This window comes from Nomascus leucogenys, chromosome 11 (genome assembly GCF_006542625.1).
Source record: "Nomascus leucogenys isolate Asia chromosome 11, Asia_NLE_v1, whole genome shotgun sequence".
NCBI classification, from domain to species: Eukaryota; Metazoa; Chordata; class Mammalia; order Primates; family Hylobatidae; genus Nomascus; species Nomascus leucogenys.
In genome coordinates, this window is record NC_044391.1 from 105,688,045 (window position 1) to 105,757,645 (window position 69,601).

At 54.4% G+C, this 69,601-nt stretch overlaps 1 protein-coding gene across 2 annotated transcripts; it reads left to right on the forward strand.

Annotated features, from left to right (window-relative positions):
- The first annotated feature begins 20,400 nt into the window (after positions 1-20,400).
- EPHB3 (EPH receptor B3) lies at positions 20,401-40,946 on the forward strand. 2 transcript variants are annotated; one of them, XM_030822938.1, is made up of 16 exons: positions 20,401-20,969; positions 29,971-30,035; positions 31,151-31,823; positions 34,422-34,577; positions 35,385-35,726; positions 35,892-36,016; positions 36,207-36,366; positions 36,447-36,555; positions 36,963-37,015; positions 38,021-38,143; positions 38,237-38,484; positions 38,952-39,167; positions 39,279-39,428; positions 39,522-39,715; positions 39,803-39,958; positions 40,064-40,946. In XM_030822938.1, the coding sequence occupies exons 1-16, from the start codon at positions 20,852-20,854 to the stop codon at positions 40,170-40,172; spliced, it is 2,997 nt and encodes a 998-aa protein (XP_030678798.1). In that variant the 5' UTR covers positions 20,401-20,851; the 3' UTR covers positions 40,173-40,946. The 2 variants fall into 2 exon arrangements, with proteins under 2 accessions (XP_030678798.1, XP_030678797.1); XM_030822937.1 differs by having other exon boundaries at positions 20,408-20,969; positions 38,952-39,428.
- Positions 40,947-69,601: the final 28,655 nt, after the last annotated feature.

The following is a 69,601-nucleotide window of genomic DNA, read 5'->3' on the forward strand; positions in this document are numbered from 1 at the left end:
AGCCTGGCCAACATGGTGAAACCCTGTCTCACTAAAACTACAAAATTAGCCGGGCATGGTAGCAGGCGCCTGTAATCTCAGCTACTTGGGAGGCTGAGGCGGGAGAATCGCTTGAACCCAGGAGGTGGAGGTTGCAGTGAGCTGAGATTGCATCATTGCACTCCAGCCTAGGCAAAAACAGCAAAAGTCCGTCTAAAAAAGAAGAAAGAAAAAGAAAGAAAGAAAGGAAGAAAGAGAAAAAAGAAAGAAAAAAGAAAGAAAGAAAGAAAGAAAGAAAGAAAGAAAGAAAGAAAACCTTAAAACTCTAATACAATACCGTGTGTTTTTAAACAAAAAAGAAAATAGAAATCACCTTTTCCTCTAGCCCCTCAGTTCAGCATTAGTCAAGCTCTTTAACCTACTCTTGAACGTACCAAGAGCCTTCTTCACTTGGCCCACCCGGGGTAGAACTGGGATTCTCCCCAGTTCCTGAAGTTTCCATGGCTCTACTCTCTGTAACGAGGAAAAGGGAAACATGCCGTCCTCCCTCCGCTGGAGTTTCTCCACAGGTGAGTCCTTTGCTGCCAAAGGCTGTACCTGTTCCGCCACCGCCCCCTGCTGGTGACTCTTACGAGGCGCTCTGTCTTCACTGGCATCCGAGCAGGTTGGAATTTAAGGGAAGTATCTAGATGCACCTAGATGGGGCTTGGTGAGGAGGAATCAAGCTGCTGGGTCTCAAGTAGCCTCCATCTCTGCACCACGGCCACTGTGCCCATCATGCCGGCAATGGGCTGTCCAGTGACAAAGGAAGGCTGATGGAGGTTGACCAGGTCATTTTGTCTAGTTGGCTGTTCAGTGCCTGGCCGCAGTGGATGCTCTCTGGCAGCAGTTAACATGCGCTACAAAGACCTTCACGCTTGGGCCCACTGCCAAATGTCTAGACACGTCCTCCGGCCCAGACCTGCTGCTCCTCATCTTCCAGCCTTTTTCCTTCAGGTCCCAGCCGAGCCATCAGCCACTGCCCATGAGTTGTACATATCTTAACTTTGGGATCCTTCTCTTTCCACACAAAGAGGATGATTAGATGCACCATCTGAAACTCTGCCTATTTATTGGAGGATTTTCTCCAATAATTTTGGAGAAATAGTTCCCAAAATTATTGGAAAATTATTCCAAAATAATTCCAAAATTATTGGAAATTCCAAAATGATGTCCAATAATTTTTGTCAAGGCCACCCCTGAGTGAGGCTGCCATCATTTTTAGTTTGCACATACATGTGGAGCTGACCCATCTGTACCCCAAGTTCAGGCTTTTCCTCCCCACTTTGGCTGGTTGGACAGGAACCCATAGAATCATGGGCACGAGCTGGGGTGGGGGCCCTGTGGCTTCTGGTCCACTCACTTCAATCCTGGAGGACCCACCTCCCTCTTACAATGGGCTGCTGCTGAGCCTGCTTGGCCTTACAGCTTGGGAGGACTGACAAGATCCAGCTCACAATGGGCAGTTCTGGCTGCACGGTCACTTGGTGCCCCGTGGCAGTTTCTTATTTTATTTCATTTATTTTTTGGCATGTAGTCCTCGCTGCGGATGGCAGAGCACTCGCTGTGAATCTCCCACTGGAGCCTGCACAAACGCCATAGGCGTCTTTCCCCATCATTGATCTTCCAGCACCATAATGTCTGCTGGGCCAGAGGCTTCAGGCGACAGGCTGCATCTGTAGGTGACACGAGGCTGTTTGGGAGTCATTAGGGTAGGGCAGCCTGAGCAGGGTCTGCCATTTCCTTCTCAGGGGAAGCTTTTATGAATGCAAACGGAGCATGTTAAGTCCTGGAAGGAGAGAGAGAGAGGGAGAGAGACAGAGGTAGGGGTGCGGAGACAGAGACAGAGACAGACAGACAGGGTGGGGGGAGAGAGAGGTAGAGAGAGAGAGAGAGAGACACGGGGGAGGGAGAGAGAGAGAGACAGAGAGACAGGGGAGAGAGAGAAGGGAAGGGAAGGGAAGGAAGGAAGAAAGGAAAGGAGGGAGGGAGGGAAGGAAAAAAGGAAGGAAGGGAGGGAGGAAGGGAGGGAGGAAGGGAGGGAAAGAAAGGGAGAAGAGAAAGAAAGGGGAGGAAGAAAGAAAATGAAGTTGCTCTTTGTTAGATGCTCTTGTGTCGTTTAGGGTCTTTTTCTGTATACATTGCCCCAACTAACTGTGAGCTCCTTCGGGGCAGAGTTAGAATCCCAGCTCTTCCACCTACTAGCTATGTGATCCTGGGCAAGCCACTTCACTTCTCTGAGCCTTGGTGTCCTCCTCTGTAAAATGGGGATAATTTTTTTTTTTTTTTTTGAGATGGAGTCTCGCTCTGTCACCCAGGCTGGAGTGTAGTGGTGTGATCTCAGCTCACTGTAACCTCCACCTCCCACGTTCAAGCTATTCTCCTGCCTCAGCCTCCCAAGAGTCTGCAATTACAGGCACGCACCACCACACCTGGCTAATTTTTGTATTTTTAGTAGAAACGGGGTTTCACCATGTTGGTCAGGCTGGTCTTGAACTCCTGACCTCGTGATCTGTCCACCTTGGCCTCCCAAAGTGCTGGAATTACAGGCATGAGCCACCGCGTCCAGCCCCAAATGGGGATAATATTTTAGCCCACAGCACAGTGGTCTGTGAGCATTAAGAGAAGGAAAGCCTACCTCACCCCCAGCACAGCGTCTGCACCCAATCAGCACTCCTTAAACTCTGGCTAGCATTCTCCTCCCCTGTGACCCTCTGACAAAAGATTCCCCACCCCAACCTCAGCGCTCTGGAAATCTGTCCTAATGTGACAGTGGGTATCGATGAGTTCATATAACCCTTGGGTAGCATGTGGTTAACATGTGTGTGTTTTAATAGGGCTATTTTACAGCAACTCTAATGATGTGTGGATTGTCTGGGGGCCGTGGGGGTTGTTCTCTCAAGCTATGAATTCACTGATGCTCTGCTCCACATTCTCCTCAGAGTCTCTACCCTGCCTCCTCTGTGGCCCAGGGTCTGCCCACAGCTGGCCCCTCGCAGGTGCCCAGGGCTGCAGGGTGTGTGTATGTGGCTTGTGGGGTGTGTGTATGTGTGTGTGTGTTGTTTGTGTGGTGTGAGTTTGGGTGTTGCTCATATGATGTGTGTTGTCTACTTGGTGTATGTATGTGTTGTGTGGTTGTACATATGTGTGTGTCCTATAATTAAAGTCCCCAGAAGCAGGGCACTCTGCCTGGGTGCCACCTTCTCACCCCTCTCCACGAGCTCCGAGCCCCCCCCCGCGACGTGGCAGTGGGCAGCACCTGTGCCCTGATCTTTGCATCTCAGCATCTCGCCCAGGGCTTTGTGCTAAACGAGTGCTCAACACGGTAGTACTCTGCTAATTGGGAAAAAGCAGTCGCGGGATGTTCTTTCCAGGGCAGTGCTGCAGTGCCCTCTGGTGGATTTTCTCTGAACTTCTCTAGGTTTGCGGTTCTGCTCGTCCTTGACAGGTAAGTCGGCCCGGGGAATCCAACCGCCTGGCCTTCTTCGCCCTTGGTCAGCCCTCCGCCTTGCAGAGAGTGGGGCTCAGTGGGAGCTGAGACTGTGTGAGAGTGAGGCTGGGGTCAGGCTGGGGAGGAGGCTGATGTTGGGAGTCCGGAGGTACAGTTATTCCTGTACCTCTAGCAATAAGAACTGTGAGGTGGAAATGCCCATTTCAGTGATGGTGGAGAGAAACCGATGGAACCTGAACATAGGCAGCGACCCTTTAGGAAGCATCTCCTCCTCCTCCTCCTCCTCCTACTCCTCTTCCTCCTCCTGCTCCTCCTCCTCCTCCTCCTCTGCTTTCTCTTCTTTTCAGGCAGAAATGCCTCCACAGATTGCCTTATTATCCATGTAGAAAAGGAAGGAAGACATGAATGCTTGTATGTCAGATATATTATAAGTAATTTGTTTAAAAGAGGAAAAGAAAATAGGGGAAGAGAAAAGAAACAAGACAATACATCTAGAAAATGAGGAATGAGAATAAAGATAACAACCAGAAAAGCAACAACAACGCAAAGACAGAAATCCAAACAAAAGCGATCTCAGTAATCACGAATAGATTAAATTATCCATCCTCTGAATATGAAAACGTGAATATTTTAAATTTAGCTATTTCTTGTTAATAAAGATGATGCATAAAGGCCAAGATTCTCTTATATTAGGCAAATACTCGCACATGCACATCCAATCCGTCAGCGAGTCTTGCTGGCTCTGCACCCAAAACACATCCCAAATCCATCTTCTCTGCTAGCACCACTGCCCAAGCCACCATCATCTCTTGTTTGAATGATTCCAGGAGCTTCCCAACCCATCTGCTGGGTTCTCCTGTTACTCCCCTGTAATCCAGATTCCACACAGTAACAGTGTTGGTTTTTTTTCTTTTCTTTTCTTTTTTCTTTTTTGAGACAGTCTTGCCCTTGTTGCCCAGGCTGGAGTGCAATGGTGCAATCTCAGCTCACTGCAACCTCCGCCTCCTGGGTTCAAGCGATTCTCCTGCCTCAGCCTCCCAAGTAGCTGGGATTACAGGTGCCCGCCACCATGTCCAGCTAATTTTTGTATTTTTAGTCGAGACAGCATTTCACCATGTTGGCCAGGCTGGTCTCAAACACCTGACCTCAGGTGAGGCACCCACCTCAGCCTCCCAAAGTGCTGGGATTACAGGCATGAGCCACCGCACCTGGCCCACAGTGTTCTTTTGAAATCAGAACTCGAATCACATTGCCACCCCTGCCCCCGGTTTAACGATACTTCATTTGGCCCCCATTTCACTTGACATAAAATCAAAAGTCCTTGCGGCAGCCTGTGCAACCCTATGAGTGGGTTGAAGAAATGATGCCACTCCAGAGGGCAGAACCAGGGCCAAAAGACAGGAGTTGCAGAGTACGAACCTTGACCCAAGGAAGGATGAATTTTCTAGTCATCAGAGCTGTCCAGGCTGACTTTGCGGTGTGGAATAAGGTCCCCACTACAGAGAGGATGGAGCCGCAGCTGAGGGGATTTCTGCACAGGGTTGGCTGGAGGCTGAAGTAGATTTCCCTGTTGCCTTCTTGCAGAAGACTCTGTGCCTCTAGGAATAAGAACTGTGAGGTGGAAATGCTCACTTTGGTGATGGTGGAGAGAAACAATAGAATCTGAACGTAGGCAGTAGTCCCTTAGGAAGCATCAGCTTCCACTTCCTCTTGATTACTTCTTCCAATGGGGAGTTCAATACGTGGCGGGCAGCCCTTCCTTTCAGTCAACACTTCATGTATTGGGCAGGCCAAGTCTGTCTGCCTCCCTGAAACTTCCTCATCTCAGTCTCAGCTCCTCTCTCTTGCAGAGTTCTAAGCACTCTTCCAAAAGTGTGCCAGAGATTGTGCTGCATGTTGGGGACATAAAGATGAAAAATGTGAACTCTGCTGTCAAGAAGTTCACAGACTAGGGGGAGCTGGTTCATTCATAGCAGGAGCGCCACAAGGACGACGGAGCATTGCAAAGGGCAGAGCATGCAGAAACTGGAGTGCAGGAGAGCTCAGCCCTGGCTGGGCATCACCATTACCCAGGGAGATCTGAAAACTCCCACACCCACGGGGTCAGAGTATCCAGAGATTGTGAGGGCAGGGCCCAGGCTTTGGGGTTTCTTTTTTTCTTTGTTTGTTTTTTGTTTTGAGAGAGAGTCTCACTCTGACCCCCAGGCTGGAGTGCAGTGGCACGATCTCGGCTCACTGCAAGCTCCGCCTCCCGGGTTCACGCCATTCTCCTGCCTCAGCCTCCTGAGTAGCTGAGACTACAGGTGCCCGCCACCATGCCTGGCTAATTTTTTGTATTTTTAGTAGAGACGGGTTTCACCATGTTAGACGGTCCATCTCCTGACCTCGTGATCCGCCCGCCTCGGCCTCCCAAAGTGCTGGGATTACAGGCGTGAGCCACCATGCCCAGCGGCTTTGGTGTTTCTTAAAGATTCCCAGGTAGTTGTAAGGTGACTAAAGTCGTGGGACCCTGGCTTAGTTGGGAAGTGCTTCATCTCTGAGACACCTGGATTCGAATCCCAGTTTTGCCACTTAACAGCTTGGTGGCCATGGATCTGCCTCTCTAGTCCTGTGAATGAGCAGGAGAAAAAAAAACAGAAGGAGGGAGGGAGAGAAAGGGAAACAAGGAGAAATAGCTTGAGCAGTGCACCTGGCCATAGAACACCAGGGCGGGGCTGGGGCTGTCTTTGCAAATGGTCACATCACCAGGCCTAGCTGCACCCCAGTACACCAGGCCACCAGTACAGCTGTGGCACCCGCTCAGTCATCTTCCTTTGCGGAGCACCTGCTGTCAGGGTTTATTGCAGAAGGAGCCAAGATCACACCTTTATGTAGGCAACAAAATAAATCCTTACAAAACATGAAAGGATTTTTACAGCCACCCTATGAAATGGGAACTGAGTACCCCCATTACAGAGAAGGAAATGGTTACATAATCTGTCTAAGGCCATGTGAAATGAAGGACTGGACTGGAACTAGAATGCAGACCTATCTCATACAGAAGCCTGGAATGAGTCTTGCATATCCACTGCCCAAGTGAAAAAGGAAACTATTGGCCGGGCACGGTGGCTCACGCCTGTAATCCCAGCACTCTGGGAGGCCGAGGTGGGCGGATCACCTGAGGTTAGGAGTTCAAGACCAGCCTGGCCATGGTGAAACCCTGTCTCTACTAAAAATACAAAAAATTAGCTAGGCGTGGTGGCGCATGCCTGTAATCCCAGCTACTTGGGAGGCTGAGGCAGGAGAATCGCTTGAACCCGGGAGGTGGAGGTTGCAGTGAGCCAAGATTGCGCCATTGCACTCCAGCCTGGGCAACAAGAATGAAACTCCATCTCGAAAAAAAAAAAAAGAAAAAGAAAAAAGGAAAAGGAAACTATTAGAGTGTAGCTGTCTGTATTCCCTCCTGATCCTCTTCACCTCTCTCCCCTCCAACCACTGTCCTGAATTTGTGTTGATCATTTTCATCTATGTCTATATGCCTTTGCCATACATGCAAGATTCCATACCCAATACATTGCATCTGATGGCATGTTTTTCAGCCTTGTAGAGACAGCATCATAGAAAAGAAATCCTCCTCCTGCATCTTGTTTTTGTCTCTTAAAATTGTCTGTGACATTTATCCATGTGAATACATATATCTCTAATTTGTGTATTGTTACTGCTTTTCAAAATCCATGACTCTGCCGATGAAGTTTCAGGTTGCTTCCCATTTTTTACTGTTATAGATAATGCTGCTACAACCCTTTTTGTTCTGATATCCTGCACATGCGTGAGACTTTCCCAAGGGTGTACAGCTGGGGTGGTTACTGGGCTAAGGGTATGGTGTTTTTCCTGTCTGTTGTGCAGGTTACCCTCATGCCAGCCTGTGCCAGTTTCTGTTGCTCTGTGCCCTCACTCACACTTAGTATTGCCACATTTCACATGTACAAGCCTACATTCTTTTTTTTTTTTTTTTTTTTTTGAGACAGAGTCTTGCTCCGTCTCCCAGGCTGGAGTGCAGTGGTATGGTCTTGGCTCACTGCAACCTCTGTCTCCCGGGTTCAAACGATTCTCCTGCCTCAGCCTCCCGAGTAGCTGGGATTACAGGTGCCCGCCACCATGCCCTGCTAATTTTTGTATTTTTTTTTTTTTTTTTTAGTAGAGATGGGATTTCACCATGTTGGCCAGGCCAGTCTCAAACTCCTGATCTCAGGTGATCTGTCTGCCTCGGCTTCCCAAAATGCTGGGATTACAGGCATGAGCCACTGCACCTGGCCACAAGCCTATATTCTTTATACCGTCCCTAACAAATTTTTGGGAGAATAGTTGCACAGAGAACCACAGCTAGACCATGTTCTTGGCTGTGACATCCTCGGCAAAGCCTGGATGAGGTCACTGAGGCAAGCTGAGCCAATATTGATTCAGAACATCCTGTTGCAAAACATGGAGTGAAAGACATGAAGCAAAAGAGGCCATTGGAAAGGTTTCTTGGCCATCTCCACCAACAGTCTGCCTCAAGGCATCATCCTTTCATCTTGACCTTTTGTTTGAAGGACTAAGTAGGGAGCCCAAACTCCTAGATTTGCCCAGGGTGGTCCCAATTCAGGCCAGTTGTCCCAGTGTAATTATTAATAGCACCACCTTTGACCCTTCAAGGTGTTCAGGCTTGAAAGATAGTTTATATGGCCACCTACTGTAGGAGGGTGGAAATTCACATCAATTTCTTATCCACAGACACTCTGCTGTGGCCAACGTGGGGATGACTGAATGATGGACAGCCTGTTATACAAACCGCAGGGGAACACTTGCCATTGTTTCTGCTATTGTCCCGCAATTGTTTAAGATGGAAGCAGGAGCCCTTGGACGCTTTCAGAGAAGAAGCTAGCCAGAAACTCACAAGCCCTCTCCTTGAGAAGCTCTGGCCCCGTCACTGCGGAAAGCTGGCCATGCTCCCTGGTCACTGCCCATGGGACGGCCAGCTCCCGGGGCAGGTGGTGCTGAGCAGGTTGGCGGGAGTTACCCCTCCCAGTCTCCTCAAGATTAGAATCAGTTCCAGGCCACCAGACAGAGCTCCCTGCCAGCGCTCTCACTAGAACAGTTCCTGGATGTGCTTCGAGAGCTGTGGCCAAGCTCTTGTGACAACACCTCCTGGAATAACAAAGGGATCCTTTGTGGGCAATCGGCTCCAGCTAACAGCTTGTGGATGGCTGGACTCCCTCTGCATTTTCTTTTCAAGACAGCCGCCCCCCCATTCCCATCCATTCAGCTCAAGACAATCTGGGATCATACATAGATAATTGGGCCATTTGTTCAACCTGAAGAGGTAGGTCAGGGCGGCCTTCTAACATTGAAACTTCCGGAGGAAATGATGGGACACAATGGGAGTCTGTGGGGGTGACAGCTCAGGGCATCAGCATTCGACGGTTCCCTTCCCCAGTATTGTGCCACCTCTGAGAGAAGGCCTTCAGCTCGGCAGTGTGCTCATGTGACAAGGGCTTATTCTTAGCAATAGGTCCCCAAAGGATTTCCAACTAAGCAGCTTTGGAAACCTAGGCTCTTGCTTGGAAGGGCAGGCCCATTGAGGACTGCTCTTGCCAATGGAGCTTCAAGACTCCTCTGGGGCCACCAACTCCATGAAGTCTTTGTGGAGCCACCGCCTCCCAGATGTTCGCCCAGATGAGAGTTGCACACTTTTGCTTTTGTGCCCCCTGTGTTACCCCCGTGAGTGTGTGCATATGTGTATCTGCATCCATGCACATGTACATAAGTCTGTCACAGCACAATCACTCCCCCAAGGACAGTAACACTACCTTACTCTTCTGCGTTCTCCTTCCTGCACTGGGAGCTCAGTAAAAGCTTGTGAAATGAAGAACGGAGTCAGTCTTTCACCTGGAGGTGGTTGGGCCCAGAAGCAGATTGGATGGAGGAATTCAGATGATATTGTCTCGTCTCTTTTTGCCCCTGAATTCTTCACTGTCTCTTTTCTTTTCTGTTACTGTAGATGAATGTTCTTCATGTTGGGGAAGATGGTCACCAGCAACCCAACTGGCAACATTGCAGCTCTGGAAATGAAGGCAGCTCCACGGTCTCTCCCCCGTCTCTTGATCACCCGTGTGGCCACGGGGTGGGGTACAGTGACTAGAGAGTCCACTAGAATGCCATGATTGGAGAGAGGGTACAGCAGTTCCCCAAAGTGGGGCGATTGAGGTGGCCCTGAAGAGACAAAGACAACAGACATCCAGGAGAAAATCACCAGAGCTTGAGGGACCTCCAGGAGGACAGATTCTGACCTGGAGACCTGGAGGGCTCCCGCGAGAGGAACGACTGAAACCTCCAACAACCACAGGCTGGGGAGCTTGGGCCGGGCAGGTTTACAAAGGCCACTGCCTCGGAAAGGACCGCGAATGCTGATCTGCAGGCTCTGAGCATGAGGCGGCAGCAAATGGACCCTCAGTGGGGACACCCAGAGGCCAGGTCCTGTGCGGGACCGGGAGTCAGCGGCCAACCTCTGCTCATCTGCTGGGGGTCCGTGGTCCGCTAAGCGGCCCCACGGAGGGCCCCCTCCCATCAGGCTGGCTCCGGGATGAGCGGGTGGTGGCCCTCACAGCAGTAGCTAACATTCTGGGAACCAGACTCCCTGGGCACTGCCCCATTGCCTCCTGCCAACAGTGCTGTTATGTGGATTTTAGGATTTAGAATCAGAAACAGGCCCTAAATTAAGCACAGAAAGAGAGAAAGGGTGGGAGGGAAAGAGAAGAGGAGAGACTGAGGAGATAAAGGGAGGCAGAGAGAGAAAGTGTTGGAAGGACACGGGACAGTTGAAGGAAAAGACAAACAGCCACTTTTGGGATAGACGGGGGCAGGACAAACGCCTGCTGCTCTGCCGACCCAGGACCAACCCCCTTCAGTCCCCGTGACTGCCCCGGAAGTCCAGTTTCCAGGACTAACGCGGGCCGGTGCCTGCCCCTAGGATCAGGGATCAGGTTCTGTGATTGACCACCCCACCATGCGGAGCTGAGGAGGGACCACTCACTCAAAGGAAGGGTGAGAAGGAGGGAAGTATATTATGGACAGACAAAACCAGCAGCTCTCAGGCCCTACTAGCTCCATTTTCCAGGTGAGGAGACAGGCTTAGGGAGGGGGCAGGACTTGTCAACATCACAGTGACAGTGAGTGACAGGACTTCAGCCCAACTAGCTGGACTGCAGCACCGCATTCTTAATCACTGTGTTTGCTCCCCACCCAACCATGATGGGTGCCTGGTGGGGACACCTCATTTGATCACAAATCGTAATTTAACAGAATAACATAGTGGTTAAGAGTTTGGGGACCTGTTAGAAGGTCACTGCAGTCAAACAGGCAAGAGAGGAAAGCACTAGCCTGTCCCAAGGCATAGATACGATGACAGGAGGACATGAATCAGTAGATGCCAGAGAGTGTGAGAAGAAATCTGTCACGATTGAGAACTCATAGGACTGGGAAGGGAGGAAGGAGTGGGGTCTACATTGGCCTCAGGCTTCTGGGTTGGGCAGTGGGTGGATGGAACTGTCCTTCACTGAGGTGCAAAGCCCAGGAGGAGGAAGCCGTGGCAGTGGACGTGGGAGAGAGAGGAGTTTCATTTTGGAAATGTTGGGTTTGAGGTGCCTGCAGGACACCCAAGTGGAAATGCCCAGTGTTTAGTGGGTCCATGGGGTGTGGAGCATGGGAAAGAGCCATGGGTGGAGCTGGTATCCCCCAGCGGCGTGGTATAGTGTGAGGCTGGCAAAGGCCTGAGGATGGAGCCTGGGCCTCATGGCATTTAGAGGCAGGGAAGCCTTCTCAGGTGAGAAAGCATCAGTAGCTCATTCTTTCCTCGCATGAGTCAGATTCTGTCTGCCTCTTCCTTCCCTGTCCACTCCACTCCCCCCACTTTGCCTTACCCAGGTAAGTCATTCTTTTTTTCTTTTTTTAGACTAGTTTCGCTATTGTCACTCAGGCTGGACTACAATGGCTCAATCTCGGCTCACTGCAACCTTCGCCTGCCTAGTTCAAGCGATTCTCTGCCTCAGCCTCCCAAGTAGCTGGGATTACAGGCGCCCGCCAGCAAGCCCAGCTAATTTGTGTATTTTTAGTAGAGACGGGGTTTCACCATATTGGCCAGGCTGGTCTCAACCTCAGGTGATCTGTCCGCCTCGGCCTCCCAAAGTGTTGGGATTATAGGCATGAGCCACCACGCCCAGCCAGGGTAAGTCCTTTTTAACATTTCAGGGCCGCAGCCGTTCCTCGGCACAGCCTTGCCTGGCCTCCCAAGAATGCTTTCATAGGCCCCCACGCTTTTCCAGCACAGGACTTCTTACCTTGCAATAACAAAATCACGTCCATGACGGTCGCCCCTGCTGGACTGTAAGCTCCCTGAAAACAGGGACCATGCCCACCACGCTCACTGTTGTATCCCTGTAGGAGGTGGAGAAACTCCCCCTCTCACTCTCTTCCTGTGCCTCACCTTTTCCAGGGATGCGGATTGACTGCGAGTTTCCAAGGCGTAGACAGGGACAGAATCACAATCAGTGTATAAAACTGACCCACATTTCTGTGGTCCTTCAGCTTCCTTCATCAGGCCCACTGGGTTAGGAAGACAGCCTGGGCTCTCTTGCAAGCTGGCATCTCCTCTCTCTTGTCTTCCCACAGAGTGCCTAGGCACTTGGCAGGGATCCTTATTTGGGCTGCAGCCCTTGGTAAGACCCAATCTGGGCTGTGAGGCTGAAGCACATGGCCCACCCCGTGCCAAAAGCAGCCTGCCTTGGGGAATCACACAGTCACCCAAACTTGTAACAAACGGGCACTTTGCTTTCTCGTTTATTTTTACCCTCACAGCCTTGGGAACTTTATGGAAAGAGGGATCACTGGAGGCCAAGACTGGGCCATTCCCAGGTCTTTTGGTGAAATCCCATTGAATAAACCCTTTCCCTTGTTTAACCCCTGCTCAGTGAATGAAGGAAAGGAGGAAAGAGATGCATAGAACAGAGCTTCGACTCTAGAGTCACGATCACTTATGAGCGTCTGTCCCTGGGGAGATCTGGTCCTAGGCCATTCAAATACCATACGGATCCAGGGCTTTGCTCCCATGGCACCACGTGGCAGACGATGGGCCCTGTTACAACAGTTCCCAGGCTTCACCCTCATGCATTTAGAAGGCTCTTCTGTCAATCTGCCAGCCAGGCAGTGGTGTAAACCTCTGCAACCAAAGCACAGGTTGGGCTGGGTGCAGCAGCTCAGACCTGTAATCGCAGCACTTTGAGGGGCTGAGGTGGAGGATCACTTGAGGTCAAGAGTTCAAGACCAGCCTGGCCAACATGGTGAAACCCCGTCCCTACTGAAAATACAAAAATGATCTGGGCGTGGTGCCGGGTGCCTGTAATCCCAGCTACTTGGGAGGCTGAGGCACAAGAATCGCTTGAAACCAGGAGGCTGAGGTTGCAGAGATCTGCGATTACACCACTGCACTCCAGCCTGGGTGACAGAGCGAGACTCAGTCTCAAAAAATAAAAATAAAAACTAGGCGCAGGTCGGAACGTCAGCCGGGTCTGTTGGATATTCAGCATTTTCTTGGCCCATGAGTAGCCTCCAGATCTAATAAAATGTCTTTAAAAGTCTCTGAAACTGCCTGCGTGCTGGAATTCACATCAGCCCTACAAGCTGGGTGGCACATCTTATTTTACAAAAGGGGACGCAAGCTCGAAGAAATCCTATCATTGGCAAAGCACCCGGCACGAGTAACAATAATTAACAGTAATGAATGATAGTAAATGGTGCTACCATTGCCTGAAGACCTACTATGTGCTGGGTACTCCATTCAGGCTTCTACATGTTTCTCTCACTCATTCTTCGCAGTTGTCCAGTGAGGTTGGTGCCATTATTTTACAAATGAGGAAACTGAGAATGAGAGAGATAGGTGACTTGCTGGAGTTCTCAAAGCTAATGGGAAATGGGGTCAAGGACTCGAACCCAAGTCTGTCTCTAAGGCCTTCTTCCTTTTACTATGCTGTTCTCCTTCCAGCTGGTGGCAGGAGGTGCAGCGAAGATTCTGTGTGTAGCAGGAGGGACCCAGACAGGCCTGACAAAAGGCATTCTGAAGGAAAAGGCTGTTAGGCCTGGCCCAGGAGGAGCAGCTTCAGAAACCAGTGTAAAGGAATTGCCTCATTTGTACTGCGTGCTGGGCCAGGTCATGTGCCAGCCACTTCTGGCTGTTCTGGGAAAGAAACCCAGGGGGCGGCCAGATGTGTTTGTTCAAGCCTGTAATCCCAGCACTTTGGGGGGCCAAGGGGGGGGGATCACTTGAGGTCAGGAGTTTGAGACCAGCCTGGCCAACATAGTGAAGACCCATCTCTACTAAAAATACAAAAATTAGCCAGGCGTGGTGGCGCATGCCCCTGTAGTCCCAGCTACTCGGGAGGCAGAAGCTGGAGAATCGCTTGATTCCGGGAGGCAGAGGTTGCAGTGAGCTGAGATTGTGCCACTGCACACCAGCCTGGGCGACAAGAGCAAAACTCCATCTCAAAAAAAAAAAAAAGAAAGAAAGAAAACCAGGGGGAACCTGGCCAGATCTAGGACCTGGGCAGAGGGGGGACAAAAGGGGAGAAGGGGCCCGACATTCAGGTGGCCATTCCCCACTGGAAGCAGGTGCAAAGGACCCATGCTGCCCAGAGACACAGGGCAGGGCCTGGCAAAGGCCTTAGCTCTGCAGACGAAAGGAGAAGCCCCAAGGAGGCCTCCTTTGGGAAGGAGATGAGCCAGGAGACCTTGAAGGTCCAGTTGGCCCTGGTGGCCCCGAGTGAACCTCTCTCTAGGGATCTTCTGCATCAGTAGTGGGAGAGGGAGGGAGAAGAAAGAGGTAACTGAGATTTTCCTAAAAGGTTTCGTTTTATAAAGCATCGTGACTGACTGAGGCCTCTGCTTGAAACCTTAAAACCCATCGAGGAGTTCGTGTCTCTCTTGGGCTGAACTGGAAACTCCTAACACAGTTAATAAAGCCCTGTGCGCTGTGGCCGCTGCTGACCCCACCTGACTGTCCCTGTCTCCAACACGTACCTCATGATGCAGTGGTTCTCGAGACTTCCCTTCCCCTTCCCCGCAGCGTCAGAACCACCTTGGGGGCTTTGGAAACGCGCCCGTGCCCAGGGCCTACTGCAGACCAGCATCTCTGGGGGTGGTGTCCTTCTTCCTAAAAATCTCCCCAGGTGATTCCCTGCGTGTTTAGGGCTGAGACCCCTGCCGCTCGGCCTTCTCTGTCATCCCCTCCTGCCCAAGTCCTCCTATTCTCCAGGCCTCAGCCAGGTCTCTGTGTGGGGTCTATTCCAGAGGAAACCCTCCCTGACCCCTCTCCCAGAGTTGTATTTGGCACAATGGTTTGGGTGGCCCATCTGTGCCTGTGTTCCCATGGCACCCTGTGATTGTCCGGAAATGCTTGACAATCACCTTTCTCCCTGTGACTGTGATCTCCCTGAGGACAGGGGCCTTATCTAGTGGTTCACAGTTGCATTCCTGCATCTGACATGTGATGACCGTTCAATAAATGGGCTGAAATATTAAATATCAAGTTAAAATCTGTCTTCCTAAAAATTTCCCTTAGTCCCTGATGTTCCCACCTTCCTAATTAAACATGAAAGCCCACGTCTTTTCCATTTTTTAACTTTCCCCAAATGTCTACGGATATTGGCCCTTAATTACCGCTTTTGAATCCCTCTGGATCCTCCCTGTCCTCCTGAGCAGGGAGCTGGCTTTCTGTTCCTGCAAACATTAGTGTTTCCCCAAATAGCTCCTAGAAAAGGAAGCACGGCTTCTCCACAAGAAAAGACAGTTTGCAAACAAGGGCTCTGCGCAGGCAGGCTCAAAGGCAACTGAAGCGGTTCCCTCTCTGGGAGATGTTTAAAGCACCTTCATTTAAGATCAGAGAGAAGTTTAGTCAATACTCACCCATTTCCTCCTCCACCCTTCCTTAAGGGAAGTCAGAACTGAGCTCTTGTCAGAGAGGGTACCGACCGCACAACAGCTTCAAGAGAGTAGAGGGGATGATACGTATTGGAGCGGAAGAAGATGAAGGCGAGAAGCTGCCAACAGGGCATTAATTGGCTTTGGAACAGCTAAGAGCCTCACCCTGGCCCAAAAACCCCGAGGCAATTTCCGAAAGCAACTGTGGAGGAAGAGGCCTGCCCCTTTTCTCACCTCCTTTGAATGGGCCGCTCGGAAGTGGGAAAGAGGGCCAGGAATCCATAGGGCATCCTTCTCCCGCCAGCTGCCTGGGGCCTGGAGGGGGGCCAGGCGGCTCACCTCCTGGGGTTTGGGAATGTGCCCGGGTAGAAGGAGCTGCAGCCCCCATCTCCCCATTACTGAGAGGAGGTGTTGAGAGGTGTCCCGGCAGAGCTGGGAGACAGGGATGGCTGCTGCTGAAGTGTTGGGTGTGGACGCTGAGTTTCTGGCTCCACTGATGTTTCTTCTTAGCTCAGGTTCCTTATCTGAAAATGAGAGTTTTTCTGGACCAGATATCAAAGGTCTCTCAGCATTGCCTTCTGGGGCTGGTGAGAAAACAGGGAAGCAGGAGAGGAAAGCCCAGGAGTGGTTGTAACTCAAAGACGCGCACTGAGCCCCTGTCTGGGGGTTGGGGCATGTCCGCACAGTGGTATCCAGGCTCTAGACTGGGAGCCCAGATATAAAAGGGGTGGCAGGTCTACCCCTACATCTTGTGTGAGTCATCACATGAGGGAATCGAGGCCCAACAAGCTTTAAAAGACTCACACAAGGTCACACAGGTAGTGAGCATGGAAGCTTTCTCTACTACAGCGATGGCAGGCAGATTTAACTTCATGCCCAACTCTGATAGATTGGCAAGGGCTGTGAGGAGCATCATGTGGAGGAAAGAGTCTGTGATCTATTAGCAATGTCTGCCACACACTTGGGAAGAGGAAATGGCAGCAAGACAACCACATATTTACTGTAATTACTAATTATTTACTAAATTGTTATTGAGAGGCTCCTTCATGTAGAGCACTGGTCCTTATACTGGAGATTCAGTGATAAACAAGAGAAGCTCCTGCCCTCAGGAAGTTTCCATTCTAGAAGGGGAGACAAACAATATACATGTGAACAAATGACTAAATAATATCATCCCAGCTAGTCCTAAGAAGTATAAGGAAAATAAAATAGTGCAATGGGATAAGCAGTGATGGTGTGGGAGAGGAGGGAGGAGATCAAGGCAGCCAGCAGGCAACATTTAGGCTGAGACTTAGATACTGAGAAGGAGGCCTCCTTGTGAGGAGCTGGAGGAAGAGTGTCCCAACAGAGGGAACAACCAATGCAAAGACTCTCCAAGAGACAGAGAGACCAGAGGTGAGGCTGTTTAGAGGGCAAGCAAGGGGGCCAGTGGAGCGGGTGGGAGCAGCAAGAAAGCCAGCTGCCTGCTCAGTGTGACCATTTGGATGTCTGACAGGCCTCCCCAACTTAGCCAGTCCAGCACGACACTCTCAGTCCCCCTCCGCATCACCTCTGCTTCACACAAAACAAAACCTTCTCCTCCCCAAGTCTTTCCCTTCCCTTCCCAGCAAATGACATCTTTGCCCACCCTATTGCTTGGTCCACTGTGCTACAACCCTGGCCATGTCACCATCAACTCTCTCCTGCAGCCTCCCCCTAATCCTCTACAGAAGCCCCCAAAGCACTCATCAAACCAATCCCCTCATTGCTTACTGCCCAAGGCTCTCTTCCTCCCAGTTTTGTCTTTTTTGCAGCTATCCCTAACCCATGAACCCACGAACCCAGGGACAGATACTTTGTCATCTTTTTTAAAAGGGAATCTGAAGTTGGTTATAGCCATGAGAGCACTAAGCACCAATTCAATCCACACACGTTCCTCTAGTTGCCCCCAAACAGACAGTGTTTCCAGAGTGGATACGAGGACTGGGTATTAATGATCATAGGATCATTTATCAGGTCCCTGCAGTGCTCCTGGCTCCCTGGCCAGAGCATCACAATAGCCCTTCAGGGACGGCATGATTATCATCCCACTTTCATTCATGCGGAGATTTAGACTCAGAAAGGTTCAGCTTCTTATCAGAAGTCCCAGAGCTGGTAAATGGCTGAGCCAGGATTTGGACTTAGGTCTCTCTGATGCCAAAGCCCAAGCTCTTACTTCTGCATCAAGTTTCCTCCTAGACTCAGATGGGGAAAGAATGATGGGCTCAGAAAGAGACACCTCAACCTCGGTCCAGATGTTCCCCTTTTATGCCAAAATCAAAGGTCAGAGCCTGCTCCCTGGGTTCCTTGGGACCTCAGCCTCAGCCAGGAAACAGGAGGGGTAGGACCTTCTGCCCACCCATCCCCAAAGAAATGAGGCATCCCAGCTCTCCTTATCTTGCCTAGCTTTCAGTCTTCATCCTTCCTTCTGCCCCTTCCCAAGTCCTTCTTTTGCCAGCTGGTCACCTTCTTGCCCTGGGCTGTTATAGCCAGTACCCCAGTCTTCTCCAGGAAGCATTCCCGTGGGAACCACAGTGCCAACATCCGGTGAGGACAGGCCCTCCGTTACCTGCTGGCCCTGCTGCCTCTGCTATCAGACCCAAGAACAAAGGAGCTTGGTGCCTGCCGCCTGGCTGGCTGTGTTTGTCCAGGGTGAGGCCTCGCCTGGCACAGATGCTGAGCAAACAGAAGTGCGGCTTCACAGATCCGCCTTACAACGAGCGGGGCTTTAGGGGATGTGTTGCTGCCAGGCCACCTGCTGAAATGTCTCCGTGTCCAACCCCAGCCAGCACTCCAGGGCTTGGGGGACTGCAGGGCAAGGGGACGCATCTCTGAGCCTTAGGCTTTTCGGCTCTACAGTGGGAGAGTTGTACAAGATGATCTCCAAGAGCCCTTCTGTGGTCTGGAGCCCTGAGTGATGTTTCTGAAAGCCCCTAGGGCTTGAGAACAGATCTTGGTGGCAGAAATGCTGAGGGTGGTGTGGGGTTGGAAGCCAGGCCTCTGACTCATGGCAGTCCTGGACCCCAGCTCCATGTACCCACACATGCCTCTGTCTCTAACCAGCAGGACTGACCTCTTTCAGAGAAATGTCCTTGAGTACTGGATTTATGACCTCATTCACTTTCAGGGAACTTCCAGGATTAGAGCTAGGGCACTTCATGGTGAGAGGACTAAGTGTGCCTGTCTTGCTCCTGAGGTCATTCAGAATCTAACTTCTCACTCTCTGCCTGCAGAAATCAAGATAGCTGGGAAAGGCTCTGAGGGACTATGGAGGGAGGTTTCTCCAGTTAGGATGGGAGAGCTGCACGATGATGGTGATTCTCAGAATGTAGGTGCATTAGAACCACCTGCTTGTTAAAAATGCAGAAGCCTGGGCCCCACCCCCAGAGATTCTGAGTTCCAAGATTTGAGGTAGGAAAGGGTGGCTTAGAATTTGAGTTTTAAACAAGTACCTAGGTCCTCTGTAGGTTTCTGATGAAATGTATTTAAAAGCTATGAAGTCCTGGGTTCAAATCCCATCTCTGCCACTTTTTAGCTATGTGACTTGAGAAAGTCACTAAGCCTTTCTGGATGTCAGTTTTGTCTGTAAAATGAGGCTGTATAAAATAACTTTCAATAAGTTCGAGTTATTGTTTCAGAGTGTTGATTGCACTTTGTAAATGTTTGTGGAATAAATGGGGCAGAAGTCCATTTGCCCAAACCAGAAACCTACTGTTCTCCTTGACGTCCTCACCTACCACATCTCCCCACCAACCAATCACAAATTCCTGTGAACTCTACCTCCTACATACACTTCACACCTGCCAGCTTCTCTCCATCCTCAGGGCCACCACGCTAGCCCAAGCCACCATCTTCCCCTGCCTGCGCACTGCACAGCCCCCTCACTGGTCTCCCTGCTGCCACCATGGCCTCTGCCCATGCATGCTCCCCAGAGCAGCCATGATCATCCAAGGTCATGCCCCTACTTCAAACCCTAGCTCTCAGGAAGGCCTTATCATGAGTCCAAAAAAATTCCTCCTTCCCCCAACACCTACTCCTAAGAACTCGTTTCAGTCCCTTTTACACTCAAGCTATTCTGAACTTCTTTCGGATTCCTCCAGTGAATCACAGTTTCTCTTGCCCCTAGGTCTTCACACAAAAAGTAATTGCTCCCCTCCCCATTCCCCGGAACACACAATCCGTCACTCACTACTCATCCTTCCTATTTCAGCTTGAATGCCAGTTCTTCAGGGCCGGACACTGGCCGTCGCCCTCACGTACGCTCGGGGAACTCTTCCTCCTCTGCAATAAAGCTCCTTACACTCTACAGCGATGACTTAATCTCACGTCCTCCACTGCTAAGCTAGTAACACAGCCTCTGTCTTGTCCATTGCGGTAGCACCCGCAGGTACTAGAGTCTGACACATTGTGGGCGCTCACAAAGATGTGCTGAATGAATGACTAAATACGCAGCCCAATGAAAGAACGAAGAAACGATGAAGTCCCTGGTCACAGGATATATCGCAGTGAGGGTCCCCCCGGGTAGCGCTAAGCTACAGCCACATGAGGGCGTCGCAGGGCAGACGCGGGCCACATGGGGGCGCCCCCGGTCCGTCTTAGCTGGTTGGCACCTCCTCGGACTCAGGTTAGGTTACTAATCGCCAATGGGCGCCAGGGGGCGGGGTTCTCCCTCCGATGGACAGCATCGCTCCGCCCAATCTAATTCATCTTTTCCTTAGCCCCGCCCACTCCGGGCCCCTGAGACCCCGAGGGTGGGCCTGGCAGAGACACCGCCAACTGAACTCCAGCTGAGTGCTCTCGAGGCCGAACCAGCGGGCCTGGCGGTCTGTGAGTGGGTGGCCAGCCGCTAGGGGCGGGGCCTCAGCGTTGACGGGCAGGCAGGCCGTCCCGCCCCTCTCACCCAGAGCGGCCGCGCCAGCGCTGGGGACAGCAGAAGTGAGTACGTGAGCGGCGCAGCAAGATTCCAGCTCGGACCCCGGACGGCGCGCGCCCTCGAAGCCCCGGATCCCAGTCGGGCCCGCAGCTGACCGCCAAATTACTGTGCATCCCGAATCACGACCACCTGCACCCTCCTGCCCCAGCCCGACCCCCAGGTCCTCAGGCAGCTAGCTCCCCGGCGCCCCGGATCCTCCTGGACCTGTCCGTCCAGATTCCCGCGGGACCGACCTGTCTGCATCCCCAGGATCGCCGGGCTCGGTGCACCGCCTCGGTCCCGGAGCCGCCCGCCTGGATTGCATTCCCTCCTCGCCTGGATCTGCTGGGACCGGACGCGAGCCTGCCCCGGAGCCCGCCGAGCGCACCCTCTCTCGGGCGCCTGCAGCCCCGCCGGCGCGGCCCGGCCCGGCCCGGCCCGGCTCGGCTCCTAGAGCTGCCCCGGCCATGGCCAGAGCCCGCCCGCCGCCGCCGCCGTCGCCGCCGCCGGGGCTTCTGCCGCTGCTCCCTCCGCTGCTGCTGCTGCTGCCGCTGCTGCTGCCCGCCGGCTGCCGGGCGCTGGAAGGTGAGCGGCGTCGGGGGGCGCGCCCGGGAACAAGGTGCCTGGGGGCGCGGGGCTGCCGGCTGGCAGCGTGGGTCCGACCCGGGTTGAGCGCACGTCGGAGGCCCCGCCACCGGCGCCCGCTCCGGGGCCCAGGGATGGGGTGGGGAGGCCGCCCCCGGGGCCGCCTCGGAGGCTGGAGCTGGCTCGGAGGCAGGCAGCCCTCGGGTTAGGGGATCGTAGGGAGCTAGACTCGCGGCGAGCGTCCCCGAAAGTCCTGGCCCTGCCGTGAGCTTTCGCGGGAGTCCCCCACACTCACGGCAGAGAAGCGGGGCTCCCGGCAACCCCCGAAGTCGAGGACGTGTGGGCGACCCCCCAGGCAAGGCGAGGGCCGCGGGGCTGTGGCGGGTGGGGGCGAAGCCGGACTCTCCGTGTTGGGGGGCGCCAATTAGGAGCCCGTTGGAGTTAACTGTGAGAGTGTGAGTGCGAGCACCCCGCTTTGTCAGGGGACCGCTGCGGGGGCGGACAGGCGGGGGCCTGTTATTGTTTATGGTTTACCGGGCTTCAATTACACCCGAGGTGCTGTATGCGCGGGCCCCCGCACCCTTTTCGGAGGCTCCCTCTCCGCCTTCTAGCAGGGCTTGGGTCTCCATCTGAACTCCTGAAGTTGCGGGATTTGCCCCAGGTAGCACCAGAGCCCGGCGCCTTCCTCAGTAGCCGGTGGGAAAAGGCCCGGCTTCTCAATGGCTTCTGTGAAACCTGCCAAGACTGCTGTGGGGGGCAGCTCCAACTTCCAAATGATTGTTCTTGGATGAACAGCCCCGCGTTGTTGGCGCTGGCAGGAGAGCTCACACGCATGCCACTTGACACAAGCTTGCCGCGGACAGAGGCCCCAACACCAGCCACAAACAATAGGGAGGCCCACACACACTCACGCCCGGTTTCCAAGAATTTCGGAGCCATTAAGTGAGAGGGGGTCAAAACCTTCCCTAAAGTGGAGGGAGGGACGCCACAGAAATTCGAGGGCGATTGGAATAAAGGCAGTACTTATTTGGGGTATCTTTAACAGATCTAGTCACTTTCTTAGTTTAGGAACGAAAACACGAATTCTGTGGAACTTGGCTTGTTCTTATGTTCACAATCGGTAAACTTAAATGTTGGAAGGAAAAAAGAACACAGTTCAGAGAGAAGGGCATCTTCTGGTGCGCTCTAATGTTCTCCAGGGGAAAGACCCCTGCCCCCCCCCCCTGGCGTGCGCTCTAATGTTCTCCAGGGGAAAGACCTCCTATGATCCCCCACCCCCTTCATCTCTGAGCCGGCTGTGCTGACAGATCGAATCCCACGGGTGGACACATGCAAATTCAGACTGACACACCGAGGTCTCGCCCACACTCTCACACACTCACCCACATGTGTGTGATAGGATCGCAGGCGTGAGAACCCAGTGTGGGGCTTTGTTGTTGATTGCCTTGAGGGTGTGAGCCAGGGAGCCTGTTCAAGTTGCCAGATCTGTGTCTGGGTCTCTGTGTCGTAGCCCAGGAGAGGCAACATTGGTACACGCACACTCATACACTTACAGGGCTGTGTGTCACCTGTGTGTGTTGGGCCACAAGGCCCTTGTTGTGGGTGTGGTGGGTGCTGGTGCTGAGTGTGGAGTGGGGGTGTGGTTTGGGTCAGGTGCACAGGGACTACCTGAGGAGGCTCACTTCTCCCTCCCCCCTTCCCTTCCTTTCTGTCTTTCAACCGTCGTCACCTACTGGGCCCTCAGGAGTCCAGGCCCTAGCAGGAGCCGAAGCTTCCAAGCCTCCAGGCCAAGCAGCTGGGAGGCTGTCCAGAAGGCTGAGTCCTGATGTGCTGGGGCAGCCCGGGAAGAGGGGGCAGCAGGGCCTTTCGTTCCCCATTCCCGGCCTGCCCACCTCCCCTCCACTGTGAAGTGGGAGCTAGGGCTACTCCTTGGCTGTGAGGCCAGGTCAGCATGGGATGCCTCTGGGAAGCAGCGGTGCCTACAAGGGTGGTTTCACCAATTCCTTCACTTTTGCAATACCTCAGACCCTCTGGTCTCCAGTTCGTGTGTGGGAGAATGTGAGGGAACAAATGCAAGGTGCTGACCCCAGCGCAGACCTTGCACCTACCCACCCTCTGGCTCTCCCTCACTGGGGGACAGGACAGGAATGGCACCGACCTCACAGAGTTCTTCTGAAAACTGAATTGTTAATGTGTGCAAAGTGCTTAGCACATAGGCATTGTTAGTCAAGGATTAGCTGTTATTATTATTGTTACCCTAGGGTCTGCTCCTTGGGGAGCTTCAGGAGTGAAACGAGTGTGTGCCCCTATCCTGCTGGAGGGAGGTTAGAGGGAGGAAAGATGAAAGGGAAGGTTGGTGCAGGGGGCCGGGGGGGTGGGGTTGTCTCCCCCACATCTCCCTGCAGCTCCAGGGAGGGAAGGAATGGGGAGAGAGCTGGCTCAGTGGGTAGCTGTTTTCTGCCTGTCCTCCCTCCTGTATTCTGGGGCTTGGCGTGTGGAATGGGTGGACTTCAAGGTCCTGGGCTGTGACCAGGATATGTGGGTTCCACAGCACTGAAGACCTCTTCAGCCTCTCCAGCTTGACAGGTAGGGGGTCTAGCTTTCTCCACCCAACCTACCATTTGGTTTCGTCAGCATTTGGTCTGCCCTTGGCCTTGTGGCTCTCTGTGTCTGGGGCATGACATTTATTTAGGCCCAGGGTCCCTGAGCCCTGGCTGCTACCTCTCGTGCACCCACTAGTTAGATGCTGTCTGGCACCTGGTTCCTCTTCCCTTCCTGCACACTTGGGGGTCACCAAGACTCTGCATCCAAGGCTGCCATCAGTTTTCCATGTGGATGGAGCCTGGGTCCTTGCTTGTCCTCATGGTTGAAAACATGCCCTCCCCTTGCCCTCCGATTGTCCCCTTCCCCCGTGCAAATTGTGCTGGGCTCTACCCACAGCCACAGGGAAACAGGGCCACATTTTCACCCACTTGCCTTTTGAGTAATCTTCCCCAGTTCCCCAAAGCCAAGATTATTCTCCCCTCAGGGCCATCAATGGGTTGGGGGGTGGGGCCCAATGGGGAACAGACAAGGAATGGGGCCTGAGATGAGGAATGGTGTCTGAAACCCAGCACCCTATACCTGGGATAGCTTGGAGAGATCCCCGCTGGGAAGAGATCCTTTTGAGAAAAGAGAAACAGTTACCGGATCGAGGCACGTGGGGCCAGCATGTCCCCCTCCAGCCAAGCCTTGGTAGCTGAGTTGTCACTGCAGTGGAACCTGTCCCTGAGGGAACAAGACAGCATAGAGGCCACCTCCTCGACAGGAGCAGCAGGAGTGACCCCTGAGAACATGGGAACTGAGAGGGGACAGCAGGCTGGGATTTGGAGGGCTTGCTCACTTGTTTGAGTTGCCTCTGGCACCCCCAAACCCCATCCCTGTCTGTCAGGAGCTGGCCTTCTGAGCGGCTGCTGAGGGCCAGCAGGTATTTGGAAGAACCAGTTTGCTCAGCACTGCCCTGTCCTTAGCCACAGCTGCTGCTGCCGCCACTGCAGCCTCAGCGGCTGCTGCGAGCTGAAGCCGAAGCTGCCGAAGCTGCCGTGGGCAAGGCCTCTGCCGCACCACGGCCTTTCACTAATTAAACAGCATGAAGAGGCTGAATCACCAGGCCTGCATAGTTTGAAAATTGTAGCCCTGCCTGTTGTGCTGAGTCAAACTGGTTTGTCGGGATTGGGCAGCTGGGGGGGTGAGGGGTGGAGGGAGACTGGATACAGCTGGGCACCTGATGGGGTGGGAGAGGCCCCCTGCCCAAGGGCTAGCCCTGGTGCCAGGTCTCCTATTCCCTTCTGCCCCCAGCCTCCTGGCCAGACCCAGTGTGGCCAGCATCACAAGGAAGGGCTGAAGGGCTCAGGTTAAGGGCTAGCTGTCCACCCATCCTTCTGGCTGCTGGCAGGGCCACCAGTGGGGTGGGGGCATGGATGAGCGCCGATGCGTTTGGGCTCCCTGCCCTGGGCTTCTTTCCCCTTTTTCTCCCTCTCAGGTTTATTTAATTATAAACCCCCATGATCTGAGGGGAAGAATGAAAAACAAAATGTGTTCTCTGTTCTGAGATGTTCCCCCCACAATCCCAGACATGGGGGTCAAGGGGCTGTGGCAGGAAAGGAGGAGGTGGCTCTGGGTGAGTTAGGCTCCCCCACAACGTGTGTCTTCTCCAGGTCCCATGGCAGGTTTCCCCCAAGATGCCTTGATCCTCACACTGACCACCCTGTGTGTACAGGCTGGCACACGTGTGTACACATCCTGACCCATGGGAGGGGAGCCAGATCCTTCAGCTTGGTGGCTGAGGAAGGGACTCCATGAAGAGGAGGAGGGTGTCCAACTCGGGTGGCATAACACAGCACCAGGGTGCTCCTCCTTGCGCAGACCCTGGCCCCCTGCCCTCCTGCCCCGCTGCACACTCTACGGGCCCAGCCCTGGTGCTGACCTTTCCTTCCACCTCTAAGTCCCTGGTCCGGAATTTGGTCTGAAGGCTTGCTGCTTCTGTCTTTAGTTGTTTTGTGTTTCTGTTTTTTGTTTTGGCTTGTTTTCTTCTGTTGTTTGTTTGTTTCCTGGGTCTCAATGACACTTTTGCTCCCAGGGTGCTATGGGGCCTGGCCCTTCACTAGGGCAGGTGGTAGGCCCTCAGCTGGTGCCCCTCCCACAGGCCAGGGTGCCCATGGTGTCCTCCTCATGCCCTGCTCAAGGTCCTCGACCTGCAAGTGGAAGAGACTTGCCCAGAGCTTCTGAAGCCAAACCTCTTCAGGGTGCTACCCTCTACCAAGGGCTCAGGGGCCCTGGAGACGGTGCCATTATGCTGGCAGGGAAGTGGCTTGTTACTTGGGCAGGGGCTATACCTGGGGAGGCCGCACCCAGCCACACCCAGAATCATCTTCATGCCCCTGCCCCACCCCAGCCTCGTGACCTGACTGACAGCTCCTGCCCAAGCCAGGACAACAGGAAGCAGGGCTGGGGCTGTTTCCCTACACCTCTGGCTAAGGCTGCCCTAGCACCTCTGCTTCCCTTGCAAGAGTGGCCCATGTGGCTGCCCTGCCTGAGCGAGAGGCATCAGAGTGTTGGGGGCAGGATGAGGGGTACTGCCCTCTCCCAGTAACTCTTCCTCTACCCCACTGGAAGACATCCCATAAAGAGAACCATGCTTGCAGGGTGTGTGTGTGTGTGTGTGTGTGTGTCTCTGTGTGTGTGTGTGTTGCGGGTACATGGAGGATGCACCTCTGAGGCTTTACACAAATCTAGGTATTGATACTTACACCATGTCAGGATGCTCCTTTGCAGGGGCTGTGGCATGTTCCAGTGTCATTGGACATCTGTGACTTTGCAGCTGATTGTAGTTTGGGTGACTAAGAGCATGTCACCAAGTCTATACAGGGAAACTGGTGTTTGTGTTTGCACTTTACACTGAAGACTGTGTGACTTGCAGCTGGTGATAGCATGTGCAATTGGGTGTGTAAGGAGAACATACTGCAGGGTTGGGGGTGCGTGCCCTCTGTGTGCGCATATGTTTCAGGAAATCTGCACATAGGCTGGAAGCGTGGGTCTGCCTAAGGCAAGCCAGATCTCTGTGTAAGAAAGATTCACTGTATATGAATGTCTAAGGAAGACTAATCTGTTTGTACCATATGCATCCGTGTGTCTGAGAAAGACAGACCATGGCTCTGTGTGAAGCTGGGTGTGTGTTTGTGGGCGGCTGTGGCTTTGTGTGTTTTTGTCCACCATATGTGTTGACTTGTCGCTCTTTAGCCCCAGTGGCAGGGAGTGAGCCCAGCCCCTGAGGACTGGATGCTGCGTGTGCATCTGTGTGTTTGTGCATGGGCGAGGGCCACACAGCTGCTGCCACGCGGCTGCTCTCCATGGCCCTGTGGAAACCTGAAAGAGGTGTTGCTTTGCTCCTGAGCATCAAAGCTCCAGTCCCCGAAAGACCCCAGGCCTGGTGCCTACCTCCCTGGTGACTTTGCTGGGCAGTTGTGGTTTCCTGCCTGACAGAGCCCAGTGTCTAGGGTGGCCAGCCTCTTCTCCCCTCTGCCTCCTGCAGATACATGGCAGGGCAGCGAGGGATGGGGTGCAGCAGGCAGCTGGGGGAGTTGAGAACTTGCTCACTCACTTCTCTTTTGTCTTTACCCGCGGCCCCTCATACCCCCGTCCCAACGTGTGCATGTACAACACATGTACACACACGTGCACACACATGCACACGCCGCACACACAGCACAGAAAAGGTGGGCTGGGTCTCTTCCTCCCAATACCACGGACAGATGGATTCTATGACCCCCCCACACACACACCCCCTTCACCTCCTGCCGAAGGCTGGGACCAGGCACCCTAGGGCTGAGGAGGGCCTTGCCCTGTCCTCTGTGCCTGCGCAGGCTGAAGGGAGCAGGCTCCTCCTCTCCCCCTGAGAAACGGGGAAACCGAGAGCACGCGGCCCCCTCCCCACCGGAGTGACCGGAGCCTTTCCTCAGGCACACATGACTCGAAACCCAAGTCCTCTCTTCATTAATGGGAAAAATGTGGCGAGATTGAGCGATGGCCAAGGGCCGATCCCCTCCCTTCCTCTCTCGCTCCCCAGAAATTAAACAGAAATGAAGAGCCTCCCTGCCTCCCTCGCTCCCTCTCTCCCTCCCTCCCGCCGCCGCCTCTCCGCCGTCCCCTCCCTCCGCTCCCTCCGCTCCCTCCTCCCGGAGCCAGCGCAGGGCTTGTTTTAAACTGTGGAGGAATCTGGCTGGAGGGGGAGGGGGCTGAATATTTGGGTTTAAACAGTTCCAGATGGGTTTGGCACAGGCTGAGCAGAAGGAAGTGAGGGAGAGGGAGGAGGGAGGCGGCTCGAGGGAGCGGCTGGAGCCCCGGCCTGCTCTGGCGGGCAGCGGCGGGCGGACCGGCGGGAGGACTGGCTGCGGGGGCAGGGAGCGCTCGCTCGGCCGGGTCCCGGGACGCACACTCGGGCTGCCGGCTGGGGACGAGGCTGCCTGGCAACCTCCCTCTGTCTCTGTCTCCTCGGGCCTCCGCGTCTCTCGGTCTCACTGTCTTTGTAGTCAGCCGCCGGCCATCCCGGCTGTCTGATCCCCGCCAGCCGGCTCCGCACATCCCTCCGGCTCCGTGCCTCCCACCGCCCGCCCGCTCCAGTCGCTGCCCCGCCCGCCTCCCTCCCCGCCTGTCTCTGGGCTCCGGCTTCTGAGCATCTCGGCTTCCCTCGAGTACCCCCCCGGCCGAACGTCTGTGTCTGTCTGTCTGTCTGCCAGAGGCCAGGATCGCTCGCCTTACAGCCGGGCCCTCAGAGGACCAGGGGCTGCGGCAGCGGGAGGAGCCTCCCTCCCTGCAGTGAATGGCTGCTGCCTGCGGCCCCTTTGCCTGACATCTGGGGGCTGGGGTCACAGCTGCTTTGTCCACCCACGGAGTCCTCCGCCGTCCTCGGCTCAGACCCAGCCTCCAGGAAACCACTGAAGGCTGCAAGCCTGTGGCCGCGGGGCTTGGGTTTTTCCCCACCTGGGCACCCAGAGGGGATGATGTAGAGGCCTCCAGAGGTCCAGGGGCAACCCTGCCCCATTCCAGCTTCAGAGCTGGCTGCACTGTCTTCCAGGCCACGGGAAAGGAGTTGACACCTCTTTCCTTCCTTTCCTGCCCCAGGTCTAATCTGGGGGTCACACTGTCTTTCAGAGAGTAGTGACATCCAGCCAGAGCCCAGAACCAGGTTCCTAAGGGAGCAAGTGTATGTCAGAAACATTCACGGGCCCCTCCTATGACCAAACAAGGTGAAACAGACAAGAAACCAGCTCAGAACACAGGCCGGGTACTGTGACAAAGCCCCTGGCCCTTGATGCACAAAGGAGGGCATCTTACCCTGACTTGGAGGCTCACGGAAGGCTTCCTGGAGGAGGCAACAGCTCCGATGGGACTTAAATGATAGGCAGTTTTCTAGGCTTTCTTTCATCCCTCCTTTACAGAGGGGCATATTGCAGTCAGAGTGCAAGGGATTAATTATAGAGTCAGATACACCTGAACCTGAGCCACCCTTGTCCCCTCACCCCAAGTCCTAGCAACTTTACCTTAGGCAGTGTATTTTCTTTGTCTGGGCATCAGTGTTCTCTTCTGTAAAAGGGATACACCAACAGTACCTTCTTCCAAGGAAGAATTGAACTAAGACCTAGTTTGGGGCTTTGGTGGTCCTCTCTCCACCCTCAAAGCGCATCCCTGCCCCATCACCTGTAGGTGCTGGGTGGGAGCTGGCTCTGGCCTGTCACTGCCCTCCCCTTCCCCTGGGCCTTGTGTGGGGCTGGGCCTTTGTGCTGGGAACGGAGTCAGGGGAGGCCAGGGCCAGGGTCTGAAGCACACAGCCCTTTGTTCCAGGATAAAAGCCCTGCCGGCCCCTTTGTGTGGAGATTAGCAGAGCCTGTAGGTGTGTGGACCGGCCTCTGCTCCCGCCTCATTAACCCAGGCCTGAGGTCAGGGCACCCACCCCTAGCCTGCCCAACCTGACATCTTTGGGGCTGTGACATCTCTGGGGATGGCCGCAGGGTCTCCTCTAGGGTAGGGAAACTGGGGGCTTTCAGGACTTGTGGAAAGTGGAGCCTGGTGGGAATAATTTCCTGAGCCATCTCTTCTTTCTTTCTTTCTTTCTTTTTTAGACAGAGTTTCTCTCTCTGTTGCCCAGGGTGGAGTACAGTAGCGCGATCTCCGCTCACTGCAACCTCCGTCTCCCGGGTTCAAGCGATTCTCCTGCCTCAACCTCCCGAGTAGATGGGATTACAGGTGTGCGCCATCACGCCCGGCTAATTTTGTATTTTTAGTAGAGACGGGGTTTCAACATGTTGGTCAGGCTGATCTCAAACTCCTGACCTCAAGTGATCCACCCGCCTCAGACTCCCAAAGTGCCGGGATTACAGGTGTGAGCCACTTCGCTCAGCTGTGATCTCTTCTGTCTCCTCATCCTGAGATTAGTCCCTGACGTTTTTCTCCGTTCTTCCTCCAGAGACCCTCATGGACACTAAATGGGTGACATCTGAGTTGGCGTGGACATCTCATCCAGAAAGTGGGGTGAGACTTTCCCATCATTCTCCTGAATGTTGTTTGCCATTAGGCCTCCCCCCACTTCCAGCCTCTGTGCCCCCTCATCTCACCAGGGCCTGGAGGAGGGCTGCCTCTGCCCTCTGCCTGTCACCCTCGCTTCCTGTGCTATCCCCATCATCCTCACCTGTGACCCTCTGAAGCACCTCATGGTCCTTCTCTGTGGGCATTTCTATCTTTCACTCCTCTGCCTGCCTGTGCCCCCCCAGCTCCCTCTCCCTCTCTTCCTAACAGCCCTCTGCGTGTCCATCCCCCCCATCTCCCTCCTCCCTGGGTCCCTGGAGAAAACACTGGCTTGGAAACCTTAGTTCCAGGTCTTTAACTTGCTGTGTGACCTTGGGCAAGGCCGTTTACCCCTCTGGGCGGCCACTTCTTGACTGTTAAATTCCTGCAGTCCGGACCTCTCTCATATATTCTAATTAATCTCCCTAGATGGCCTTCATGGCTGCTGTAAGCCCTAGAACCCTGGAGTACGATGGCACTACAGGCCCTGCAGTCACCAGGCCTGACTGTGTGACCTTGGGCAAAACTCCCTTCTGTGAGCCTTGGCTTCCTCATCTCTAAACATCGGGACAACAGATGCGGCTCCTCGTGGAGTTGTTGTGAAGATTAAATGCAATGTTAATAGTGACAGCCAGCATCCCAGAAGTGCTTGCACTGCTACCAGCTCATTACATTTATTAGCCTGATTTAATTCCTCACAGCCTCGTTTAGTTCCGAGCAGCCCCATTTTACAGACGATGAAACTGAGGTATAAAGATAACAAATATAGCTGATGTTCCTGCAGCACTTAGCAAGTTCCTAATCCTGTCCTAAATGCTTTATTCAGTTAAAGTCATTATACCTTACACATCTTTATTATCCCCATGTTACAGATGGGGAAACTGAGGCACATGGCAGTTAAGTGACTTACCCATAATCACACAGCAAGCAGAGAGCTGAATTTGAACCCATATAGCCTGTATGCTCAGCCACTGCACACCATAGAAGCATCCCTGTGAAGTAAATAGAGCAGATCTGGGCACGAGGGAAGCACTTGGCAAATGCAGGCATTCACTCTGTCTGTTTCATTGGTCCATGCACAGTGGGAAGAGGTGAGTGGCTACGATGAGGCCATGAATCCCATCCGCACATACCAGGTGTGTAATGTGCGTGAGTCAAGCCAGAACAACTGGCTTCGCACGGGGTTCATCTGGCGGCGGGATGTGCAACGGGTCTACGTGGAGCTCAAGTTCACTGTGCGTGACTGCAACAGCATCCCCAACATCCCTGGCTCCTGCAAGGAGACCTTCAACCTCTTCTACTACGAGGCTGACAGCGATGTGGCCTCGGCCTCCTCCCCCTTCTGGATGGAGAACCCCTACGTGAAAGTGGACACCATCGCGCCCGATGAGAGCTTCTCGCGGCTCGATGCCGGCCGTGTCAACACCAAGGTGCGCAGCTTTGGGCCACTTTCCAAGGCTGGCTTCTACCTGGCCTTCCAGGACCAGGGCGCCTGCATGTCGCTCATCTCCGTGCGCGCCTTCTACAAGAAGTGTGCATCCACCACCGCAGGCTTCGCACTCTTCCCCGAGACCCTCACTGGGGCGGAGCCCACCTCGCTGGTCATTGCTCCTGGCACCTGCATCCCTAACGCCGTGGAGGTGTCGGTGCCACTCAAGCTCTACTGCAACGGCGATGGGGAGTGGATGGTGCCTGTGGGTGCCTGCACCTGTGCCACCGGCCATGAGCCAGCCGCCAAGGAGTCCCAGTGCCGCCGTGAGTGGGGACTGTCCTGGGGAAAGGGTTGTGGGGAGGGCCTGGGCCACAGCTACCTACCGCCCCACCACCCGCCCCTGCTTGCTCTCTGACTAGGAGGTCTGGGAGCAGGTCCACAGTGGAGACAGGAAAGGGAAGAGTGGGGATCAGATGCAGAGAATGTGGTGTAAGGAGGGAGAAGAGAGAGAAAATGAGGAGAGACACAAGGATAGTAAGAGAAAAAATGAAATTAAAGAGAGAGGAAGAGAAGCATGCAGAATCCTTGGCAAGCAGGCACCTGGAGAATGCAGTCAGAGGCTTAGGAGGCTGGCAGAGATGCTCGCTTTGTCCCAGCCTGAGTGTATGCTTCACCCTGAAAGTGGTAGGTCGGCCCCAGGGCCGAGGGCACGGGGGCTGTGGGTACCTTGTGCATGGCTTTTTACCCTGGGCTCTCCTCTGCTCCTTGGGAGGCAGTATATAAATGGCACAGTGGTTAGGGGCCCGGTCCCTGAAGTTGAGTCCTGACTCTGTCGCTTAGCACTTACGTGACCTTGGGCAAGTTACTTTTTTTATTTTTGAGACGGAGTTTCACAATTGTTGCCTAGGCTGGAGTGCAATGGCGTGATCTTGGCTTGCTGCAACCTCCACCTCCCAGGTTCAAGCAATTCTCCTGCCTCAGCCTCCTGAGTAGTTGAGATTACAGGCGTGTGCCACCACGCCTGGCTAATTTTGTGCTTTTAGTAGACGGGGTTTCACCATGTTGGTCGGGCTGGTCTTGAACTCCTGACCTCAAGTGATCCACCCACCTCGGCCTCCCAAAGTGTTGGGATTATAGGCGTAAGCCACCACTCCTGGCCCTGGGCAAGTTACTTAACAGTTTAAACCTCGGTTTCCTCATGTGCAAGATGAGGACAATAATAGAGGGTTCCTTCATAGGGGGCTGTAGTGAGGCTTATGTGAGCAATGCTTTGCCCGTAGAACAGTGTCTGGCACGTGGGAGCACAGCCACCAGCTAAGTGTTGGCCATGAGTCTCCAGAGCCCTGGGGTCCATGAGAGCTGGGCTGTTCTGCCCTTACTGTATACATGAGGAGTTCAGGAGGCCTGCCTCCGACGGCTTGCCAAGACTTTGGAGTTACTAGGCTTTGGAGTTATCAAAATTGTCCACCTAGGGGGTCTCTCACTGAGCCTCACCAGTCCTTGTGAGGTAAGATTCCTGCCATCTCCCTATTTCGCCAATAAGGAAACTGAGTCTTGGAGAAGCTCTGTGCACAGGCCTTGTAGCTAGGGAATGTGGAAGCTGGCACCCTCCTCCTGTGCTCTGCCATGCAGGATGGCGTGCTGAGGGCCCTGTCTTTCGCTCCCTTTGCCTGATTCTCTTCCTTGGGGCTTGCAGCCTACAGCTCTGAAGGGTAGGTGATGACTCTTATGGCAGCCCTAGGTGTGAGGGGCTTGGCAGCATGAAGCTGGCTGCGAGGCCATGTTGTCATGGGAAGGTGAACAGTGGCTTTCCCGGGCCCTCTCCACTTCTCGATGGAAATCTGTCCTGAGATTTCCTCTTCCTAAGTGGAGAAAGGGGGTGGGGTGATGAGCCTGACAGCCTGAAGAGGGGCTAACACTCTGCAGGTCCCCGGCAGGAAATGCATGCTGGTTCCCATAGCAACCAGGCTGGCCTGGCCTCTGCCCCCTCCCCCACTGGCTCAAAAGAGCTAGGGTGGAATATCACCTTCGTGAGGGCAGATGAAACCCCAGAAAAGGGCAAGCCCTAGCGCTGGGCATTCTCCCCTGTGGGTGTCCCCCTCCGCAGGCAGTCATATGGAGAGGCAGTGACCCACTTTAGTGTCTAGGAGGGTCTTGGTTTATGCCCATTATCCTAACACAGTTATTACCAGTGCCTCCTTTGACTTGCAAATGTTCCAGTGTGAAGAATACACGATAAGGCTACCATAAATCCACCGAGCCCGTGTCCAGGGGGCCAAGGGTAGATAGCAGGAGGGGAGACTGGGGAGAAGGGATGCTCAGGCCCTGGGCTTGCTCTGGGGTGAGTCCCCTCGTGGACACTTGAGGCCTCTGAACTCCAGGTGACCCCAGTCTTCCTGCCCAAGGGCAGACAGGAGCTGCTGCCTGCGCCTGGTGGGTGGGGCGAGAGCTTCACTGTGAAGCCCCCATCTCCTGGCTGTTCTAAGGTGTCCTTCAGAGTCCTCAGGAATGATTTTTCTGGAGCCTCGGGGAGAGGTGGGGCATCTTCACAGTTCCGGGTGCTGCTAGCCCACCGGTGGTCTCTTCCCCATCCCCGCCTCTTCCTCCGCCTTTCTGTCTTCCCTGCCTCAACAAGCCCAGGCTGTCCAGGTGATGGGGCTGACGTCTTCATCCATGAGGCCCTGGGGTAGGGGTGAGGGGGGCAGGGGCGGGGAGGAATCCGCTGACGTGGGGTTTCCATGGGGCAATAGGGCCTTTTGTAGCTGCAGCTGGAGTTAGGCAATCGCAGCATTGCCCCCACAGTCTAGGAGGTGGAGGGACCAGACCTAGGCTGGGGAGAAGCCAGGTTCTCATGGAGCTGTGGAGGTCTGGTGTCTGCAGGGAAGGGAGGTGAGCCCCATCCATCCTCTTCTCCCCCACAGCCTGTCCCCCTGGGAGCTACAAGGCGAAGCAGGGAGAGGGGCCCTGCCTCCCATGTCCCCCCAACAGCCGTACCACCTCCCCAGCCGCCAGCATCTGCACCTGCCACAATAACTTCTACCGTGCAGACTCAGACTCTGCGGACAGTGCCTGCACCAGTGAGTGAACGCGCGACCTCTCTTTCCCTCTGTAGGCCTTCCCTCTGGGGGGCCAGCCTGGGAAGCCTAAGCAGTCACTATGAATAGCCCCATTTTCCAGAGAAGGAGCTGAGGCTCAGGGAAGTTAGATGTTGTGCTCAAGATGGCACAACTGGGAGGTGACTGCCCCTGAGCCAGAATCCATGTCAGCCGGCTCATCCCTTCCATCAACACTTGCTAAGCACCTACCAGTTCCTAGCCACGCTTAGGAACTGGCTAGGAGCTTAGCAGTTGGCCTTCTAGTCAATTGCCCCTCCCTCTGTATAGAAGCGCCTCTCCCCAGCCCCACTCTAACCATGGAGGGGGCCTCATATCCTGAGGGTGGCCTGGTGCCCCACTTCCTCTCTGCCCTGGTCTTTGGTGTGCCAGGCATTGTGCTGGGTATCAAGGGCGTGGAGGTGAATACGATACAGTCATTGTCCTGAAGGAGCTCGCAACCTGGTGGGAGAAATAGGTGTAAAAACAGATAATGACCATAATGTACAAAGAGCTGGGCTAGAAGGCTGTCTAGGAATTGTTTTATGTACATGCAGAGTATAGGGCAAGGACAAATCAAGGAAGGCTTCCAAGAGGAAGTGACATCACAAGCTGGTTATTGAAGGATAAATAGAGTCTGCCTGGTGAAGAAATGTAGGAACGTTATTCTGCTTATCAAAGCATAGGCAAGGCAAGGAGGTAGAAAGCAGGTTGGAGTGTGCAGGAACTCTGGGCAGAGGGATGGTCCTAGAGCCCCCAGCTCACTACCTTCTCCCTCCATGTTCCTCACAGCCGTGCCATCTCCACCCCGAGGTGTGATCTCCAACGTGAATGAAACCTCACTGATCCTTGAGTGGAGTGAGCCCCGGGACCTGGGTGGCCGGGATGACCTCCTGTACAATGTCATCTGCAAGAAGTGCCATGGGGCTGGAGGGGCCTCAGCCTGCTCACGCTGTGACGACAACGTGGAGTTTGTGCCTCGGCAGCTGGGCCTGACGGAGCGCCGGGTCCACATCAGCCATCTGCTGGCCCACACGCGCTACACGTTCGAGGTGCAGGCGGTCAACGGTGTTTCGGGCAAGAGCCCTCTGCCGCCTCGTTACGCGGCTGTGAATATCACCACAAACCAGGCTGGTGAGGAGGGGACACTGGAGGGTAGGGCCTGGGTCACTTTCCCCTGGATCGAGCTGAGGTGTCCCAGGGCCTGCTAAGGGACCACTGGGGGTCCCATGGGAAGTGGGTCTTTGGGAAGGATGCCAGGGTCCAGGGAGCCCCTGGTGAGCCCTCTGCTCTTCCCAGCCCCGTCTGAAGTGCCCACACTACGCCTGCACAGCAGCTCAGGCAGCAGCCTCACCCTATCCTGGGCACCCCCAGAGCGGCCCAACGGAGTCATCCTGGACTACGAGATGAAGTACTTTGAGAAGGTCAGAACCTCAAGGGGCAGGAGGAGGCCTTGGGCTGAGCTGGGCTGAGAAAATCACCCCCGGATCATGACGGGGCCCTTGGGAGCAAGGCCTTGGGTATGGAGGGGGCATGTGGCAGGCCTGGGTGTGAACAGGGGCCGGTTGGCCTCAGGACCCACCTGAGGATGCCCCCTCCCTCCTGGCATTGCAGAGTGAGGGCATCGCCTCCACAGTGACCAGCCAGATGAACTCCGTGCAGCTGGATGGGCTTCGGCCTGACGCCCGCTATGTGGTCCAGGTCCGTGCCCGCACAGTAGCTGGCTATGGGCAGTACAGCCGCCCTGCTGAGTTTGAGACCACAAGTGAGAGAGGTTAGTAGCCCCCTGCGCCTGTCCCCATCGTGGCCCTCACTCTCTGTCCCTCCACTCAGCAGCCCCTTCTCCATCTCCAGGCTCCGGGGCCCAGCAGCTCCAGGAGCAGCTTCCCCTCATTGTGGGCTCCGCTACAGCTGGGCTTGTCTTCGTGGTGGCTGTTGTGGTCATCGCTATCGTCTGCCTCAGGTACTCCCAGGCCCACTGTTGCTCCATGGGCCGACTCAAACTGCCCTTTAGCATCCTAGAGCCCTCATGCCACAGAGATGAGCCGCCACCACCTCCCTCAGACCCAGGGCCTTAGCCCTCCTGGGGCCAGCCGTTGCTGGAGAAGCCCTCTCCCATCCCTGCCTGTGTCTTCATCCTGCCCTTTCTCCATACCCCATTCCCTGAATCTCCGGGCAGGTTCCCTAGGGACTGAGTCCACTGAGCCCCTTGCTCAGAGACCCAGAGACTGCTGTGACCACCAACTGTGGGACTAGGCCCCAGGCCATCCCCTGTATCCTCTCTGCCCCTTCTGTGAGCCCAAGGGTGCTCTGAACAAAGGGAGGCAGATGACTTGTCTCAGGCCTGCCCTCCACCCTGCCACCCTACAGGAAGCAGCGACACGGCTCTGATTCGGAGTACACAGAGAAGCTGCAGCAGTACAGTGAGTTTGTCCCCGCCGCCCTCCCCAAGCTCTCCCAGCCCCCTGCAGGGCTCGCAGACACCCTTCTCCCTGCCTGGGACTTCATTCCTTAGAGATAAACCCTGCATGCCCCCTCCCACTTCCAGTCAAGTGGCATTTCCTGACCCCTATCTCACTCCGGGTCCCCTGGGCCCCTACTCACTCCTGCTAGCCCCAGAAATGACTGAGATGTGACCCCTCCCCCAAAGGCAGTTAGTCCTGCGGGAAAGACAAGATGCATACACACAGGAAACAATTCGAGAACATTTAAGGGTTGAGCTGGGTGCTCCTGTTGTAAAGGGCACTAAGAGTTTAGAGAAGAGGAAGGCTTCCTCGAGGAGGTGGACTTGAGCTGAGCCAGGCGGGATGAGCAGGGTTTTGGGAGGTGAGGGAGAGCATTCCTGGCCAGAGGAACCTCTGGAAGGTAGTGGGCAGGGTGGAGAAGGAGCCCAACTGTGGGGGCAGCGAGAAGACTGGTTTGACAGCTGCTGGGAAGCCAGGCTGGGTAGCTGTGGCCAGCCCTCGGAGGGTCCTGAAAGGCAGGCAGAGGAGTTTGGACTTGACTCCACCGTAGGTAATTGGAAAGGCTCTCAAGCTGGGGAGTAATACAATGAAAGGATTGTTTCAAGAAGACAGCGGTATGCAGGATAGCTCAGTGGGAAAAGTCCAGAGGCAGAGAGCTGGGAGGCTATTGGAATAGTGTGAGTGTTGAAGGCCTGGACAAGGTCGGGGCAGGGGGAACCAGGGGAGGGATGAATCTGAAAGAGGTCTGGATGTGATGAAAGATGAGAGAGAAAAACTAGGAGTAGAATCCTAGGTGTCTAGCCTTTATGGTCACCAGGAGTTCTCACGGGGGCTGGAGGGTTAGGGCAGCAACACAGAGGAATATGGGGCTGGGCTCAGCAGGGAGCCTGCTGGAGCTGTGCCCATCGCAGGGAGAGGCTGGCTTGACTGTTACCCTCTCACGCCCACCTCTTCTCCCTCCAGTTGCTCCTGGAATGAAGGTTTATATTGACCCTTTTACCTACGAGGACCCTAATGAGGCTGTTCGGGAGTTTGCCAAGGAGATCGACGTGTCCTGCGTCAAGATCGAGGAGGTGATCGGAGCTGGTGAGTCTCCGGGGCACAGTAGAGATGAGAAGCTGGGGCGGGCTGGGTACAGGGGTGAGTCATAGCTTGTGCCCTGTGCCCTGTGCCCTGCAGGGGAGTTTGGGGAAGTGTGCCGTGGTCGACTGAAACAGCCTGGCCGCCGAGAGGTGTTTGTGGCCATCAAGACGCTGAAGGTGGGCTACACCGAGAGGCAGCGGCGGGACTTCCTAAGCGAGGCCTCCATCATGGGTCAGTTTGATCACCCCAATATAATCCGGCTCGAGGGCGTGGTCACCAAAAGTCGGCCAGTTATGATCCTCACTGAATTCATGGAAAACTGCGCCCTGGACTCCTTCCTCCGGGTAAGAGCCAGCCCCCAGGCCCTCTTCCTCCCCCAGAGAGTTGGGTTGGGCTAACCATCCCCTCCCACAAGTCAGACAGCCCCTATTCAAGTCCATAAGCATTTACTGAGGTGGCTTGGTGCAGGGAAATGGCAGGGCCTTCATAGCCATAAGTATGGGAGTTCACATCTTGACTGTTCCTTACTGCCTGTGTGACCTCGGGCAAGTGACTTAACCTGTCTGAGTCTCAGCTGCCTGGTTGTAGAATGGGAGTGGTAAGAGCTAGTGGGTCCTCATGGGGATTAATTGGGATGTTGTCTACAAGATACTTGACACATAGTAGGGCAGCTCACTTACCCTCAGGGCACTCTGGACATGGTTGCAGGAGAGACGAGGTGGAGTCTGAGTACTCGGAGAGGGAAGGCAGGTGGGCAGGCCATGGGCTGATGGGGGCAATGGGCTCACCTGAGCACGCTTGTTGCCTGCAGCTCAACGATGGGCAGTTCACGGTCATCCAGCTGGTGGGCATGTTGCGGGGCATTGCTGCCGGCATGAAGTACCTGTCCGAGATGAACTATGTGCACCGTGACCTGGCTGCTCGCAACATCCTTGTCAACAGCAACCTGGTCTGCAAAGTCTCAGACTTTGGCCTCTCCCGCTTCCTGGAGGATGACCCCTCCGATCCTACCTACACCAGTTCCCTGGTACAGGAAGCCGCTGGGAGGGAGACTGCGGGGGGTGCCTATCAGCCAGGGGCTCGGGCCTGGGGGGCAGCCCGGAGTCACAGGGTGAAGGGCCTGTGCCCCCCTCACCAGGGCGGGAAGATCCCCATCCGCTGGACTGCCCCGGAGGCCATAGCCTATCGGAAGTTCACTTCTGCTAGTGATGTCTGGAGCTACGGAATTGTCATGTGGGAGGTCATGAGCTATGGAGAGCGACCCTACTGGGACATGAGCAACCAGGATGTGAGTGAGGCTAAGCCAGAGTGGTTGGGTAGGTGGGAGCTGGCTGGCGATCATGGCAGCGGCTCACTCTGGGTTTCCCTGCCCTCGGCCCAGGTCATCAATGCTGTGGAGCAGGATTACCGGCTGCCACCACCCATGGACTGTCCCACAGCACTGCACCAGCTCATGCTGGACTGCTGGGTGCGGGACCGGAACCTCAGGCCCAAATTCTCCCAGATTGTCAATACCCTGGACAAGCTCATCCGCAATGCTGCCAGCCTCAAGGTCATCGCCAGCGCTCAGTCTGGGTTAGTACCTCTGCCTCTGCTCCCACCAAGCCAGTAGCCCTATCTCCCGCCCTCGAGACTCACCAGATCCTTCTCTTCTTCCCACAGCATGTCACAGCCCCTCCTGGACCGCACGGTCCCAGATTACACAACCTTCACGACAGTTGGCGATTGGCTGGATGCCATCAAGATGGGGCGGTACAAGGAGAGCTTCGTCAGTGCGGGGTTTGCATCCTTTGACCTGGTGGCCCAGATGACGGCAGAGTAAGTGTGCCTCAGATTTGGAGGAGCAGGGCAGGGGGCCCTAGGCTGGGCCCAGAGTTGAGGGTACGAGGAGAGGGACTGACCCTGATTTTGCTGCATCTGCAGAGACCTGCTCCGTATTGGGGTCACCCTGGCCGGCCACCAGAAGAAGATCCTGAGCAGTATCCAGGACATGCGGCTGCAGATGAACCAGACGCTGCCTGTGCAGGTCTGACACCGGCTCCCACGGGGACCCCGAGGACCGTGCAGGGATGCCAAGCAGCCGGCTGGACTTTCGGACTCTTGGACTTTTGGATGCCTGGCCTTAGGCTGTGGCCCAGAAGCTGGAAGTTTGGGAAAGGCCCAAGCTGGGACTTCTCCAGGCCTGTGCTCCCTCCCCAGGAAGTGTGCCCCAAACCTCTTCATATTGAAGATGGATTAGGAGAGGGGGTGATGACCCCTCCCCAAGCCCCTCAGGGCCCAGACCTTCCTGCTCTCCAGCAGGGGATCCCCACAACCTCACGCTTGTCTGTTCTTCAGTGCTGGAGGTCCTGGCAGGGTCAGGTTGGGGTAAGCCGGGGTTCCACAGGGCCCAGCCCTGGCAGGGGTCTGGCCCCCCCAGGTAAGCGGAGAGCAGTCCCTCCCTCGGGAACTGGAGGAGGGGACTCCAGGAATGGGGAAATGTGACACCCCCATCCTGAAGCCAGCTGGCACCTCCAGTTTGCACAGGGATTTGTTCTGGGGGCTGAGGGCCCTGTCCCCACCCCCGCCCTTGGTGCTGTCATAAAAGGGCAGGCAGGGGCAGGCTGAGGAGTTGCCCTTTGCCCCCCAGAGACTGACTCTCAGAGCCAGAGATGGGATGTGTGAGTGTGTGTGTGTGCGCGCGCGTGTGTGTGTGTGTGCATGCACTGGCCTGCACAGAGAGCATGGGTGAGCGTGTAAAAGCTTGGCCCTGTGCCCTGCAATGGGGTCAGCTGGGCCGACAGCAGAAATAAAGGCAATAAGATGATTCTCTTGCCCCTTCTTATTCCTCCTCCCAAAGCAAGATTCCCTGATTCAGAGTTCACAGTCCCTGGCTGCCAACCCTTCACAACTCCCTGGAGGCATTGGGAAACCAGATCCGGGCCCATCCAGGCTCAGTTTCCCCTTTGTGCTTGGACCTCACTGGTTTGAACATCTAACACACTTCTTGGAAGTGGGTCAGTGGCAAGGGAGAACAAACTACCCCAGAGCTCCTTCCTTCTAAGGCAGAGGCCTTCCTGGGGTGGGGGCAGGCTCTTGTGCCTGGATGGTGTTTTACTGAGTCGGTTCCCAGCCTTTGTCTTTAAGGGAGCTGAGGGTAGAGGGGGTTGATCAGTTCCCAGGGTCACATGACCAAGGACAAAGGGAAGGAGAGCCACTGGTGTTCAGAGGCCGAGGCCCGGAAGTTCGGCTGCTCCTCACTGAGGCTTCCTATGCCGAGGCGCTGGGCTAAATGCTCCATTTATACACGGATCTTATTTAATCTCACAACAACCCAGCCAGGCAAGGAAGTATTTTTAACTGCTTTTTACAGAAGAGGAAAAGGAGAGGTTAAGTAACTTGCCCAAAGTCGCTGAGCCAGTAAGTAGGCCCGCGGCTGTGATTCCCACCCAGAGACTGCCTGCATACTTGAAAGATTCAGAGGATAAATAACAAGAACCAGGGTGAGGGTTAGGAAAACAGCTTCTGGAAATGTCAAAGGAGAAAGCGTGGTGGGGGGGCCCTCAGAGGCCCCTCGGACGCAGGAACAGGCTGGGGAGGGGGGAAGTGCAGTCATGTTCCCAGTATCGGGAGGGATCCTTGGGCAGCAAACCTTTGTGCTTTCCAAGAGACCTGCATACCCTAAATTAGAGGGTCCCTGGGTAGGCACAGAAGCATGGACAGACACCACGCCATGTAGATGAGCGGTTCACGTGTCGCGGCCCCGCACCTCTCCCTGGACTCGTCCAGGCAGCGCAGAGCTTCCCAGGCGAAATCTAAGCGAGAGGCTGCACCTAGGGGTCGGCGGAGCCGCAGGCCTGGAAGCATGCGACCGTGATTTCAGGCTCTGGGGTGGAGGCCCAGGGAGGCCGCTCGGAGGCGGCCGCCGGCGAAGGTTGCAGGGTCTGCTGCGTGGCGCACTCCCGGCCGCGGAAGCCGGCGGCCATCCGAGGAGCCTGGGAGCGGCCCTGGCACAGCTGGCGGCGGCGCGGGCTCCCCAGGCCGCCCCCGTCCCTCACCGCGCGCTCCCGCGCTGGGGCTGCTCGGCGGCGCCCGCTCCTTAGTATTCCCCGCACAGAGCCCAGCCGCGCCGCCGCAGCCGGCCCGGGGGAGGGGCGCCCCTCACGGCTAAGCTCTCTGCGTCCCCCGGGGCGGACGCGGGGAGGGGAGGGGAAGGGACGCAGCCTCTCGGCCGAGGCCTCCTTCCTCCCCTAGTAGGGGTGAAGGGGCTCTGCGGGGGCGGGGGCGGGCGATGCTGGGGCCCGAGGTGGCCCTTGGACTAGGCGCCGGAGCTGTCAACGGGGCGAGGTGTGGCGGGCGGCCGGGGGAGGGGACGCGGTGCCGAGTGGCCTCCTGCACAACCGCTCAGCATTCCCCGGCTGCAGGCGCAAATCAAGTGGAGGGGGCGCGCCGTGCTCTTGCTCAAGGGTCCACTTCCTACTCTCGAAGCTACGGAACGGGGAGGGATCCGTGGCCCTTTAGTCCTGCGAAGCCTCCCTCGCCATCCTATGCCATCGCCCTGACCTTTATAGCAGGAGTCTGGGTGGAGGGCGCAGAGACGCTGGGGTGGGGGCTCCACCCGCATAGGTGTGACATCGCCCTCTACTGGGTCCGCAGGGAGGGCAAGATCGTGGTCGTTTAGCGCCAAGGCGGGAGGGGCCCTGGAAGCCAGACGATCAGGGGAACTCTTGGACTGTGCGCCCCAGGCCGAGGATCTCCAGGGACGTCTTGAGCCCAGAGGTCCCGTGGAAGTAAGGTACTCTGTCGGCTGTGCCTTGTGCAGCCACCACGCATACCTTGCTCTTCCTGTATCCAGGTATCCTCGCCTGCATGCGCGCCCTCTCCTGCCACTTGCCCACGGAAACAGCTGACGGGCACACTTCACTGACCCAAGCTACACCACAGCACAGCCCTTACTCCCTCACTCACGCTCATTCGTCCTCAGTCACTTGACCCTCTAGGCCCCACCTTCGAAGCCCACACGCCCTAAGAGTTTCCCATGACAGGGGAAGGGATGCGGAGAGGGAAGAAAAGCCATCCCCTTCCTGAAAGGCTCCTCCCGCCCCCAGCACACTTCCTACCCGAACCGCTTCACCTAGCTAACCTGTGTCTCACTGGGAAGGGCTGGGAGGAGTCCTCAGACCCCCCAGCAGGATTGCAAGGAGGGAGGGCTATGATTAAAGCAGAGAAAGAGACAGAAGAGAGAGGGCGCCTCAGGAGTTGTCTGGCTCTTCTGGGGACGGATAAGGAGTGAGAGGGAATGAGATTTTAGTAGGCCTAGTGTTGGTTGCTTTCACACTTCCTGGGGGCAGAAAATTAGATCTCCCAAGTTAGGGCTAAAAGGAAGTCGGTGGGGGTGAGGGGTTGTTGAGGCTTAGGAAGGGGCTGCTCCCCCTTGATTCCCTCTTTCCACTTGCCCCATGGGGGCAGTTATAGCCCCAAAGGAACCACTTCTTGCCCTCTCTATGCCTGAGCTCAGAGAGTAGGAACAGCTAGGGAGCAAAGGTGCTTTAGTCTGTGCTCAGCCCCTGAGCACAGGGAGAGGTGCCCAGGACAGCAGGTGAGGGACAGGGACCTGGATAGCAGTCCTTAGACATAAGCCTGAGTGGCCAGACCCTGGATTATAACCCAGAAAATGTGCGTAGTGCCATGGGAAGGGCTGCCTATTTATGTATGGGCAGACCGGGGTTCAAAGCCCGGCTCTTTTTTTCCTATACCTCTCTGCCTCAATGCCCTCAGTTATAAAAAGGTATAGTTATCATTTCTATATCATGAGATTGTTAAATCAGTAAATACATGTAAAGTATGTGCCAGGATTGTAGTAAGTGCTCAAAAATGTTAGCTATTTTTTATTTGTATGAAGTTTGAAGAAAATATAGAAGCAAATAGGAAAATGCTGAACAGTGCTTGGCACATAGCAGGGACGGAATAAACCAAGGCACTAGGAGAAATCCACCAACTCCATTCAGGTCTCTCTGGAAGGGAAGAGGGTGAGGAAGCTAAAGGGGCAGAGAAAGAGGTCCCACCCACGGGGCTCCTGGATGTTTTGCTGCAGGCCTAGCCTGGGCCCTGGATCAGTTCCTGGGGTAGGGCTGCTGGGGCCTGGGTGGTTTGAAGGCCACGGAAATGTGGCGCATTGCTGAGAGGGCAAGTGTGGCTCAAGGCTTCTGGCTTTTTCTCAGCACACTGATCCTGGGCCTGCTTGGGGAAATGGAACTGTTTCCCTCCAATAGTCATTCTCCAAGTGTGTACTAGAGAACTCCTGTGTGCCAGGTACTGTGCTGGGCACTGGAGATACTGCGATGAGCAAGAACATAGAAGATCAATGCTTCAAAGAGCTTCAAATCTAATAGTGAACAGGGATGTGATTCAAATATACATGCAGATAATTGTATCTAATTACAGGTCGAGGTAAATGTAACAGAAACCAAGTTGACTGTTGTGGAACTAAATCACAGTTTTAGGGACCTCAGCTAGTCTTGGGCAGGGCTGGGGGCTCTCTGACCAGTTATTTGATGCCCAGCAGAGGGAGCTGGGACCCCCCATGACTCTCCAGGTCCTTTTAACCTTTTAGTCTCTGACCCTGAGCATATCTTCATTCACTCCCCTACTCATTCATTCATTTATTCAACATACTTTCACTGGGGAGTTCTATAGACCAGGTCCAGTGTAAGGAGCTGGGGATGTGGGGATAAACCAGCTTACAGCCCCCACTCCCTGGAGGTGTGCACAGCTGAGAGGGTCCCAGATATATAAACCAATGAATGCAATGTGGTAAGCGCCACAGGGTAAGTTCTATACCTGGGTAAGCATTCCAAGTGCTGTAAGGGAGGGACCTAGGCCAAAATACTGTCAAAAAGGGCTGCCCAAGGTGGTGACTCTTTTTTTTTTTTTTTCACTCTTTGAAATGGAGTCTCGCTCTGTCACCCAGGCTGGAGTGCAGTGGCGCAATCTCAGCTCACTGCAACCTCTGCCTCCCGGGTTCAAGCGATTCTCCTCCCTCAGCCTCCCAAGTGGCTGGGATTACAGGGGCCTGCCACCGCCCCTGGCTAATTTTTTTGTGTTTTTAGTAGAGACAGAGTTTCGCCATGTTGGCCAAGCTGGTCTCGAACTCCTGACCTCAAGTGATCCGCCTGCCTTGGCCTCCCAAAGTGCTGGAATTACAGGTGTGAGCCACTGAACCCAATTCTTGAATTCAATCTTGGTGGCTCTGTTGCAGTTAGCAAGAAGAGAGAAGGGAGTGGTGTATGCAAAGGTCCTAGGGCCGATGAGAGCAGGGCAGGCTAGGGGCCCTCATTCCAACTCAGAGGATGAGGAAGGAACACGGTCATGAACATATGATACTGCCCAAGCCTTCCCTTTTCCGTAAGTCATCCCCAGGAGGGGGCCACCCGCTTCTCACAGCTCAGAGGAGCAGTCTTGGGCTTCTGGCCTCAGCAGTTCTTGGTTCCACAGAGTTCCTCTGGCACCCTCTATGTTGATACTTCCTCAGCCCTTTGTTCTACTTCTTCCCTGCTGCAAGGCACATCTGTCCACAAGGGTTTCTGAATACATGATGCACTCTATGCCTCCAAGGAAAGGCTCAGAGAGGTTCAATGACTTGCCTAAGATCACAGAGACAGTCCCTGACAGAGACAAAATCCAGATCCCATCTACCCTGTCCCCAGTTCTGTGTTCTTCCCCTACATCAGGATACCTAGGAAGGGGGTCCAGGGGAATCCAGAAGTGCTCCACTTGGATGACACACTCAGGCCCTTCCTGCCCACTTCAGAGTGACCCCTCCTGCCCCTCAGTTGCACATATTTTAAGGGCTGCCTCAGCTTTCTTTTTTTCAGAGAGGGGAGGAGACAGATTGGAGGGAAGCTGGGCACCCAAGCACTGAAGGCACTTGTCAGGAGCACAGCCCAGGTTCTAGCTTGGGGGTGGGGCAGACGGGCAAGGGACTCTCTCCCTCCACCGTCTCTCCCTGCCCCTCTCTGTTTCTCATTCATTATTCCCATCTCATAAAGCAGGAATGAAAACAGACTCAGGATCTGGCTGGAGGCCTTCGGTGACATCAGCCCAGAGGTGGCTGCCCTGACCCTGACTACTGGGGGCTGAAGAGACCTCCTTCCCTACTTTGTCCTGGCTTGGCAAAGAGAAGGAGAAAGGCAAGAGTCAACTCTCCCTGAATCCCTCTCCCTTCTGGGGCACCGAACTTGGGACAGGTAAGAAAGGTGGCACTTGCCTGAAGGGACCAGAAAGGGTGTGTCCGCAGGAATGTGAGGGGTACTGGAGTTGGCTTTGGCCAGACACCACTACCTCCCACACACCCTGCCACTCTTTCCCCACAGCCACCCCAGCACCACTCCCGGCCATTGTTCTCCAAACATCCCCTACACTTCCTTTCGAAGCCCCCTCTGTTACAGAAGCCTTCCTTTATGCTCCCTGCTCCTGCCTTCTTCCCAGCCTCACCTCCCATGGCCTTTCCAAGCCCAGGTCAGCTCACACTCTGGCTTCTGAAACTTGGTATCTGGCTGACCAGATTCTTCTTGGCTCCAGCCTCTTGGCTTTCCTACCCAGATGCTGACCTCTCACCTGCTGTGACTTCCTGCATTCCTAGTTGGCCTCCTGACAGCACATTGGGCTACCCTTTGAGCCTGGTCATCACGTAGCCATCTCCTCCAAGATTGCAAGTCAGATATTGCAGGCACTCATCCATTCCTCCTCTCTGCCTAGTTTCAAAATCTGGTCCCCAAACCCCTTCTTCTCCCCACCTGTGGACCTCCTGAGATGCTCTTCTCTCCTAGCCCAACCTGGATTACTCCCACTTCCAAACATCCCCACCATCTCTCTGAATAATCCTTTTCTTGTTTTGCTAATTTCCAGGAACATTGCCCCACAGCAGCTGGTACAGGCTTTTCTACACTACTCAAGGCCCCAGTTGTATCTTCTTCCATTCTCAGCAGAGTTTCTCACCTTCAAATGTACTAAAATAATGTAGCCTCTCAACAAACACTCACTGAGACTTCTTTGCCAGGCAATGGAGATAAGTGAGCCCCCTCAAGGGGCCCACAGGCCAATGGAGGAGAAGGAAATGTGACAGGGTGATATAGGAATATTCTTGGTGTCACTGATGGATTTTGAGGATAGTGCCATCATGAGGACAGTGTTTAGGGAAGTGGAGTGAGGCAGGTGTGGGAGGGACTGGAGGATGTAGAGATAGTGGCAGGAAGGCAGAGAAAGATACCACAGTCTAGGTGAAGGGTAAGAAGGTCCTGGTTGGAGATGGGGTGAGGAGGTGCTGCTGAGGTGACAGGTGTGAATGATCTTGCAAAGGTAAGTAGCAACGTGCTTTGTGACTGATTGGGTGTGGGAGGGGAGAGATAATATATGTCTGAGCATGGGTGATTTTGGGGACTGGCAGTAGGGCATACTTTGGCACCACTTGTGGATCCAGAAAGTACAGGAGAAGGAATGGTTAAGTGCGAAGGAGAATAATGAGTTCAGTTTGAGGCTTGCCAGGAGAGATGCCCCATAAGCCATTGAATATCTGATCTGGAGCCACTAGGCACAGCATGGAAGCCCAGGATGAAGTACGGATAGTGGGCAGGATTGCCTGGGAGAGTTGTGGAGAGAAGAGTAGAAGCTGAGGTGGGTATGAGGGAATGCCTCCTGGCTGCTCATGCAGCATTGTTCATGCCTCTCCAAGAGCTTTCACCACACCGCATTGTAAATATGCCTGTTTGTCTACTCCCACACCATCAGCTTCTCAAATGAAATCTTAGAATAAGAACAACTGCAATTACCATTACTGAACGCTTACTGTGTCAGGCACTGTGCTAAGAACCTTATTAGATTGTTCCATTTAACATAAATGAATTAATGAAATAATGGATGTGAGGATATAGTACCTGGATGGATGGATGAGTAAAATATGTATATGTTGATGTACATATGGACAAGTAGGTAAGTTGATGGATGAATGAATGGGCAGATCAGAAGATGAATGGAAGGATGAATAGAGGAGTAGATAGACAAACTATGTATGAATGATGAATAGTTGGGTGAATGGATGATGGGTAGGTGAGTGGACAGAGAAATAGACATATGAATGGATGGAGGGTTGAATGAATGTTAGGATGGATGAAAGAATAGACAAGCAGGTGTGTAGACGAGAGAATGCATGGATGAATGGGTGGATGGATGGATGGGTAGGTAGAGAAATACATGAATAGATAGAAGAATGGATGAGTAGAAAGAATGATGAAAAAAAGAAAGAAGAAGTGAAAACTAAATCAATTCACATGCATAAATGAGAAGATAGATAAGTAGATGAATGGGTGAATGAATAGATGAGTAGATAAATAGATGGGTGGATGGAAAGATGAATGAATGGTAGGATGGATGAATGGATAGACAATGGGAATATGGATGAAAAGATGAATGGCCGGGCGCGGTGGCTCACGCTTGTAATCCCAGCACTTTGGGAGGCCGAGGCGGGCGGATCACGAGGTCAGGAGATCGAGACCATGGTGAAACCCCATCTCTACTAAAAATACAAAAAATTAGCCGGGTGTGGTGGCGGGCGCCTGTAGTCCCAGCTACTTGGAGAGGCTGAGGCAGGAGAATGGCATGAACCCGGGAGGTGGAGCTTGCAGTGAGCCGAGATTGCGCCACTGCACTCCAGCCTGGGCGACAGAGAGAGACTCTGTCTCAAAAAAAAAAAAAAAAAAGAAAACATGAATGAATGGATGGATAATTGAAGGACTAGATAGCAGGATCGCTAGATGAATGAATGGTTCGATCAATGAGCAGATGAGTAAATGGATGGATTAATGGATGTGTGGATGGCTTCTCCCTCTCTCCCCTGTTATAATCTCTTTGACAGTCCTAATCCAGAAACCCCAAGACCAAAGCAGATGCCAGGTTTGGAGGATTGTGATTAGAGTGAGAAACTTATCGGCATCACAGAAAGTGTCAGGGGAAGGTGGAGTGTTTTGTGGGGCTGCCAGGACAGCCATATCTATTCCCAGGTAAAAAAGTGGTTTTTAGGAAGTAGCATTCAGGCAGGCAGGAAGCAGTGAGGACTTGCTGAGTTAAAAGATAGGACCTACCTCCAAAGGCATCTGGAGAAGTGGTGGCAGTCCCCAATTAATAGTCTGATAGGCCCAGTTGCAGGCCTTCAGTTCAGTTCTACTATCTAGGAGCTGTGTGACCTTGGACAATTTCACTTAACCTTTCTGACTTTCCTCGTTTGTAAAATGAACCAGCAACATCTACCTCACATGGTCACTGAGAGAATAAAACAAGATGTTGCAAAGAAAGCACAAATGCTTTCAAGAAATAATAAAATACGTAGATTTTATTTTTGGTAGGGGAAGATAAACTAAGGACGCTTCACTTTGTGTCTGTTTAGGAAGAAGTGTGAGTTTGGTGTGCAGGGATGATGGTATCATGGTCTAGAGTCCCTATGGCCTCTGGGCACAGCCTCATAGGGTTCCCCTCAAGAAGCCCCCTCCTGCTTCCTGCTCCCGCAGGCTCGGGTCCTTGGAGATTTCCCAAGGCCAGAGCTGGAGGAAGTGGGGTGCATCAGGGTGTGGGTGGGGGCAGCAGCTAGCCTTGGCGTCCCTCCCTCCAGCCCGACCCTCCCTCTCTGGGCCAGGTGCCAGCAGGCAGGGCACTCAGCTCTGTATGAAACAAAGAAGAGCTGCTTGTTGTGGAGGATGCGTCATGGAGACCCCAGAATGGCCCTGGGAGGAAGTGGGGAGAGGGCTCCTCCCCCAGCCCATCCCCAGGAACAGGACTTCTCCCACGGCTGGACCTCGCTGTGGAGCATGTGGATTAAAGGGACCCAGGAACTGGGATTTGTACCTTTTTCCTCCCCACGACTTTCTTTTACCTCCCTTGTTTCATTTTCTCTCCATCACATTGACATGTTTTCAGATGGAAGAACAGAGGCTGGGAAGCTTGCCTTGGGTCTTGCAGATATTGACAATATTCAACACCTGGACTTTTGGCTCTGCTGGCGGCATTTCCTCCTCCTAAACTGGCTTGTACCAACTTGGAACATAGGATAGGTGGAGAAAGACTGTGTCTTACACTAGACTTTTTATGTAATTTCATCTTCACAGCAATCCTGCAAGGATGACTTTATTGCTCCATTTTACTTTTTTTTCTGTTTTTTTGTTTGTTTGTTTGTTTGTATTTTTAGTAGAGACGGGGTTTCACCATGTTGCCCAGGCTGGTCTTGAACTCCTGAGCTCAAGTGATCAACCCGCTTCGGCCTCCCAAAGTGCTGGGATTGCAGGTGTGAACCACCACGCCCGGCCACTCCATTTTACAGACAAGAAAACTGAGGCTCAGGGAAGTAACTTACCCAAGGTCACATGTCTGGAAAGGGTTAAAGACTGGATAGAACCCAGGGTGTCTGACTCTTGACTAGAGTGGTACCTTAGAGAGAGGGCCTTGAGGACAGGGACCCCATGGGGTCTGAGAGAGGAGGTAAGAGGCTCTGGAGGCATGAGGACCCGGGTACTGTTCGGTTTGACTCAGCGGCAGGACTCCTGGCTCGGCATGCAGCTCTGCGCCAGGAGCCCCAGGTCTCTGTGTGCAAAATGAAGATGCTGAAGCCGTGCCAACAGGGCCATACCCAGCCCCAGCCCCCACCAGAGGGCTCAGGAAATGACACACCTGAATGTAGAACAGATTGTTGGACCCGTCTCCAGCATCACCTCCCAGGGGAGGGGTTTGCAGATGGTGGCTCAGCAGCCCCTAGCAGGGAGGAGGCCCAGGCCTCCTGGGTGGAGGAGTGCCCTCCATGGCCCAGACCCTGCCGTGTAGTGTGGTGGGCACATGGGCCTGTGGGTCAGGTCCTGCTGTGTGACCTTAGACAATTTGCTAAATATCTCTGGGCCTCATACTCCTCTTTTGTAAACAAAAAGAGAAAATGTGTTCTGTCTACCTTCTGGGCAAAGGGCCTGGAGAAAGAGACCTCCTACCCCATGAGGATCTCACAGTGGATCACAACCCAGTCTCTGGAAAGAGGTGGGGGAACGGGAGCTCTGCACGATCTGCCCATTGGTAAGGAGTGTTAGGAAGCACGAAACAGCACCCTGGGGGCTGCCTGGAATTTTTTTTCACAGCTCTGCCTGCATGTAAGGAGCAGCTTCCTCTTCGTACCCTTGCTATGGGATCTGAAACAGAGCCTTTTCTGCTCCTGCGGGAATAGAGGATGTGTTAAGGGGCAGGCAGGGATGGCTCCTGGGATAGTGATGGGCTCTGCTGTGGCAGCTAAACTCTCCTGTGGTCGAGGCCAGACACCGGGCTCCACTCAAGATCATCTGCTCCTGGCACAGGCAGGGTGACTGAGGTACTCGAAGGGGCGGCCAGCAGAGCCTGAGCTCCCACGTTCTCAAGCCTAAGGCAGACAGCGCGAGTGGCCAGCCCGCAGGGGCCTCTCTTTGGGGGCTGTAAGTTGCATAGAGGCTGAAGTGCCCAGGAAGGAGTGGTGGGGACAGTGGTGTCATTTCAAGTGTGTGCGTGGGTCATCCCTTCTCCTTCCACACCAGCCTTGGCTGAGGCGGCAGCGCAGGCAGAAGGGAGGCTGGGGGGAGGGGAGGGCAGAGCTTTGCAAAGGAGGAGGCAGGAATTCTGGTTGGAAATCATTCAAATGAGGCTATGAAACCAGAACCCTGTCTCAGAACAAATTGGCCAGATTTGGCCTGGGGCCGGGAGTACAGGGGGAGTGGAGGAGGTTGGGCCCTGACTGAGCAGGGGAGGGGTTGGACAGGACTCTGATGTGTGGCCCCAAGAGGAGCCCAGCCTTGGGCTATGATGGGAAAAAGGGGGCAGTCATCCCCGTTCTTCCTGCCACTCTGTGGTCTGCCTGCCATGACCTAGGAGGGAGCTGCCAGGCGCCCCAGCCACCCTCTGGCCTGTCCTGGAGCGAAGGGATCCAGTCCATCGCTGACACCTTCCAGGGCCACCCAGCTGTGACCCTGCCACAGTCCTGTCCCTGCCCTTTTATGGAGCAGAGGAGGCCCTGTGGCTCCCCAGCTCAGCAAGTATTCATTCTCACTTCTCTGTTTCCCTTCTAAGTCCTATGCCAGCAGCTCCAGGGATGAACTGGGCTGGGGGCTAGGGAGGGAGGGTGAATCTCTGAGGCTTTGGGGTATGCCTTCACAAATGGGTTCTCACTCCTTGTCCTAACTAGGGGGGTGTCTGGGGCCCTCTCGCAGGGTTGCTAGGGGAATGCCTCTCTTCCCTAGTCAGAGCTGAGGATAGGCCTGGGTCACACACTGGGGAGGGTGGACACTAGGGGTTCACTGCGGGGCCAGGCGAGAGCATGCATGCAGGAAAACGAGGCCTTCAGAGACCCATCAAAGGAGCTGCTGTGTGAGACAGGCCACCTTGGAGGGTCAGCCAGGTTCACGCCGCTGAGAGGGATGGAGGCCTGGGCTGATGGAGGAGCGGTGGAGGCAGCAGGGGATGGACTGACTAAGTGGGGAGTGGCCAGGCGCAGGACAGTAGGCTCCTCGGCCAGGACCAGCTTCCTGTCCAGCTGGCAGGCTGCAGGCAGAGCCCCAGGCAGCGCTTTCTAGGGAGAAGCTCTGTCTGTCTGCCTATAGTGGTCTCAGTGTCTGAGCCCCTTCTCAGGGAGGAAAACAGGGTTCCTTAGCCACCCAGCCCCCACACCTCCTCTTCTAGACTGAAGGGCCAAAATCAAGCCTCAGAGCCAGATAGAAGCTGAACTCAGACAGAAGCCGTGACCTCCCACTTCCTGCCCGACCCTTCCCTCTTGCGACCCCAATCCTGGGGTCTGTCTGGCATCCCGTTCCTTAAACACTGCCCTCATCGTGCAGGCTTCTGCCCTTGTTTCCAAGAGAGGCGCTCCCACTTTCTGACCCCATAGCCTTTCATTTGACTCAAGTCTCGCCCTATGGAGAGGGAGCCAGAGACTGGTTGGGACCCCCCTTCTTATTCTTCTTTGTGCCCACTAAGCATCCAGAGGAGATCTTACTTCCTACCCACCTCCAGTGTGGGGTCTCAGAGGCCTCTGACCTTCCCCCTCCCAGCCCCAGTGGAGGCTTCCAGAATCCCCTCTGCTCTCCACCACGTGGATTCCCAGGATCTCCTACCTGCCCCTCCAAGTGTGGGCCTCAGTCTTGTTCACTACTCTCAACACCCCCTGCCCCACCTCAGCGAGCCCTCAGGATTCTCTCTGTTGTCTCCACACCCCAGCGTGGACTTCCCAGGGGAGCCCTGGAAGAAAGGCGCTTCTCAAGCCACAGAGGGGGTGGCCAGCCCTGGCGCCTGCTGGGAGGGGACTCCCTTCTGACCCTTCCTTAAGGATCAGGCTGGACCTGGACCTCCACTCCCAACCCCTCCTCTCAACGAAGGGGGGACCTGCTGTGGCGGGGGAGTGAGCTGGAGGGGGATAGGAGGGGCAGGAGAGGTGGGGGAACCGGTCTTCTGTTGTTCTTGGCTTGGAACCCCCAGCCCCAGGGAAATCCTGACTCTGGAAAGCTGAGCAGGCAGCAGGCGGAGGAGGAGGAGTGGGAAGAGGAAGAGGAGGAGGGGGGGAGGAGGACCAAGGGCTCAGGGTGAGGGGAGGTAGGGGCTCCTCTCATAAATCAATCCCACCAACGTCTCAGGCCTGACAAAAACCAGAGACCCAGGGTCCCTTGGGGGCCAGTGTGGGGGTGGGGTACAGACCATCAGATGGACTTCAGGAGAGGAAAGGCTGATTCGAGGGGCAGCGTCCTGCCCAGAGGGTTCTGCCTCCAGTCCCCCAAAACAACAGGTGTGTGTGTGTGGTGGGGGAAGGGTCTGAGAATTAGGCCTCAAAACTATGGGAGCCCAGCCCTCATGGCTGTGACAGATCGATGGGGAAGGGGGGGCCCCACTTGTCTACAATTCAGAACACTTTCATTGCCACGGATTAAAGCCTGGTTCAACCCCTGGGGAACCCTGTGACTTCAGATAACTTATTTCACCTCTCCAGGCCTTGGCCTCCATCCCCCAGGGTGCAGGATGCCGGGGCCGTGAGGTTGAAGTGGATGTTTACGGAGGTCCCACCTCACTTTGGCATCCTCTGACGCTGTGCCACAGCCCCTCTCAATGCTTGGCAGAGGAAAGAATATTGTTCTGGAGCTGGTGGGACAACAGTGAGAAGTTCTAGGCTCCACCATTTAGTAACTGTGGCCATGGGCAGATCATAGAACTTCTTGGTTCCTCAGCCTCTGCATCTGTGAAATGGGCATAATATTGGCTCCCTGGCAGGGCTACTATGCCAGTGAGTGAAGTGCCAGTAGGTAAAGTGCCTGGCCTCGCAGATTCTCAGTGGAAGGCCATTGTTTATTTTGTGTCTGCCTGTTGGGTGTTTGCAGCATCCAGAGATCCCCTCTGTCCTTTACTGATGCTAATTAAGTGGATGCAGCTCCCAAACTGGTGACATAGGAAACCCTTGCAAGCCACTCCCTCAGTATTTCCAAGAGTCTTGAGATGCCTGCTCTTCCTGCACCCACTCATCCTTCCTGCCATGGCTGGTGTCTTCCTGCACCTAGTGTTGCCCCACTTGGCCGCTGCCCCAGGGAACACGTGAGGCCTAGGATGTGCTTTGGCTGGCCATCACCAAGGTCTGCGCCATGGAGGAAGGATGCAGCCAGCCCAGGGCCGCCAACAATGAGCACTTGAACATTAACTGCCACTGCTGTTCCAACCCCCAAGTCTCACCAGCTGCTATCCTTGCTCCCACAAAGGTCCATCGCCGGCCGTTTCCTGCGCCCTCCCCCTCTAGTCTCCCCTCCCAATGTCTCATTCCTGCCCCTCACTCCTTCCCCATCTAGGTTCCTGTGGCTGTTGACGGAGCCACCCGGGTTTGTACTGCCCTCCTGTCCCTGCTTCAGCCCAGGCCTTACGTGGTTTCAGCCAGATCCTCATTCAGGTACACTGAGATATTTCAACCAGCAGAAGGGGCTGACGCTTGTGGTATGTTCTGTTCCTCTGAGGGGAAGCTGAAGGGCAGCAGTGTGTTCATTTCCTGGGTAATAATGTTTTCTCACAACTAGATTTTATAACTTTGACCAACCCTTCCCCTGCCCTGAGCTTCCCCCACCTCTCCTGCCCCTCCCATCCCCGAAGGCTCACCTTCTTCTCCAGGCCTCGGGTTCTCTCTTCATGGAAATCCCTAGGTGGTGTGTGGTGAGGCATTGGGTCGGGCCACTCCACGTCCCTACTCTTTTTTTTTTTCTTTTTTTTTTGTGAGACAGAGTCTCACTCTGTGGCCCAGGCTGGATGCAGTGGCTCAATCTTGGCCCACTGCAACCTCGTGGGTTCAAGCAATTTTCCTGCCTCAGCCTTCTGAGTAGCTGGGCACGTGCCACCACGCCTGGCTAATTTTTGTATTTTCAGTAGAGACGTGGTTTCACCATGTTGGCCAGGCTATATTCCAACTCTTGACCCCAGGTGATCTGCCTGCCTCGGCCTCCCAAAGTGCTGGGATTACAGATGTGAGCCACCGTACCCGGCCAGGTCCTTACTCTTGAGTTTGAACAAACCCACTGGGCTGGGCCAAACCTGGGGCACAGGCTGGGGAGAATTTGGCTGGGCTGGTCTGATCCCCCTTGAAACCTCTAGCTGGGGTCTCCTTTCCCAGGAAATCTTGTCTACCTCCAGGATTTCCATGCATTGATGCTGCCCTAAGGATGCATGCCCTAAGATGCAAGGGACAATGGAATCAGAGACCACGCCTGGTGGCTCTTGTGCTGACCAGAACTGCCATCGTTTGCAGGTGTGGCCTTTCAATGCTGAGAGGTGTGAGAAGCCCGTGGGGGAGAGTGGGCAGTGCACAGTTTCCCAAATAGAATCTTTTCAGATTTGTCTTGCCCACTGCATACCAGTCCCTCAAGCATGGAGTCCATACATTATGCGGGGGTGGCCCTTTGTGCCTCTGGGCCTCAAGCTTTCTAGGTCTCACCTGTTGCCCCAGGGCTTTGAGGAGCCCAGTCAGGCCAGCTGGAAAGGTCCAGAGAGACCATTTCTCTGACAGTGGCATCCCCACTTCTCTCCCGGGGCAGAAAGCGCCTCTCCAACCCCCATGACAGATGGCACCCAGACTCTGCTTGGCCACTCCCGGGGAGGGGTACTCATGACCTCCCAAGTCAGCCCTCTCTTGGTGGGGTAGCTGGGATGATTGAAGAGTTCGAAGTGGAGACTCCAACAAGCATTTATTGCTGGTCCCTCTGTGGGAGTGAAGAGGGGGTCAGGGAGCATAGTTGTGGATGTCTCCATGAGGGAGGGGGCGGAGCAGGGCTGCCTGTTTGGGGTGAGGCCCAGGATCCTGGGGAAAAGGCTCAGGCCTAGGAAGCCAGGGATGGGATTTGAGTCTCTGCTCTGCCATTAACTTATCGTGTGGCCTTGAGGGAGTCCCTCCTCTCCCTGAGCCTCAGTTTCCACAAGCGTAAACTTTGGGGGCTGGGCTTGGGGACTTCTAAGGGCCCTGCCCCTGGCGACGGATGCTCTTCCGTGAGTCTATGAATAGCTGGCGCAGAGGGATCAGGCCTTGGTCCACAGGGCTGGGCTGGCTTGAGAGTGCTCAGAGAATGAGCCCTGTGTGGGACAGGACAAGGTTCCCTTTCATTTCAAGAGGTCTTGGCAGCAGCCCAGGGCCCGCAGGCTCTCCCTCCTGCCAAGGTCAACCAGACCCTGACCTGGGGGGCACCACTGCCTGGGGCGGTTGAGGTCAGGCGCTGGCGACTTGGTTGAGAAGGAGCCCAGCAAAGACGTTGACTCCCGTCCTCTGGGCTGGGGTCAGGGTCTGAGCAACATCAGCTCTGTGTGCCTTGTGTTCCTGACAGTGACCCAGAGCTCTTTCCCCCACCCCACTTTGGTGGTCCCTTGGAAAGACTCCCACTGGCCTTGGCATCAGGCAGGTCTGGTATGGAATCCAGACCTGCCACTTACAGGCCAAATGACCTTGGGCAAGTCATTGCCCCTCCTCATCTGGAAGTCATTGACCATAATTTCTACCTTGCATAGTTGCTGGGAAGATAAGGCCCACGAGCAAGCATCATGCGCACAGCACACACTCCACGGAGAGTGGCTGCGATGATCATGACCAGAGGCCCAGCTAAGCAGGGAAGGTGACAAGGAATTAGCCAGGACTCGACTCTTCCTGCTGCCTCAGCCCTCTGTCTCTTGGTCTGTTTGTCCATCAGGGCATTGGGGGGTTCTAATTCTCAGGCTCTAAAATCTGCACAATTTAAAGTAGTCAAAACAAACTCCACTCACGCTATTTATGCTGAGAGGGAACAAGCTCCCGGCCGGGCCTAATGGGTTCCAGGTGTGCTCTGTGCCCTGCAGCGGCTGAACCGGCAGCAGTGGTGGTGGCTGTGACTGTGCCCGGCTGGCTGAGAAGACCCAGCTAGGCCAGTCCTCTCCAGCCCGGCCCTCCAGCCTATGAAAACTGTAGAGCTGGAGCAGGTCCTACCCAGTATGGTGGGACAGATGTTAGCCTTGTGCTCAGAGGGCCTTGGGTTCAAAATCAGGAGGCGTTGTCCGCACGCCCAGCAGCACACATGGGGGGCTCCCAGACTCTCCTGCCTTTATCGCAACAGGTTCTGGGGCTGCCCAGACATTTTTCACAGATCTGTAAAACTCCCTTTCACAAGAGGTTGGTTGTGGAAGTGACCTCCCAGAGAGGCTCGGGGAACCAGGTGGGAGCCCAGAGGGCATGAGTGAGGTTTCTTTTATTATCATTATATGTTAATTATCCTGTTATATAATCAGAGTGACAGCTGTCATTTATTAATGGCCAGCCATGGGCCAGGTACTGTATTTGGTGCTTTCCATCCAGGATTCATCAAATGCTTACAGCCACACATGGAGATGACAGGCTAATGTCATCTCAAAGAACACAAAGGAACAGGAGGCTCAGGGATACCAGGAGCCTTGCCTGAGGTCACACGGTCAGGAACTGGCTGGAGTGGGACTTAGGCCCAAGGCTGTCTGATTCCCATGCTAAGCTCTGCTCACCATACTGGGCAGGCCTGTCGCAAGGGCCAGAGAGAGTGCATGTGTGTCAGCGTGAGGGTAGATGGGAGGATCTGGCTGGAAGCAGAGCAGGGAGTAATTTCTCCTTGAGTGACAATGCCAAATACCCATGAGGTGAGCGCACGACACCTTCCCCCATTCTAGCTGCACCCCATCCCAGCACCCAGTCCTCCTGGTCCCAAGCCAGAGCCCTGTGCTGCTACCTGGGTGAACAGCCTCCTCCCTCAGCCTCCTTACCACCTCTGGACCACGCCAGCCCAAACCCTGCCCCAGGAAATGGAGGGGACTGTTGGCCTTGAGGCCACCATCCGATCACCCCACTTTCGCCCATATCAGCTGGGCCCTCCAGGACAGACTGGGCAGTCCACCGTTGGCGGAAGGCTGGAGATCCACCGTGGAATCACAGATGGCGTGTGGGCACGATTGCAAGTGGGGTGCCTTGGCCCCACTCTTTGGGTAATTATTAGTAATAGTAATGTTTAGCCCCTGTGGTCTCAATAATCATCCCATACCCACGGTGCCCTTACTGATGTAACTTCTCAAAGCACCGGGTACTTTCCTCCACACCGCTTACCAATTTGTTATTAGACACTTACACACATATTTTCTTGGTTAATTCTGCCGTCTCCCAGGGCTGCAAGCTCGAAAAGGACAGTTGGCTTTCAGCTGTATCCCCAGTGTCCAGCACAGCGTTGACATGTAGTATAGGTCCCTGATAAATTGTGTTGAATGCACTTATGGATAAATGAGTGTAAGGGAGTCAGCAGGAAGCTAAGAAGAGGTAGACAGGACTACGGGAGAAGGCTGGGAAGTGGGAGGAGTATGAGGATGAAGCTTCAGGAGTCTGTGGATGGAGCTGGGCTGGGAGGGCATATCCAATAGGGACAGGGAGGAGGAACACTGCATTCTTGGTGGCCACTGGGAAGCCAGCTATGGTTCTGGGATGAAGGAGCTAAGCTGTAAGGCCCCTTCACCTGCCTGGAGCTGAACTGTGGCCCCCTGCAGGTCGGGAATCAGGAAGCCTGTGGATGAAGCCCTCTCTCATATCTCCAGACTTTTGCAACCCAGGAAAGCCACCACCCCAGGAGAATTTTGCAACCCAGAAGAGCACTTTCTCCCCGCCACTGACACTCTCAAGAGGGGATTCCGGAAGGACCTCAGTATTTAGGCCATTTCAGCGAGGCCATGGAGAAGGGACCTGATTACTTAGGGTGCAGAATAGGACGCTCCTCAGCCTGCATCCCCTTTCCCTCCTGTCTCTAGAGCTGTTCAGTGCATGACCCTCTCTCAACCAATCTCTACTCCTTAGCCCAGTGTTCTTGGGATGGTGGAAAGGGAAGGTGTTTTGGAGTCACAAAGATCTGGGTTCAAAACCAGCTCTACCACTTTCTACCTGAGAGACCCTGGGCACACTTAGCTTCTCCAAGCCTGTTTCCACATCTCTAGAATGGAGAGGATAGTGCCCACTTTGCAGTGTGGCAGCTATCCCAGTGCCTGGCACCACACAGGCACTCACTGATCACCTGGCCTCTCATTCCTGCTCTCACCAACTGGCTGTATGACTTTGGGCTGGACTCATTACCTCTCCCTGTCTCAGCTTCCTCATCTCAAAGACAGGGTTGGATCCCACAGTCTTGAAGGCCCCTTCTAGCTCTGACTTGCTCGGTTCTATTCTGAGCAGGGAGCCCCACCTCTGGGGAGGGGGAATACGAACATTCTTTCAGCACAGATTCAACCCAGGCACATGCTTGCCCAGCCCCATCCCTCATATTTAGCCTGTAGCTGTTGCCACATGGGCCGCGCCCTTGGCACTGCGCTGCTCCCCCCACCCCCGCCTCACTCGCCACAGCCACAGGTGGGTGGCTCGTTCTTGTGGGACTGAAGGAGCCTGGGAGGACAGACGAAGAGGGTGGGAGAGAAGAGGGAAGAGTGGAGGGGCTGGAGGGGTAGCCAGGTGGGAAGGGCGGGGCTTTGAGCCGGTAGAGTTCTAGCTTTGCCACTTTCTAGCGGTGTATGTCCTTGGGCAAGCGGCTTTAACCTCTTAGAAACCTGTTTCCTCGTTTATGAGCTAATAATAATAACAATTTTTTAAAAACCCATTAGGTCGCAGTGAGAATTAAATGAAAGAATATCTGTCAAGTGCCTGACACGGTAGCGTTCTGTTCTGGGGTGGGGGGAGGCAGGCACGTACACCCTTCCCTCGCCCCCGGTAGGGGGAAGTTCCACGAAGGCCCGTGGGGGCGCCTTGGCCACCTTCCCGCAGGAGGACCCTAGCCAGAGAGGCCCACACTCCTCGCCGCAGCCGGAGCCACCTCCCGAGGGCTGTCGGTCTGGGGTCCTTGGCCCGGAAGCCCCAGCCCGCAGAGCAAGGGGAAGGCTGCGGCCCGAGCCAGCCCCCGACCCACCCGCCCCACCTCGGCCTCGTACAAGCGCCTTTGATCTGCAACCTTCAGGGGGATTAAGAGCCTGAGAGCCCGGCTCCCCGGGGTACCCCGCTCCCCAGCGCCCTCCCTCCAGGCTGACCTCCCAGTCTGCGGCCCGGGCTGGAGGCCGACTCCGCCGCCGGTGGTCCCCGCCGCTCCTAGCGGCCGCGCCTCCGGGCAGGCCACTTGGATTACAGGGGCAGCAGCCGCGGCTGGCGGCTTTGGGGAGCCCCGGGGCTGGGGCCCGCGGGCGGGGCGGGAGGGGAGGCTGGGGGCGGCGGGCCCCTCCTGGCCATTTTGGCCGGGGAATCTGTGTAAAGTGTTTAAAAAGAAAAACTCTCCGGAGGAGGACGTAACCTTTTCTTAACATCTGGGGCTCAATTAGCTAATGACAGCAAAGCCTTCTCCGGTGTCGCTGACCCCTGGGCGGCAGCCCAGCTCCCCCACCCCCGGTATTTATACAGCTGCGGCCCCTCGCTGGGACGGGGGGCAGGGGGCTTGACTGGGTTATCTCGGCGGAGATCCGCCGCCCACCCCAAAAAGGAGAAAGAAAAGGCTTAGCACACGGTCCCACCCACCGCCCCTCGGTCCCCCTCGTCGCCCCTCACTCTTTCCCTCTCTCCAGCTCTTGGCGCTGCCTCTGCCTTCCTGCCCCTGGGCTTCTCTCCTCTCCCTCTCCCCCATTTTCTACTCTTCCTCCTTTCTCCTCTCCTCCTCTGTTTGTTACCTCTCCCTCTCCCCTTTCTCCCGTTTCTTCTTCATCTCTGCTTTGTCTCTCGTTCCTGCCCAGCTTTCTCACTCCTCCCTCTCTCTCCCCCTGCTCTCCTCCCTTTGTTGCCCACCACCCCCTTGCCTGCCTGTCTCTCTTTTCGCCCCTCTTTCTCTGTCTTTTCTCTCTCCCTAGCGGCCTCCCCTCTCTTTCTGACTCTCTGAATAGCTCCCTTGTTCCCTCTCTGTGTTCCTGTCTCTCCCTCTCATTCTAGTGCTTCCTCCCCACCTTTGTCTCTCCCTGTCTCAATCTCTGAATGCCTGTCTGTCCTCCCAGAGGTGTGTCCTACCCTGGCTGCCAGGCAGATACCCCCAGGGGAGCAGACCTATTGCTGGGCCACCTCCGGACCAAGCATCCTTTCCCGCTGAGTTGGGCAGGCCTGTGGCTGGGCACTTGAGGGCTGACTCCGGAAGGATCCTGGGTGTGGGAGGTGTGGGAGAACTGTGTTTAAGGCTCTCCATGGCTAGAGCCAGAGGGGATCCCCAGGGGCTTCCCTAGACACCCTCCACTCCAGCTGGTGGAATCTCGCCTTCCCTGGAGGCTCCTTCCCTGCCACTCCACCCATCCCCAACTCCCCCAACACCCCCCGCCTGGTACTTTGAAACCCGGCACAAGTGCAGAGACACACTTTCTTTCCTCTTTATCCTCCCTGAGCGCAGTTAAAACAGTCTGGAGTCACTTAAAAAAAATTCACCAATACTAAGAAAAAAAGTGATAAGCTCAGAAACTATAAATAGCACAAAGTAGTCATGTCCAAGGGCAGCGCAGAGCAGCAAAGAACACACAGTTTGGAATGAAAGGAGCTGGATTCAACTACTAACTCCATGGTTTAAACAGTTCTGCCATCTCCAGGGAGTCATTTGAGCCTCAGTTCCATCATCTATAAAATGGGCATAATAATAGTTATTAAACAATATGGAAACATTGTGTTCTTTCATTAAGGCATTTACTTTTTGTTTTCCTGGGGAAAGTCTTGGACTCTGATTTTTCCAGGATACAGCTGTGTTCCAAAATTCTACCTCCTTCTCCACCAAATACACTTGAAGCTGTCGCACCATTGCTGACCCCTCTTATCTAAGGGTGAAGGCTTTTCTCAGAAAAACATAAACATAGGCAACATTTGCAAACAATGGGTTGAGGGGGAAGGGGGTCCTAGAGCTCCTGAAACCTTTGGTTGATGCTTGGTGGGACCCTGGGCTCACCGCGGCGGATGCTTTGTGAATCCTCACAACAACCAAAAGTAAAGGGTCCTGACGTCCTGTTTTACACTTGGGGAAACGGGGAAGCAATTGTCCAAGGACCACAAAGCGGACTAGGAACCCAGGGTCTCGCCTCTAGAGCTTTGGGGAAGTGGGGGTTTCTCCCAGCGGGTAAGGGGTAGAAGCGAGGTAGGTGGCTTGGAAACGTTCAGTAGTCGGACCTGGGCCGCGGAGGGCACAGCGGCCACTCTTTCTGAGAGGCAGAGGTAGGTGGGCTCCACCCTCCCACTCCGAGCCGGCCTGACCCTCCGTGCAGGCGGAAGGGGGGCCGCGGGGAGCGGAGGACGGTGCCGAGGCCTCGCTACGGCTGCTGCGCCCCCGCCCCGCGTCGCCTCCCAGCCCTGGTTCCCAGTGCTCCGGGCTTGCTGACGGTACCGGATGGAGAGCCCCGAGAAGGCTTCATGTGCAGGAAGACATTCTCATCAGATCTGGTCTCCTGCAGCCCAGCGCTGCTGCCGGGGGTCGGACAGGGCCGATCCCAGCACCCCTCCCCCGAGCCCTGGCTGGGCGAGAAACCGAGATGGTGGCTGCAGAAACTGGAGCCCCCGCACCGGGGCGACCGCGAGGGGCCGAGGCCTTTGAGAGCGCTGCCGCCCCTTGCCAAGGTCAATCAAACCCTCCCACGCTCCGGAGGCGCGCGCTGCATGCTCGGGGCAGCGGGGATTGGGGCCGGAGGGGCGCGTCCCCGGCGGGGCCGGGCGAGGGTGGGTGGGGGCTCTGGCCTGGGGGGCGCCTCCAGCCCTGTCTCTGGGAAGGTGCTTGGAGACTCCCGGGCCCTGGGCGGAGAGTGTGGGGAGGCTGCGGCTAAAAGCAGAGACCCAGGCCGAGGGCTCTGACCCACCCAAGAGGAAATAGCTACTAATTAGGGACGGGACGTTTTTATGCTAATATACACCTGGCTGGGCTTTTCTGGGGGCTGAGAAAGTGTGGAGTGGAAGGGAAGAAGTTCCGGAGAGCGGGAAACTTCCGGAAGCACTTGATTCCAGGATAAAAGACTACCCTTGCTCTCCTGCTCACCCGCTGTGTGGCCTTGGGGAAGTTACTTAGGGACGTGTAGGAGCTTCAGTTTCCTCCTCTGAAAAAGAGAGAACACGGTCAAGTTTCTTCCCAAGCTCAGGCACTCTGTCAGCAAAAAGATGGAAAGCCAACCCTCGGGTGGCTCTTGGAGGATATAGAGGGGACAGAATTGCGGGAGGTGTGCGTCGCGGGACAGAGTCCTAGGAGAGCCGGGTGCACGCTGCCAAGGGCCTGCCACTGTCTTCACTGTTGCCCAGAGGTGGGGGGTGGGCAGTAGAAGGAGGTCGAACAGAGGTCCTCCGATTGTTGGAGGGAGCGTCAGGAGGTGCTCCGCTGTAAAAGAAAATGGGAGGTGGATGGGGAGTAGTGTAGAGGAGTGGGTATTCTATGGTGGGACCGACTTGAGCTTAATCATAGAGTTGGGGTGGAGGGGAGGGATGGATTGAAGATGCCAAGGAGAGAAAAGGGAGTCAAGTCCTGAAGAAGGCCTAGTGGGTGGGAGCCAGGCAGGGCGCAGGTTGGAAGAAGTAGAAGGAGACAGGTTGGAAGTGGGGGAGGAGGAAGGGGAGAGGAGGAAGTGGTGGAAGAGGAGAGGAAGAAAGAAGGGTGAAATTCAGTATATTTTGAAGGGAGGAAACACCCTTCATTGGCCTTACTCAACTCAGCTCAGTATTGGAGGAGGCCTCAGTGTTGTTCACAGACTAAAGAACCAAGAGCAGATTTGGGCTGGGCGCAGTAGCTCACGCCTGTAATCCCACCACTTTGGGAGGCCAAGGCGGGCGGATCACCTGAGGTCAGGAGTTAGAGACCAGCCTGGCCAACGTGGAGAAACCCCACCTCTATTAAAAATACAAAAATTAGCCAGGCATGGTGGCGCACACCTATAGTGCCAGCTACTTGGGAGGCTGAGGCAGGAGGATTGCTTGAACCCAGGAGGCGGAGGTTGCAGTAAGCCGAGATCATGCCACTGCACTCCAGCCTGGGCGACACAGTGAGACTCCATCTCAAAAAAAAAAAAAGAAAAGAGTGGATCTGGAAGAATCCACCATGGAGACCCAAGCAGGAGTAGGGTAGGTTGGACAGAAAGGGCTGATGAGCAGGGCTGCCACTGAGGGTCGGTTACAGGAATTTGAAAGCAAAGTAATAGAAACCTTTGAGGTCATGGGAAAGGGAAAGCGTTTACTGAGATTGACTTGGGATTCATGGTCTCATTGAATTCTCACCACCCAGTGTGGTCTGTGCTATTTCCATTTTACAGATAGAGAAACTGAGGGTCGGAGCAGTAAAGAACCTTGCCCAAGATCCTTCAGCTAGTGAGAATGAGATGAAAGAATGGTTTGAACCCAGGTCTGTCTGCTCCCAAAATGAGGCTGCTTCCTTTGGGGTCCGTTGGGCAAGAGTCCTGACCCTGCGGCCTTAGCAGTCCTTCCCTCCCCGGGTGTGGCCATCCTGGGAGCACCGATCCATTTGGCTGGAAGGAAGGGGCTGGGCATTTTTAACTGAGTACAGGCTGCCCTGAGCCAGTTTGAACTTAGCAGGAAGCCCCCAACCCAGCTGAAAGGAGAGGGGGAAAGGGTAGGCTGTGCCCCTGCCAAATGAGATCAAACCATATATTTTATTCTGCAACATGCTATTTTTCTCTTAATATTTCCATGCTTATATATATAGGCCTATTTTTTTTAAGTTGTGTAGTACTCCTTTGCATAAATATTTCATTTCTTATTTATCTATTCCTCTACCACTGAACATTTATGTTGTCTCCAGTCTTGGAATTACAGGTAATCCTCACTGAACATCCTTGCAAGAATATCTTTGTAATGACACAAGTACTTCTAGAGGATAGATTCTTAAAAATGACATCAATTTATTAATGGTATGCTTGTCTTAAATTCTTATAGATAGTACTAGACTTCTCTGCAAAGATGTTCTATCAATTTACACTGCCTTCATTAAACTATGACACCCTTGCCACTGGGTATTCTCTCTCTCTCTCTCTCTCTTTCTCTCTCTCTCTTTCTCTCACTCTCTCCATATAGACAAGTTTGGGGTAGGGGGCAATCTACTGAGTGAAAAAGAGTTTTTCACTTTTGTTTTCATTTGTATTACCCTGAGTCTCTACAGCTCTGCCAAAGGTCCACTAGCTGAAGAAAACATTGTGAGAAGCGAAGAAGAGCTCAAGACGAGTAGCAGCGATTTAGGGAAGCTCTAAGGAAGAACTTACTCCCTAGATAATGGAGGCACCCGAATTCCTTTCTCTGTATGCATTCTTATGCTCCAAGGAGGATTGCATGACCCCAGGAGCTCGGGGTGACGGCTGGCTACCTAGGGTCTCATGGCAGTCAGCCAGACACTGAGTGATGCCTGCTCCCCATGGGCTGCAGGGACAAGCTAACAGGCTAGATGGGACAGAAGATGGCAGTTTTCGGGGGGGGCAGAGGAATGGGTTTAGCTTCCTGAAAGAACCAGGGAAGATGAGGGTCACCACGGTGGGGCAGGCTGGCCCTGGGTGCTAAATGAAAACAAGAAGGTCAGTAGTTTGAGGAGGTGGCAGATGGGAGGGAATGGGATGCCAAACTAAGCTTAGCAAAGGTGGGACTGGGCAGTGGTGGCCGCACTTCGCCCATCCCTTAGGCATATCCACCCCAGCCTATTGATGATAATAGCATGACTGATATTTTTGAGCCTTTACTGTATTAGACATTGCTTTTTTTTTTTTTTTGAGACAGAGTCTCGCTCTGTCACCCAGGCTGGAGTGCAGTGGTGCAGTCTCCACTCACTGCAACCTCTGCCTCCTGGGTTCAAGCAATTCTCTTGCCTCAGCCTCCCGAGTAGCTGGGACTACAGGCACACGCCACCACCGCCAGCTAATTCTTTGTATTTTAGTAGAGACGGGGTTTCAGCATGTTGCTCAGGCTGGTGGCGAACTCCTGAGCTCAGGCAATTTGCCTGCCTTGGCCTCCCAAAATGCTGGGATTACAGGAGTGAGCCATTGCACCCGGCCTAGATACTGCTTTAAGTGCTTCAATGTTTTGAGTGATTTTATCCTTTTAACAATTCTGTGAGATAACTATAATTATGATCCCCACTTCGTAGATGAGGACATGGAGGCAGAGGCTTAAGTTGCCTGCCCAAGGTCACACAGCTAGAAAGTGGCCAAGCTGTGATTCAGACCCAGGCCAGGATCTTGAGAATCCACGCTTCCAACCACCTCACATGTGGCTTTTCACAGCCTTCCTTAGCCAGTAGAATTACCACTGCCATTAATTAAGAGTGGACCAAGAACATTTAATTCTTTGTTTCTAATGCTTACAAGCCTTGAAATAGAAGGTGCTACCCTAAATTTATAGATGAGAAAGGTGAGGGTCAGACAGGCTGAGCACCTTGGGTAAGATCACCCACATAAAAAGAAGTCGAGCCAGACTTTGCACTCAGATCTGTATGAATCAAAAGCCCCTGCCCCTTGCATATCACTACAGGATCTTTTGCAACATGAGAAGAGAAATCACACAATCACAGAACAGTCATCCCCCCAAAAATACCTCTTTCCTGTAGAGATGAGTGTATGTCAGTGCAGCCTGTAGGGAGCATCTGTGCACTGTGTGGTGGGGGAAAGGGGGGACAAGGGGGAACAGTGGGCTGTATGCAGTGCTGTGGAGAGACCATCTCCCCTCTATCAGCAGGGCTGATTGGGAAGCAGAGTGGCAGTTTGGGAGGGGAGTCTGCGGAAGCCATCCCTTTTGTTACTGGAACCTAGAACCTCTCTCCACTCCCATCCACTCCATATCCACCTCCAGCTTAAGAAAAGCATGAGTTGGTATCCTGGACAGAGCTGCTTTTGAAGAGCCCCAAGTCACCCTGCTGGCCGACCCAAGAAGGACTGCCATTTCACCTTACATGGGCTACCTGTTAAATTAAGCATTGTCTCTTTCTTCTTTCTTTCTTTCTTTCTTTCTTTCTTTCTTTCTTTCTTTCTTTCTTTCTTTTTCTTTCTTTCTTTCTTTCTTCTTCCTTCCTTCCTTCCTTCCTTCCTTCCTTCCTTCCTTTCTTTCTTTCTTCTTTCTTTCTTCTTCTTCCTTCCTTCCTTCCTTCCTTCCTTCCTTTCTCTCTCTCTCTCTTTTTTATTTTTTTTTTGAGATGGAGTCTCACTTTGTCACCCAGGCTGGAGTGCAGTGGCACAATCTTGGCTCATTGCAACCTCTGCCTCCTGGGTTAAAGCGATCCCCCTGCCTCAGCCTCCTGAGTAGCTGGGACTACAGGCACACGCCACCACGCCTGGCTAATTTTTTTGTATTTTTAGTAGAGACGGGGTTTCACTGTGTTGGCCAGGATGATCTCAATCTCCTGCCCTTGTGATCCACCTGCCTTGGCCTCCCAAAGTGCTGGGATTATAGGCGTGAGCCACTGCACCTGGCTGTCTTTTTCTTTTTTTTAATTTTTGAGACAGGGTCTCACTCTGTCACCCAGGGTGGAATGCAGTGGTGCTATCATAGCTCATTGTAGCCTTGAACTCCTGGGCTTAAGCAATCCTCCGACCTCAGCCTCTGGAGTAGCTGGGACTACAGGCATGCACTACCATACCTGGCTAATTTGTAAATTTTTTGTAGAAGGGTCTCGCCATGTTGCCCATACTGGAAGCATTGCTCTTTCTAAGGGTATATGTAAGAGTGCAAATTGCCCTTGGACCTAGCAACATGGTGAAAAGGATGTATCAGTCATTCACACCTTCTTGTGAATTAGTTTCTCAGCCAGGACAGTGTTTCTCAAACGAGGGTATCTACTTTCAGAGTTCCTAAGTGCTCTGAAGAGTTTTAAATTTTAGATGTAAATTTCAATGATGTTAAAATATTTTAGCAGTTATAAAGACAGAACTCTTTGCAGTTAAACATTTTCATAGACGAGAACTTCAGTTCCTTACGTTGGCGTTGCTCCAGTATGGGTCTGTGAACTTCTGGGAATTCACAGATGGGATCTGCGAGAATTGCTTTTCCTTTCAAGAGGTTTGCTCATTACACGGGTTTGGGAGACACTACGCAAGAACTAGATGGCTGTGAGCCTTTTCAGCCCTGGTGCCATGGTTGCCAAGGTGCTGGGGACCCAGAGATCTGGGTTCGAGCCTTGGCCACTTGACCACTGGTGCCTCAGTTTCTGCACGTGAAAATTCACTCACTCTTTTCCACTTTGCAGCATCCTGTCTGTCAGGCCTGTGCTGGCTGCTGCTAGGGGTAGGAGATGAACAAGGCCAAGCTGGTGAAGGTGCCAAACGTGGCACCCTCCTGTCTGACAATTCAAGGCAGAGGGGAGATAAAGGCTATGGGGGTCCAGCAGAGGAAGAGGTCACTTCTGCCTGCTGGGTGTAGTGGGGTTTTGCAGCAGAACTGGCTTTGAGCTAGGCCTTGAGCTGGGGCCACAGCAGGCAAGGAGTCCAGCCCTCCAGGCAGAGAGAGTGGGTGAAGTGGGCTGGCTGCGATGGGCTTGTGGGGAAAGTCAAGGTGTGATGTACATTTAGGGAACTGGACCTGTAGCCGAAGGACCTGAGAGATCATCTCAGCCAACTCTTTAGGATACAGGGAATGTCAGGAGGCTGAATTGGCTCAAGGGCCTCCTCAAGATCACACAGCCAGCTGGGGGCCCTGCTGAGAACAAGGAGGTAGGCAAGCTGTTTTTCCATCTGCAGCTGAGCTCCCAGCCTCAGGAATGTTTCGGGGGGTCCAGCCCATGTTGGCAACCCCCTCTTCCACCACACACTCCATTAAGCCTAACACAGGCTCTGCAACCCACCGTCTCTCCTGCCTCCAAGGCTACTGAGGCCCACAGGCCCACAGACCTAGGGGGCGTTTTCATCTGATTTTCACGCAAGGAAACAGCCACATCCTGACGGAAGCCAAGTTGGAGGGAGGTCTTTAGCTCACCCTTCTCAGCCCCCTAGTTCTTGGGGGTTGGG

What these genes read in the sequence shown, in the direction of transcription:
- EPHB3 (XM_030822937.1), top strand. Translation starts at nt 20,852, where the DNA reads ATGGCCAGAGCCCGCCCGCCGCCGCCGCCGTCGCCGCCGCCGGGGCTT. An exon ending in CGAGGAGGTGATCGGAGCTG is followed by an intron (nt 38,144 to 38,236) that starts GTGAGTCTCCGG and finishes TGTGCCCTGCAG; the next exon opens with GGGAGTTTGGGGAAGTGTGC. An exon ending in CCCTGGACTCCTTCCTCCGG is followed by an intron (nt 38,485 to 38,951) that starts GTAAGAGCCAGC and finishes TGTTGCCTGCAG; the next exon opens with CTCAACGATGGGCAGTTCAC.